Source organism: Vanellus vanellus, assembly GCF_965231255.1.
Source record: "Vanellus vanellus genome assembly, chromosome: 13".
Classification (NCBI taxonomy): domain Eukaryota; kingdom Metazoa; phylum Chordata; class Aves; order Charadriiformes; family Charadriidae; genus Vanellus; species Vanellus vanellus.
The window spans coordinates 21,550,509-21,620,190 of NC_138918.1; the positions used below are offsets into that span (position 1 = coordinate 21,550,509).

Sequence of the window (69,682 nt, forward strand, 5' to 3'; positions counted from 1 at the left end):
ATTCATGTTCCAAAGCCAGCAACGGGAAGAGAAGCAGGGCCAACAGAAAAGAACTCCCATTTGATGTAGATTTTAGAACATTTTACAAGATGTCCCATGGGTTTGTGTACATGCGGGCAGTTTGGTTGTGAAACTGAACTCCTCTGCAGAGGTACCTTGTTTGAACACGTGCACGAAGTCTTTGTCCCAAGCAGTGTCCTGTTCCCAGACTCCTTTGCTCTGTTTCTGATGATTCAGACCTGAAGGGAAGTTGCTCTTTTGTTTCTGAGCTGGCTGAGCGACAGCCCATTCATGCTTTGATGGCGCAGCTACACAAACAGGTTGTGGTTACGGGCAGGTTGTGGTTACAGGACTCCCAGGTTCGCTGAAGCTGCGCAGAACCCTTCAGCTCATTAGTAGTCATCAGAAAGTTTGCTTGATGACCTTTTCTTCTGATACAAGGTACTCTGTCATCTCAGAACAATTATTATTTTTGTCTGTATTGGTGTTCTCTGTGGAGATGCTGGATGGAAATCAATTTTTCTTCCACACCTGGGAAGGTCCCGAGTACAGCCCTTGGTCACTCACGTTGTGTTCTTCACTGAAAAACTGTGGTTTTGGGCACGAACGGTAAGCCTCGTATTTGAGACTTTGCTACACAAATAAAAGCCTGTTCAATAGTTTAAACCTTTATTATGCAGCCATGGCGCGATCTACTTGATGTACTTTACCCACACGTCCTCCTAGGCCTAAAAATGGATCACCATGTGCCAGCCCTGCGCCACTACCCACGGGGAAGGGATGCTGAGCCATGCACCACCCCCACCAGCTACAAGGTGGCACCAGCATCGCTCTTAGTACCACTTGAACGTGTTCCTGAAGGGCCTTTGCCTCTCCCGGCCTCCCCGGGGAGGGCACGCCGCCGGCCTGTGCCCCACAGGCCCCAGGCCTCCTTCGGGAACGGGCCTTGAGCTCCTTGCGGCCTCAGCCTGGGCACCTGAAGGCCGCCACCGCCTCCCGCGGGAGGAGAGAGCCGCGGAGAGGGCGGCGGGTCCCGGCGAGGCGGGGAATGCCGCCCGGGCCCCCCCCGCACCGCCTCAGGCCCGGGCCCGGTCAAACCCCGAGGCCTCAGGCCCTCCACCGGCCGCACGGCGGCGGCGCGGCCGGGACTTCTTCCCGGCCGGGACTCCTTCCCAGCCGAACTTATCGCGAGATTTGACAATGCCACTACGCGCTTCACGTATCCTTCCGCACTCTCCCCCTCCCCCTTCTGGAGAGTTCTGCACGGCGGCCGCAGGACAAATAGTCCCGGCCGCCCCCACTACCCGCCGCTCCTCCTCCTCGCTTTCCCGACCCTCCGTTCCCAGCTCGGCCGCGCTCCCCGTCTCGGCGGCCGCCGACCCCCCGCAGACGTTCGGCGGCGAAGCGCGGCGGGAAGGGGGGTGGTGGTGGTGGTGGTGCTTGAGAGAGCCGCGGCGGAGTGATACGCGGAAGGGCGGCGAGGAGGCGCCAGCGCATAAAGGGGCGGCGGAGGGATGCGGTAGGAGCTGCGGCAGCAGCACCCAGCTCCGGCCCCGCCGCCAGCCCAGCAGCGCGCCCGGCCCGCCCGCCGGCCCCCCTCCCTCCCTCCGCCGCCTTCTGGGGGGGCCGCCTCCCCTTCTCTCTCCTTCCCCTCCCCCCTTCCCCTCCCCGCCACCTCCGCGCTCCTCCTTCCCCCCCCTTTCCCTTCCTCCCCCCCCCTTCCTCCCTCCCTTACTCCCCCTCGGAAAATAGTCCCCGCGGGCTGCCCCCCGCCCTCCCCCCCCCTCCTCCTCCCTTCCCCCGCCCGCCCCTCCTCGCCGCCTCGCGCACACAATGGCGCTGAAGAGAATCCACAAGGTAAGGGCAGGGCCCCCGCCGCACCGCCCGCCCCGGCCCCGGGCCCTCGCCTTACATAACCCCGGTAGGCCGCCGCCGCCGCCCCGGGCCTAGCGGACGAGGGGGGGAGGGGGGGATGGTGGGGGAGAAGGCCGGGCTGGGCCCGGCCCTGACCCGGGGATCCCCCCCCGCCCGGTGCCGGCCTGGGCTGGCGGGGATGGGGCTTAGGGGCGGCAGCGGGGTCGGGGAGAAGCTTCCCCCCCATCTCTGGGCGCGGAGGCGGTGGGGGGAGTCCGGGCCCGGCCCGCTTTGTTCGTTCCCCCGGGGGTAGGCCGCTCCTCGGCGGGGAGGGCGGGGGGGAAGGCCGAGGCGGCCCCTCTGGAGCAACGTGGCCCCCGGAGGCCCCGGGCGGTAGGGCCGCGAGGGGGCGCCGGCGGCGGGGCAGGGGCAAGGCGGCCGGGCCGGGGGTGGGCAGCGGCCCCGGGGATCGCTCCTCGGCCCCGGGAGTGGCTCATCGGTCCCGGGGGGTGCCGGTGTCGAGAGAAGGCGGCCGGAGGAGCGGAAAGGCCGCCCGCCTGGAAGTTTTGGCGTAGCTCTCTGGGGAGCTGCTTCTCCCGTCCTCGAGGAGCACCGGCCTCGGTAGGGCTAAAGGGTAGGAAACTTGTCGCGTTCGACTGGTGGCAATCGTGCGATTTATTGTTTTAATGGAGCCCAGCGGTGCTCTACAACCTGAGTCATTGAGTAGACTTGTAGGGAGAGGCGTGCGAGGTGCCTTCTCCACCCGGAGCAGGAGGTGAACAACGCTTGGTGTCCTGGCCTTCTAGAAAAGCACTGCTGCTGAATCCCCTCTCGACTTAAGACCCTACTCTGCTTGATCATCGTAGTAGCTTTTGCCGTGGGGGGGGGAAAAATGGACGATATCGAAATACATTTTTATTATCTTGGTGAGTCAGGCAGGGAATTTATATCCTTTTCCCCGCAAAACATGTAGCTGTCAGTTTGGAGTCTCCATGTAAGATTCCGGTGTAGAAGCCAGTCCTCTCATAGGGTTTTTGGTCTCAATCACTGTGTAAATCTAGTTTTTGTCTAGAACCAGATGTGAATGTTCTACCCAATATTTAAACTCAGTTTGTTAGCTCTGTTTGGTATATGGTGTCAGATTTGGGTTACGTGTTAACATCTTTGCTTTGATTTTAGGTTATCTTGAAGTTTTTGTGAAGCTTCATGTGTCGTACTGATCAAATTAAAGCTAAGGTGGAGAAGAAAATTGAAGAGAGCTTGAAGGCTTACGTATGCTTGTGGAATAAGTAGAGTTTGAAAGGGAAGGGTTTTGAGTAGGATTTTAGTGTATTGAAATTTCCAGATAAGCGTATGGTAGCGGGTTACGTAAGGAAGTTGTGCTCCAGCTGGGTATCACTTGTCTGCAACATTCCGTCGCTTTAGCTGGACTCAGTATGTGGTGAAGACTGTTTCCCAGCGCGTTTGTGGGCTCGCAGGTGTTCGAAAGAGCACTTCCTCCTTGGGAGCGGGTCACGGGCCTGCCGTCAGAACAGGCTGCAGAGCTACGGCAGTGAATGCTGAAACAGGGTAAATGTGACTGCTGAGGGTGGGGGACACACAGATCGTACAGGGCTTTTGTGGGGCGGGTATGTCTTCTGTCGGGTAACTCCAGAAGCGAAGAAAGGTGCTTTGTTGTAGTTTAGTGTGTGCTGGGGTTCAGGATTCAACACTCACTCAGCACGTCTCTTCCTAGTCTGTGTTCTTTCTAACAGGAGGGAAGCTGAATGTGTTGAGTCTTTGTTAATGTTGGGTGCTTGGGGACCGATTCTTCATGCTGGTTTTCAAAGATAGAGTCCTGAGGGATAATGGGGACTGTGTGAGGTTACGAGAGCCTCTTAAAGCCTTGGGAAGTAGTGAGAGCATTGGTAAAACAGTGGGGTGTATATTGAGCTCTGCAAAGTACCAGGTGTTTCAATGGAGTAAGTGTGGTGGCTGTTGAGAAGGGGGATGATAGGGCTGTGGGCAACGTTTCCAACAAACAAAGTATATGAAGGGAAATAAAACTGCTTGTTCCAGCAGTTTGGGTGCTTTAAAAGTTAGATGGGAGTTAAGCTACAGACTAGAAAGGAGCACTCTTAATTTGAGTTACTGTGGCTGTCTTGCTTAACTACTTCAGTAATAATCACTGGTTGTTTACACTCCAGCTTTATAAACCTCATGGAGAGTGTTCGTATCATCATCTTGGTTTTGTTCTGGTCTCTGGGAAAAGCTGTGATATCTTGTGTGTAGCAACCATCCCTGTCAGGATAACGAGGGGAACAGCAAGTTTCCGACCTTTGCTGTTGCACCTTGTGGCAAGAACAAAAGCCTGCAGAACGTGGATCGAGTAGGAGTAATCCCAATAGATCTGAGTACAAAAAAGCCATGGGAAGGAAAGCTGCTGCTTAGGCATTTTTAGAGGGTATTATCAGTCTTGATATATCAGTGTTCAGGTCTCAATCTTGCCACTGGTTCTTGTGCTTGGCAGTTTGGGTTTTATGCTCGGACTACAGACTACGAGGTTTTCTCCAAAACATTTGTGTCCTTGGATAATATGGGGTGCGAACTTGGAAACAAGCAGAAAGTCCCAAGAGTAAAAACCTCTCATACAGTGTCAGCAATGTTATCTGAAATGTCCTCTTGTGTGTTGAGCTCTTCTGGACTGCAAGAGGGGCAGAACGAGAAGGTTTTTTGCAGCTGGGTAAGTAGTGGTGTGGCTGGTGCATGATGGAGTGCGAGAACCTGCGTGGTCCATCCCAGCATGTCCTCTGGTGGGATGATCGCTCTTGGGGTTGTCCAGAGACTCGAGCTGGGATAATGCGTTCTGCGTGCAGCAGCTGTTCTTTAAGCAGATGCTCCAAAAGAGCTGGGACTTGAGATCTGCTATCAGATCGCTGCTTGTATTATTCACTGCAGTCTTTCAGGCAGTGGTGTCCTTAATTCTTGTGTGGGTGCTTACTGGCTCGCAGGTCTAAAACTTAGAACTCTTGTGAGAAATGTTTGGGCAGCAATTCCAGCCAGAGTCCCTGCAGAGTGTGGGGATAACAGTGAAGCATAACAATTTTATTGTTATTTATATATGTAAATAAGTGTTCTATTTTATCATGTATATATTTTATAAGAATTGCAATGTGAAGATATCTAGGGGTAGGATGGGAGTGATATGGAGGGTGAGAATGAATGCCTTCCATTTTAAGGTTTAAGCACTTTGGATTCAGTCGCATCCCCATCTGTGTTGTTTATCTTTAGGAAATGTGTTACCTATAACTGCATAAGTAGGGCACTGTTTGGAGCTCTTTGAATCCGGAGAGCAAGGAAAAGGCTACTTTGGTGTCTTTTACAGGTTCCTCCATGTGAACTGCTTGGTGGACCCTACCGTGAGGGGGAAGGGGAAATTGGAAGCTGTGCTCCAGCTGTCCTGACATAAAACATTTTTTTTTTTATAGCAGAGGAGTGGTGGTTTATTACTGCTTGTAAGGTAGAGGCCCAGAAACCAGGTGATGCTTTGCAGAACTAAACTGTGTTCTATATTGCCGTCCCTGTTCAGCTGCAGAAGATGATGGGTTTGCCTGTAATCCGGACCCGCTTGACCTCCAGAGATGCTTAAGTATCACTTCTGCCAAAATGAACACTGCCTGTAGACGGGATGCATTAGGCTGATGGGCTAGTTGAATGACATTATAGTTAGCCCAGCTGTACGCATGCTACCTGTGCTGAACAAACTTTTTGTGTTATTTCTGCGCTACCAGTTCTGCTTTACAGCAGTCAGCGGGAACAAGTTGGTTCTTCCGTTACGGCCTCTTGCTGTGTTCGTGGAGCTGCCAGCACAGCCCATCTGTGTTAAATATCTTGTGTGTTGTTAGTACAGAGAAGACTGGTTAAGCTTCTGTTAGCTAGCTAGGCTTTTTCATACTCAAGATTTCACACCAGGAGGAAGTTAGATGTTGCTTTGGTCTTTGTGCTGTTCATGCTTTAAAAAAAATTAAAGGTGACAGTTACATCAGAGCTTGTTTATGCCTCGTACCTTGGTTATTCCTGTATTTCATGTAGCTTGACTCTTCTCATGCTACTCACTTAACTGCTTGCCCTCTAACTTTTGCAGAGTCTTCTAAGAAGGCAAAGTCAGTGGATCTGAGCCGTTTCAAGCATTGAAAAAGCAGATTCTGTCAAACGGAAACGATTAAAATCTTTCTGAAGATTAAAATGCTACTCTTAATAGAGGTGGTAGCCTTAGAGCGGCAGATGCTCTGAAATTGCAAAAGTCCTGTAGGCCAGGAGAGCACCTATGGATGCTGTAGGGAATTGGTTATATGATCTTGGTGAGCGCTGCCTTGTACAGAGGTTCTGCTTGGTCTCTTACACCTCGGCCTACACAGTACCTTCAGCGACAGACAGAGATAGAACCTGCTGGCCCAAGGAACATGCAGCAGGCTCTTGTCCAACCTACCGTCTGTGTTGGACCTGCGCAGGTAGCTGGCAGCTGCTCCTCAGCGCTCTGGTCCTGCTGCTGGGGTAAGGCAGAGCGCTATCGATTTTGACTTTGGCCCTGATTCCATATTGCTTGGGACTGCGTTGTCAAAAACTGCTAACAATTCATGGCAAAGTGGCTGAAAGTTCCTTTTTGGTTAGATAAATCATGATTTTGTAACATAACCCTGGACTGCTTGTCATGGAAGGGTTCAGGGGTTTCAGGTAAATAAACTTGCTAAAGTCAGAGATTAAAAGCTTATTTCACTTACAGCAGCAACCTGAAGCAAAAATTAGGCTTGTAATCAAGCTAATGATGCGGTCTCTGAGTAAATTTCAGTTTCCTCCCTACTCCAGCTGGAGCTGTTTTGAAAGACCATGGAGTCCAAGCTAAAAGGACCATAGATAATCTTTGACTGTTTGGAGGCGTACACCTAATGCGTTGGAGTGTGTTTGGGGAACTCTACTGTGCACCAAGGTTTATAAAATAGCTAGAACTGACTGCTGAATGGGTAAAGGCTTTTTATTTGGTTCTTGATGTTGCCGGTTATGTTGCTTATTCTTCCTAAAGGCTGTATTACCATTAACTTAGTCCTTAAAACTAGTCTTATCTTTTGGACAGAGGCAGCTTTTACCAGGAACGTGTTAGACTGGGGAGGGAATTGTTGTCTAGAGGAACAAATTTGAACTTTTCTAGCAAATGTCTTTGGAGTTTACAATTAAAACATAATTATAACTTCCGATATGTGCAGGGTTAAACTTTTTAAGGTAAGACTTAAACACTGCTGTTTGATAGTGCTTTAAAAACTTCCAGTGCAGCTTGTGAACTCCTTGATGAAGATGTGTTTAAAATGCAATGCACCAGCAGCTGGGAAGTAGACTGACGGGGGGGAGAAGCATGGGGCTGAGCGAGATTTGTGGTGCTGGCTTTGCCGTGTGCCCTCTGGCATCGCTAGCAGCTGATGGCAAACATGGCTAGGGGATCTGTGGCATAAGCACACTCCATCTTCCTTAAAATGCTTTCCTGGAGCTCCTGAGTAGGGCTTTGTTTTGCTGGGAATTTGTGAACACAATTAAACCCGCATTTGGAGCCTAAAGGTCAGTTTCTTGTGCAGGTTCTCTAGCTTTTAGGATATCTAGTTCATGGGTGTAATGGCAGTTCTGTTCAAGTTGGCCTTTGGGCAAGGCACCTGGAACCTTGCTTTGCTCTGCGCCATGGTTCCGCTTCCTCATTTTTGCTGAGGAACTGATTACCGCTTTCAACTGTAAGATGGGTCGAGGTAATGGTATGATCCGCAGCAGCGGGCCCAACCCCGAGGGTGTTTTGCTGTAGGGGAGATGGCAGAAACTTTAAGCTCTGTAAGTTGGCTTTCCAGCTGAAGGCAATTTGTGGTGAGTTAACCTCCTGGGAGCTGAGTAACTCAAACTGAAACTTCATCTAAAGGCTGCTTGGGTCTTCACTTTTAAGTTCCTAAAGCAAAGCCTTTTGTGTGCGCTTAAGGATCAGAAGCTGTCTCAAACAGTAGCCAGCTATGGCTTTCTTCAGGTTTTGGTTTAAAATCAATGTTGTCAAGATCATTGACTGGCAAGTCTTCCCGGATCACAGGGAAATACAGCAAGCCTTGCAGGTTAGGGTCCGAAACATGCAGTAATGGGTGTTTTGTAGATGATACTGAACTGTAGCCGTTAACTTGTATTGTGAGTTCCAGTTTTATATGAACTCCGGAGTTGTTTGTTCTGAGTTAGAAACCAGCCGGTTCTCAGTCTCCCTCAGTAACATCTGGAAGCAGAGACCTTGCTAGGTCTGATGTTGTGCTAGCAGTACCTTGGAAACTGCACAGAAGTTTTCAAAAGGCAAAGTGACCTCTCGGACAGCTGCAAAAGCTTGGCACTACGCTGCAGTGGGGGATGCTTTTCTCCCTCCTACCTGGGTAAATGCAGCTGTAGGTAGCTACCATGCCTGTCTTTAAACTTGGCTCTGCAGGTCTGACAAGTGAAGAGTGGAAGCCTTACCAGCATGAAGAGAATGGCATGTTAAAGCGATCCCGAGTGCTGCCAGGAAATCCAGCAACGCGTGAGCCTCTCCTGTGCAGAGGCAACTGGCAGTCTGCTGCGGTGAGAGGCTGTGTTCTCGAGGTGTCTTGTGGAGGTTAAACTTCCTTGTTGTTATCTCACCTCCTGTTCTACAAAAGCTGGGAGGTTTTGTATCGCAGAGGTTTGGATTGAGAGTTGTTGCTAAACAACTTCAAGCACAAGAAGCTTATGTGCTCCTTTTTACACGCGCCTTTTACTCTGATGTTTTAATCTGTGAATTTATAGAGCAGAACCTGAAGTGCTGCCTTAGGTGTGAGCTGCATCACTGAGACAAGGAGTATGAGTGTTCATTGTAAGTCATTTCTTTACAGTGAGACACTATACACGGCTTCGGAAAACCAAAGTATTCCTTCTAGCTGGAACTGAAGATTGAAGAGAGAGAAATAGTGTTTTGATGAGAAACAGGGCAGCTACTAACTGAATGTTGTTGTTGCCTCTGTGTTGGGAGGTGTACCTTGTGGTATCACTGGAGGTGCGTGTTTTCGTCCAGTCTGGGGAAGTAGTGCTTTTGGGCAGTGGGACGCAGGGTGAACATCAGGGCAGATTCAGAACTGTGTGTTCTACCAGCTGGTAGAATATGTGCTCAAGCTGCGGCCTGTGTTTGTAACTATTTCCCCTTTACAGTAGGGAAGTGCATGCTGGGTTCTTCAATATAATCCATACTAGGTTGTGGTCTTACATGGAAAGCATGGATTTTTACAACTGTACTCCTTCCAAGTCTAGTGTTGTTGCATTTTATTTATGCAGGAGTGGAGAGGATGAGAAGTGGTAAGGGGGGATTTAGATGCATGTTTCTTTAATAGATTTGTTTGGGGTTTTCAGTACTGTAGCATTAAATTGTCTTTTCCAGAAGATGAGAGTCCAGTAGCATTTGGAAGTGGACTGTGCTCTATACACCTTTAGAACAAGCAGGTGTATTCCTGTTTTTAAGTTTTTGTGCCTGTACTTCTGAAGTTGTGTTTGTGGAGGCTCACTTTGTTCTTTGTAGCCATGACTAGACGGACCATGAAGAAAGCGTGTGGCCTTCAGGTGCCAGTGAAGTTGTGTGTAAGTGGCTGTGTGTTCCTTTGCAGTGGTTGACAGGGGGACTCTTGGCTTGCTGATGCTGAAGCTGAGCACAGTGCGGTCTCCTATGCTGTATTTTTTTGGACTGTCACTATCTGAAAACTTGTATGGTACGTGCACCTCTCCAGAGTGGAGCAGTATTATTCTGTTGCCCAGGATGATACTCGACATATTTCGTGTTCTGGAGTTAAAGCAGTGGAGTGTGAAGCATGCCGGCGGGGAGCGGGAGCACCTTACTGATCTTCATGCTAACTGATACTTGGAACCAGGTGGTAAGGAAGGAATCCTCACTTGGCTAAAGTTGGCTACTCTGAATTGACAACCCTGAAGGGCTTTTCTCCTTCAGAGGATACCTGAAGATGCTCTTCATCTTCAGGAGGGAGTAGGCTCTTCAGCAGGTGATGTGTGCTTGGTATCTACTTGTGTCCAAGTCTGCCGAACCACAGAGTCTAGGAGCAAGGTTTACTTGGGTCAGTGCTGTAAGAAGCTCAGTAGGAGCACTAGAAAAGCTTCAGTAGTCTGGTGTCAAGTCTGGAGGCTTTCAGCTGGGCTTTTTAAGAATTGGGAGCCGCTGAGAGCAAACCCAAACTTGTGTATGCTTTACAGTAGTTGGGGTATGTGAAGCTTTGTATCTCCACTGCAAGGCTTCTGGGAGACTGCTTACTGAGGAGAAAATCCCAAGATTCACTTGTGTGATGTAAGGCAGCATTCTTCTCTTGTGACAGAAGAGGATTTGGTTAGTGGTGGCCTCCCAGTTCATGGGACGGAGAAGCTGGAACTCCCAGAGATCATCTATTCAAGAGCTTAAATACTGCCTGTAAATAACAAAAGGCCATTAAGTAACAAGCTTTTTCCATTCCTGCAATCAGCTTGTCTTGATCATTGTCTTAAATGTTTCGTCTGCCAAAAGCTTCAGATAAGTCTGGTATCTGAAACTCCCTGGTGGACTGTTGCTGGTAACCCTTGCAGGCTGTGAGGTGAAAAGCTGAACGCGCAGCGGCCCAGGGGCTGCAGTGGAACGGAGTGTTTCCTGAAGGCTAGATTTAGTTGTCTTCATAATGCTCGTCTGGTACTATGTTTAGCTTTCTAGACTGAGCTAACACAGAAAAAAGCTAATATGTTTGGGTCTGTCACGCAAAGCAGGTCAGTGGCTGAGCCAGAAATAGCAGACAAAGTTTGATTTTTTTTTTTTTTTTTTAAGTTTTACTCTATTTGCACTTCCTGCTAAATGCCCACTTCCCAAGCAAATTGCTAATGAGAGTTAGTGGTGACAGTGTGGACCGTTTTTCTGATCTGGGCTGAAATTCTGCTTCAAATTGAAACTTGATGTAGTTCAGGAGTGTTCGGAATCACTCAACCCTTTTAGTCAGAACCATTGTGACTCATAATAGGATTTCTTCAGAGGAAAATTTGACTGATGCAGGTACTTGAAAAGCGAAGGTTTCCATTCAGGGGCTGGCAGTTCTATAGGTACAGGAGGCCTTGTGTTTTATTCCCTGTAACCACCTGTATTTGCTGGTGCATGCATTTGGAGATGAAACGACCACAGGTTATGGAAGGTTTGTATACTGCAAAAATGCCACTGCAGGCTTGAGATGATAAACTAGATCACTATAGCTGGAGCAACCTGGGAGCTGTTACGATACAGGGGATAAAGTAAGGCTGATACTGAGAGTCATTGGATTGAGGCCATCTTATCTCTGTGTGACCTGGAGATAGTTGAGTATATAATACCTCGATAATGCTTGGGATTTCTTAAGTTATTATCAATGAATGCAAACCTGATAGATCCTATGACTCGATTAGGGTTGCGGTGATTTAATAGCTTATGGAAACCCAGAGAAGTAACTGCGTATGCCGTATGTGTACCTCAATTTACAATGCAACTTTACTTTGCGGGGTCCTGGCTACTAGTTCTGTGGTGTTGCCATCCCTGTGGTTTCAGAAAACTCACTGATGTGAGCATTATGTTGTGAGCAAGAATGATAGCCAAAGTGCTACTAGCAGCTTTTTTTAGCAATAACATGATTGGATTTGAAATTAAATGAAATAAACTGTTCCTGTTTTCTAGGAGTTGAATGATCTGGCACGTGATCCTCCAGCACAGTGTTCAGCAGGGCCTGTTGGTGATGACAGTAAGTATGCTACTAACGGCCAACACTTGCAGTCTCTTACTCTTTTTCCTTCTAAAACAGGATGTCCAGTTCCTTAGCAAGAACCCTTCTGTTACTGCACATAACTGATCTTACTTTTGCTGCCCTTTTGTATCCCTTCTTCCTTCCTTGTGTATCACTGGAGATCTCGGTCGCTCTCACTGTATTGACTGGGCAAGTGTCCGCTGAAGACATCTCAAGTTGCACCCTTCCAAGTAACTGTTGTGGCATTCTCATTGGGCATGCTGTCTGCAGAAGTTGGGAAACTTCAGTAGCTCTGTGGCCAAACCAGCAAGCAGCTTCATACAGCTTTCTGAACTTCTTTGGTATCTAAAATATACGTAGTGTGGTCACGTGGTCCTGTAGAAGTAAAACAATCTGCTCTTAATCCTAGATGCTGGTCCAGCAAGGCTGGGGTTAACTAGATTTTACCCAGGAGTTAGTTAACACTGTGTTTTGGATGAGGACTACATGTAGTCCTTGGGAATAAGAGGTTAAAATGGGAAGGGAAGGAAAACTAGTTGATGAATTAAAGCTTGAATCGTGAAGTAATGTTAGATATTTAAAAAAACAATAATAGTTACTGTTGTTGTCAAATAAATTACAGGAACACTGGAAGCATTGGTTGTTTAATCTGTTTTGTGTTGTTGCATTATAGAGCACAACAGAGTATAGGAACTGAAAACCAGGTTTGGTTCTTTATTTTTAGTCAGGATTTCACTCAGTTTGGAATATTACTTGTGGCTTTCTCAATAAACAAGTCAGAATGTCTGAGTCCTGCTGTGATGACTACCTTGTTTGATTTGGCCGTAGCTGCTTAGGTATGAGATAGGAAGTGCAGGTGGAACATCCGTCAGTACACACGGTATTGTTATGTTGAAAAACTGTACTCAAATCAGTTGGCCCTGCCAGGTTCTGTATAGGGGATAGCCTAGGATGATCCTTTCGGCCTACGTATTGGCTGGTCATCTCCACTATGCACGGTTGTTTACCTGGTGTATAATTTGAAGTTGTTACTCTGTCCTTTTCAAAACTTGGGGAGCCATGTTTAAAGGGGGAGGAGGGGAGGGAGTATTCTTTAAAGTCTTAAACTAAATTTTTTTGATCTAACATTGTTTTATAGTCAGGAGGTCTACTGTCATCTAGTATGTGTATTTTTTCCTAGAGAGGAGGGCAAGATACATTGTGTGACTTGGCTTAATGGTGTTTATATGGGTACTTCTTTGTCTTGGTTCTAGGTAATGTTCCCCAGTCTGCTTTGATTAGCTGCGAGTAAGGCAACTTAATTGTTGCCCTGTACTTTATGGTGGTTTTCTATGAGAGGCCTTGTAGTGGTTTTGCAAGCTGTGTAGTCTTCACCAGAAAGTGTAAAATCCTAGTAAATATGGAGAGCTACTATATATTTTTTTTTTTTTATAGCAGCATTAAACTCTTGGTCATAGCTTAGGTGAGCAAGGTTAGTAGGATGTTTACAATGAGATGAGAACACTTGCAAATTCACTTTTTGCTTTTTAATTTTACCATGGGCCTTGAGGTAAATTCAGGTACTTGCTTTAAATGCACTGGCATTTAATGCATAAAATGCCTGAGATGAAGGAATGTATTCCCACATTTTTTTGTAGCAGCTCTGCTGTGTAGAAGAGGCCACGTGAGAACACTCGGAAGCTTTGACTGGGATGCCCGTTAAAAGCGTGCATTGAACTTCCTGTGTGGCGTGGTCTCTGACAAGCGTGCTGTTCAGTGAAGTTCGTGGGAGTAGGGGATATTGAAGTAGGGAAACCCTCCATCTATGTGCTAAGAACTCTAAGCTTAGCTGTCCTTTCTGAAAGGAAAAAATTAGCTGCCAAGATCTTTCTGACTCCTTTCTGAACTATTCAGAAGTGCTGAAGTGTATAGAAACTTACACATTCCTGTAGAAAGCTAGGACTGGATTGAAAAAAAGCTCTTGAAACCTGAGAATGAAAATACTGAAATTAGAGGAGATGTTACTGTTTGCCAGTCCTCTCAAACAAGTGAAAACTGCGTTTGGGTTTGAGGGGTTTTAGCAGTAGTGTTAGGCTGCTTCTAGTTACTCCACAACTTATTTCTGCTTTCAAAATAGCATTTCAAAGAAGCTTGTAGTTTAAGGGAAGAGAAATTACGAAGATGTAGAGCCAGTCTGAGGCTTTTCTTCCCTTAAATTGACAAGTGTGATTTGTGCCATGATAAACTACTTCATAGTTTCCAAAGACTATCAAAGGTGATGGAGATCATCTGGTGGAGGAGGTGGTAATGCAAGTTGCTGAAGGCTTCTAATGGAAACTTACTACTGAATATGGAAAGCTTTAAAGTAATGTTCAATTCTTCTCCTTGTGCCACCTTTTCATAAGACCTCTAATGAAAGACTTTCACTGTTGAGAGCAACGCTTTGGCTGTATGTAAGTGGATAGCAGTGGCAGCAACAGAAAGGTGCATTCATGGAGATCCCCGTGTCTAGGTCTGCTTCGGTTGCCTTGTCAGAATGACATTTCTCAGAGTTCAGGACGTGCCGTGCTTGCAAAGTGGTATCTCGTGGCTAGTCCAGCTGATGTAAACTGTCCCAGCTGTAAGCTTCTTGTCCCAGTACTTCCTAAATTTGGGAAGTGAGGAGCTGTTTCTGCTGTGTTAACTATAGGGACGTGATTTTCTTTCTCGTGGTAGTGTAGTTCCACTCACCTCTGGCCTTTGTTTCGGAAATATGCTTGGATCTGGATTACACTACTGTACTTCCAGAGTGCTATGCAGTGGCTTAGTTCACTTCCAAACATGTACCTGTGTTTAGCTAGTGAAAGCCACCAACCCCCTTAACTTTGTAAACAACTTTTTGAATGGGTGATTTCAAAGCAACGAATCAATTGAAATAAGCTCTGCATGACAAATCTGTCTTGTAGTTCCTCAAACTTGTCCTGGATGTTGTCAGAATCTAAAGATAAACAAGCACTTTCCTTGAGTCTGGGGTAGAAGGTGGCAGCAGGGAAACTTGCAACAAAACAAACAGCCCTTCTAGCTTGAAAAAAATAAAAATTAAGAGTCACTGTGAAAGCATTTTAGTGTTTTTTCTGGTTTCTTGTTGGGTTTAGGACAGTCATTGGTTATATTAGCTTCTCTTTTTAGTGTGCAGAGGTATGCGGGATAATGTCCAGTGCGGTCAGTGTATTCCAGTGCGGTCACAGTGAATCTTACTGGCATTGACTGATGTGTGTGAAATTCTTGGTGGTTTTTCTGTGATTAGCCAGAGTCTTCACTGCTGGGTTTCTGCTGCCCCTCTGTCCTCTTGTTTTAGGTTCCTTTGTGAGGCTGCAGGTGATGCAGACTTCCTGTGAAGCTGTCTGAACCTTTTAAAATGGGTGAACACTACATATGAACTCAGGAGTCACTGTCTTGATTTCCTGACTCCACATTGGGTGTAGAGTTTCTCAAAAAGCTGGCTGGTGTTCCCAGCTGCAATGCCCTCTGCAACAAACCTGCTGCTCTAACCAAACGCTCTTCTCCCCTCGCTGTTCCCACTCTGCTTCCCCCTCCATCCCCCTTCCTTGTATGAGATCATTCCCAGTTGTAATGCCTGTACCACGTGTAATTAAAAACTGCTCATGCTAGATTAGAACAAGTAGTGCTACTCTGAGCCAAAATTACTTTTGGCACAGGTAGTCTTGAAAGCCGTAGACACCAGTTGCAAGTTAAGTACGCAGCTGCAGGTGGCTTCAACTTCTGTGGCTGGAAGACTTATACCTTGCCACGAGTGGAGTCTTCTGTACAACTCACTGGATCTGAAGATGCGGTGTAGCTGACATCTGTGCGGAGGGAAACTTCCCATGGTGCTGTTTCACAAAATAATTTAAGATGGTGCGCTTCAGAGGCGAGTGTTAGAGCCTTTGGAGGATGCAGGAACTCTGAGAACTTCCGAATATGCCTCATACAGATTAACAGCTTTGATTGTCTTCCTTATGTTCTGCAGCATAAAGACATTCTTCATGAATCTTCTGTATTACCAGATTAAGATGTACTCTTGGACAGATGCATACGAGTGAGACTGAATTTTTGTCCATTGAACCTAAAGTGCACTAGCACACCCTGGTCCCAAGTGTCGAGCAGACTGTCATTCTTGCGTTCTCTTAAAACTTGTATTGCTTTCTCCTGCTTTAATGAAATTTTGACACCTCTGTGGAGGCTAAGCTTAAACATTGCGTAAAGATACCACTGGCTTAGGTTACCTCTTGGTAGATATGGTGTATACAAAGCTTAGGCTTACTCTCCATTTAACTAAGGAGAGATCCGTGTGCAGGAGAGATCCTCCCTACGAAAGGTATGCGTTCCTGTTGTGGCTTTGCTGTAGCTTGCTCGAAGAGGGCAGTCGTTGGAAATTGGGCTTTGATTCAGGTGCTTCATTGGAAACAACAAAGCTGAACTTCCAAATTTGTTGGGTCTGAAATGCTGACTATAGCTATCTGGGTTTTTACCGTAAACGGATTTTTGCAGGGCACAACACGTGTATGGTCACACAGCAATCCCAAAGTGTGGACCGAGCGAATGTGGAGTGTTGGGTACTTTGCTCTGTCTCTGTTTAATTTTTTGGCTTGCTTCCCTGCAGCCTTTCAGAAGGCTTTGTTTTTCAAATAGACTTTTCTGTGCTGCTTTGTCTGGAATTAAGCAGTTCATTACTTGAGCTTCTCCAAACTGAAGTAAATCTTTCTCTTTTTCAGTGTTCCATTGGCAAGCTACAATAATGGGACCAGTAAGTATGAGAGAATTGATGTTCATAGCTTTTTATGACCAGTCATCTTGTAATAACTCCTCAAACTGCAATGATTCTTTTTCATTAACAGAATGACAGTCCCTATCAAGGTGGAGTATTTTTCTTGACAATTCACTTCCCAACAGATTATCCTTTCAAACCACCTAAGGTGAGTGGCTTGTACCATAAATCCCTTCATTACCGTGTGGTGTAATGTACATTTGTGAGCCTACACTGAAATTTTCCTTCTTCTGCAGGTTGCATTTACAACAAGAATCTATCATCCAAATATTAACAGTAATGGCAGCATTTGTCTTGATATTCTACGATCACAGTGGTCCCCAGCACTAACTATTTCAAAAGGTACCTCCAATGCTCGTTTTAATTTTACTCTGCTGAACTTAATTACTGATTTAGTATGTAAAAACTGCTGCGTTCCTGCTGTCAACCATTTCTGTGGTCACTACGTCAATCTTGTGACTCTACGCCTGGCTTGCAGCCAGTTCGTGAGCGCAGGATGCTCTGGCTGTCCGATTGCTCTGTGACCACAGGGAGACTGCTCAGCTTTGCCCACGGATCAGATAAGCCTTGCTACACTAAGGACGTCATCTTGTCACCTCACCTCAGACGCTAAACACTTTAACTAAAAAAAACCAAAAAAAACCCCAAAAAAACACCACCCAAAACAACCAAACCCACCACCCTACCAGATTAAACCAAGTACATGACAACAGAAGATTTCAATGTTCAAATGCACACAGAGTGCAATATGTAGGGGAACAGCTGTGGCCTTAAAAACAAAAAAACAAACCCCAAACAAAAAACAAACCACTAAATCTGCTTTGATTCTTTGTCATCTTGAAAGAGGGACTATTTTTTTAAGGGATCATCAGAACTCCATGTTGGGGACTTTTTTTTTTTTTAACAAAACTTTCAATGATGTGGATTACTAAAACATGTTTTAAAACTTAACTAGCTTGTACTATCCTAATTATTTTTTCTTTGGCTGAAAACGTCTTGGTCCCTGTGAACTGTTAGCTTGTGGGGCACTGGAATATATTCTTTGCCTGGTAAAGCAGTATTCATATTATTTAATGCAAATAGGTTTTAAACACCCTGAAAAAAGACTCAGGATTGAATTTTATTGCTTTTTCTGGTTATTGAAAGTGTAGATCTATGGTTTGTAGATCTAGCCATGGGAATTGAGGATATCTTTGGTCTTCTCTGTGCATGGACCACGTCCTGAGCACTCCATTTTTGTAGCTTCACACTGTCCTTGTAATTAAATGCTGCAGATATTACATGTAATCACAGCATCCTTCATGTTGTGTCCCAGCTTTATGAGGCTGTTCTGTTGCCTGCAATTGTTCTCTTCAACTACATGTGATGTTCCCAGACACTTTTTTGGTTCAGATGACTCCTGGTACCCCTCACTTGCACATCATCACTGTCTCTCTTTTACTGAACTCACAAAAGTTCCTACATTCTCTGTCCAGCGAGAGGCTTCTGTGTTTGTAGAAACAGAGGGAAAGGCAAAGCAGTGTCTTGTTTTGACAGAAGTGGATCTGCTAGTGCACAAAGCTGAAAGTCTTCACTGTGATTTGAAAGAACTGAAGAAATGATGTCAGTAAAGGGAAGATGATTGTCAGGTTGACGCAGCTTTCCTTACAAAAGCTTTTAGTCAAGTACTAGCTACTGTTAGAAGCACTATGTTAATACTAAGTACTGACATCTATTATGTTTTGATGGAGTTGCTGTGTAACTGGCTAGAATACTATAATTGAAGAATGTGTGATGTGACATGGGGTCTTATTTTGATTTGTTTTAGAGAGCCTACATTGACTGTGTAGGCAGTGGGGTGATAGCACACTTGAAGAGGCTGGAGGATAGTCTGGAATTAGGACAGCTGGGAAAAGATGGGGCAAGGATTTTAAGAGGCTAGTGAAGGGCATCAGTGGACTGCCTATTACTGACTGTCATCTTCAGTCAGTCACAAAATATATCTTAACGTTAATTTTGCAACCCAAGTATAGTTGCACTATGCTCTTAACATCTCCTATTCTCTGCCTTGAACTCTTTTTTTTTTTTTTATTATTTTTTTTTTTAATCCTCTTCAAACTACATCCTTGTGGTGCAGCTAGAGTAAGCCATGGCATCACTGTGGCCATTGTGCTGCTTTACCCCTTGTGTCGCCCCATCTCCTTCTTAAAATACGCTCCCTGAGATTAGGTGCTATATATTGCTGATGACTCTTCACTCATCGCAGAAGCGTTCAGCAGAATGCAAACTCTCCTTCGTGTAGCACAAAACACATACAGATTTAACCAGTGAGAAAACAGTCTTGTTCAAGTTCCCTTGATGTTCATTTCATGAAGGAATTAGAGGCAGCAGAAGAAATCCTTGTGGGTGACTAGAAATTCAGAATGTGTCTCTCAGAAATGACAGGGATGTCCTGTCAGAAGGCAAGAGCTGATACTTAAAAGAAGCATTCCCATCTTGAACAAGTATAAATAAATTCCACAAAGGCAACTTCAGTCATTGAGGGTGGAAAACTTGTTTTCAGTCAGTTTAGAACCGTCTTTGTAGACTTTGGGGCTATTTCAGCTCTCTAGTAACTCTTTGGTGGTCTTATCAAAGAATAAATGTGTTACTAGTAGGAAAAGCTGTTGAGTTATGTAATTAAAAGTGAATAACAACATTTGTTATTCAGCATGAGGCTTACATCCCTTCCAAAGCAGCAATTTCGTGTTAGTAATGTGGATTTCTTAGAGTATTTCCTAAACTTTGTCACCCTTTAAAAGGGGATGCCATTGGGAGCAAACTGGTTGAATTTAAAATCTGTTAGCAGATAACCAGAACACAGCTTTAAAAAAAGTGTACTTTCTTTACTGATAGAGAAATTGTGGAATACTAGAAACAGTTCTTCTAGGAAACAGCTTATCGTAGACAGCTTCCTCCCCCGGAGGCATCTGGTGGGCAGTGTTGTCAGCAGCTCACGTAGGCTAGATGTTATGTTTCAATTAATGTGTAGTACATGAACATGTTTGTTTTTTTTTTTTTTTTCCACCCTAACCTGCAAGGGGAATGGTGAAGGGGTATGCTGTGACTCCCTCTTAATCTGCAGCACAGCTTTTTTTGGTGGAAAGACTGAAAAATCATGTTAGTGTGACTTAATCATCCCAGTTAAGTGGTGAAGGTCAAGGTCTTGGCTTCTCCAACTCTGGAGGATGGTAGGTTGCTCCCAAGGGCAGTTGGAACAGCCGGTTTGGGAGCCTGCCCTCTCTGCTGGGTCCAATAGAAAAGGCCTGAGTGGGGGGGCTATTGGAGCAGTTTTTATTTGACGGCTAAATAAATAAGGAAGTTCCTCTCCCTCTGAGCAATTTGATAAAGTGATCTTGGCTAGGATAGTAGAGGTGTCGAGCATCTTGGATTTGTGTTCTGTCTTCCTAAATGTTTGCTCCTCCTGGGCTTATTAAAATGGGTTCTGAAGAACTGGGAGAACAACGCTGTCTCAGTAGAATAGCTCACTTGCTTGTATTAGTAGTTCTGAAGTAAGTGTTCCTTAAAGAATATGTATTGTAGAATAAATAATCTCAAAATACAGTCTTAAACACCTTTGTAGTTAAACTCCAAAGCTTAAGCAGAATGCATAGACTTAATATTATCTCAAAGTCTGTATAAATAAGGATTCCCTTTGTCTTAAACAGGAGAATAAAGTGTTTTAACCTGACTATAACTGTTGGGCCGTTTTTTGGGGGGAAAATCCCACTTTCTCTTGAACTTGGCAGGTGGATGTACAAGAGTTAATACTAAACTGAAGTATTTCACTAAGGGCCAGGCTAACATACCCTGTTCCCTCCCCTTCTCCCCACTGTGTTTTACAACTAATGCAACATGGAGCTTATCCGCAGTGGGTTGGAAGACCCTGCCTGGTGAACTTCAGTGTCATTCATCCAAAGGTTTAGCTTGCACGTTTCAAACTCTTCCATGCGCAGTGCAGTGTGGACTTTCTGTGGTGCTGCTCTTACAGGTGTTGAAGAATCGCTTTACTAAGACTGACAGGTGGGAAGTCCTAAGTACCCAGCAACCTAAATGAACTTGACCTTCACAGTCTTCAACACCAGGAAGCTGGTTTCTGATCTTCCTCTGGGCTTTTTAATTTGCCTGTTGTAGTGCTTAACCAAATGATGTGGGAGGGACATGACTGGCACATAGCATGGATCAGTCTCTATGTGTGTGCTGAGTTAGGGTTGTATGGGGAACTTTCATTCTTGCATTTCAACTCTCTTGCTGCTTTAATGTAGCCACTTGTGTATCTTCTCAGATTTGCCCTTGCTGCAAAGAAGGTTGCACTCGAAGTGTTGGAAGCAGGTGGAGGAAGGTGATCCTTCCCCTCTGCTCAGCACTGGTGGAGCTGCACCTGGAGCACTATGTCCAGTGCTGGGCTCCCCAGAACAAGAGAGATGTGGACGTACTGGAGAGAGTTCAGTGAAGGCTCATGAACGTGAGGAGGGGACTGGAGCGTCTCAGGAGGAGAGGCTGGGATAGCTGGGACTTTTCAGCCTGGAGAAGATGACGCTCAGGAGGATCTTATCAGTGTACATAAAGGTCTGCAGGAAGGACAGAGCCAGGGTCTTCTCAGTGGTGGCCAGTGACAGGACAAGAGGACAGGGGTACAAACTGAAACACAGGCGGGGCCCCTGTAAACATCAGGAAATGCTGCCTTTTTTTCATTTTTTTTTTTTTTTTTTTTTTTACTGTGTGGGTGACTGAGCACTGGCAGAGGTTGCCCAGGGAGGTTGTGGAGTCTCTGTCCTTGAAGATATTCAGAATCTGCCTGGATGTGGTCCTGGACAATGGGTTGAGGTTGGACCTGAGCAGGGGGTTGGACAAGATGACCTCCAGAGGTCCCTTCCAAGCTCAAGCAGTCTGTGATACACTGGGCAAAACTTAACTTTTCTTCTCTTGTCACCAGAAATTGTTGAACTGACTTAGCAGGAATTCAAGTTGCTTTGAAGCAAGAAGTTTAAACTGCTCAGATTTAAAGGTACACTTCCTGTGAGACTAGGTAAGATTGCTGCAAGAGTTTGGAGTGGGACTGTGGTTAAGAAATAGGATTTAACTCAAGGAGAGTCCGGAGTTGCTTTAATGTACTTGGGTGCAGCTTGTCCGTTCACAGTCAGAAGCCAGTCATCCGGAAGCTTGCACTTGAACTTGTTGGGTGGTAGTGTTTTCAGTTGGGTGTTAATGTCAAAAGCTTAATGTTTGTTAGTGCTGATGAAACTTCCTGACAACTGTATGCTTCAAAGTTTGAAGGGTCTGGGGCCTGAAGCTCAAACGTATTGATTGTAGAGGCAAATGCTCCTTCCAGGAGTCAGCTTTCTTCCTGGTTTTGAGGAACAGAGATCTAAATAGTAATGGATCTTAATGTGGAGGCTTTTGGCTGTCAGGCTGATGATTAGCAAAGGAGGAGCCCTAGCTGGTGTGAGAAGCAGGACAGCTGGATAAAGCCTCAGAAATGGAATTAAGAATTCCTCAGCAGCTGTAGGTGTCCAAAATTCAAATTTCTGCTAGCAGGGATGTTTCATAATCTCCAGAGTAGCAGGCTGAATTAAACCTGAGCTGATAAACTTTACTTTCATATTCAGAAATGTGGCTGCAAGAGCTGGATCAAAAAGCGCAGCGCTGTCAGAGCCTGTGGCCTGGTCTCCAGGAGGGTGACAAATTGCTTTCCATAGAAAGAGCTTACTGGCATAATATTTGTCATTCACCTGGGACGCAGCAGGCAGGATGGGCTGTTTCCATGACTGTGAACTCGTGATACTGGCCTGGTGGGCAAGAATTGATACTTCCCTCTTCTGTCTGATCGCTCCATGTCGGTGCATGAGCTTTTTTTGATTATATGGCGATGTTGAGACTAGTGTGTGACTTCAGCCAATGCAGATAGCTGAGTACCATCCTGTCCTGACAATCTGGCATACAAAGTGACTGTCTCGGTACCTTCTTGGTGCTGTAACAGAATTTTTGTTGGTGCTTCCTTAGAGATGGACCTTAGAGATGGACCTTCCTTTAGTGGGAAAAGACTGGCTTGAGTGTCTCCTGAGGCCTTTTGTCCCATGCAGGGGTTGAGTATACAGGAATAACTTAAGGCATCTTACCTATTCCCCTCATTCTACTGATTTAGTAAAGTGCTTTTTGCCTTTAATATGAAAGTTAAGATAGCAGGGTCCTTCAAGGAGAGAGCTAAGGCTTTCACTCGTCATCTTTTTTTGACCTAAGTTACTTGGTGCCCAAGAAAACCCTTTACTCCTAGATGAATTTAAATTGGCTGTCTTCTTCAGAGAGCGGTAACTGCACCAAACAGCTGTTGAAATAGAATAGAACCAGTTAAGATGTTTTTTTCTGGGTAGCTCATTATCTTGGAAGAATTGATGCTTGCTTTTTACCTCCCTGCTGTGATTCAGCTGGAGATTCCATTGCTCCTCAGTTGCTTCTCCTTATCCCAAAGTGTCCCATAGATGACTGCTTTACTGGAGCAAGCTTTGTTTGTAATTCCAGCTACACTTAACTGGTAGTATCACTAGTGGCTAGTACCCGGTATTAAGGGGATGGCTGGAAGTGATGGATATTAGACTCATTCAGGCTTTGCAAACAAATGGAATGCTTTGAGTCTTGCATTTGGAAGGTGACTTCTGCCTTGCGACAGTGGAGTCATGTCTCAGGCTTCCACATCAAAAATGTATTTCTTGATGAACTGGGATCACTGTCTCAGTAGAGGGTGGTAGGGCAGAACTAGTGCTAGCCTTTCTAGTGCTGGTACCTAAAGAAATGAGAGGGTATGGCTTTTTGGGTCTCATGTCATGCTCTAACAAGGCTTAAGTAGTTTTTCCACTGATGACCTGGACTGTTGAACATCTGTAGAACTCAACTTAGCCCAATTGACTTTGCACACATTGTGTTGATGTTAAAGGTGTGTTAAATATTGTGACCTGTACGCAGCTGCTTTTGATTCCTAAAGACCACTTTCAGCTGCAACTACATGCTCTGGACACACAAGGGTGTATCATGGTGTGTGGTGCACTTGATTATGACATCAACAGAAGCTAATTGCCATGTATAAATTGCAAGCACCTTTGACTTCTGTTGACGCTCTAGGGAAGATGTCTATTCTGGCTGTGGAGCTTGCTCCTTCCCACTGGAGCTGTGTACTTGTGGCTTTTAAGAGTCTATTCACCTCTTGAGTTCCAGGAGCTTTGACGTGCCTCTTAAGATTTGTACGGGCCAATAGATGTTCCAGTAGACAGATGGTGGTTTAGATTGCTTCACGTCTTGCTTGTTTGGCTAATGCTGGAAGGATCTGTGGAGAGATGACTTCATGAATTGTCTTGACTAAAGACTGAGCTGCTTCATAGCAGAAGAAACTCAGCCATGGAGTTTACATATTGAATTTGCATCTACCTGTGCTTTCTGTCTGAGGTGTGGCAGAACCAGGAAGATGGAATTGCTCATCAGAAATGGCAGGCTACTGTAAATGGTGTAAGAGCACAGCACAGCACGGAAGGCTGTTGAGATGAGGTGGATCATGCAGTGATACACCATAGCTGAACTTGTTGACAAGCTATAAATGGCATGATTCTCTGCCCAGAGGAGCTGCCTTGAGAACGAGCGTCCTCGAATTTTGGAGTGTTAGGTACTTTGTAAAGGGAAGTCTTGCAGTGGAAACTTGGGTCAGAGCTGTGCTGCGTTACACTGGGAGACCTTGCTTTGCCTCAAAGAGCACATTGCTGGAGCATTCTTGATGTTAAGTGATCCTTCTGCTTGATGAGAGTGTATGTGTATCACTGCTCTATAGGGAAGCTAAGCCCATTAGTTTTTTAGAAACACTTTGTTAGCAGTCTTTCTGCTTGATTAGTTTGTTTCGCTGAGTTCCTTGGTTGTTGTGAAGTACTTGGTCCATGCTAGTCCATAGCAGTAGGAAGCCCACTAAAGGAGAATTTGTTTTTGTTGTCTGCAGTAGATGGATGGGGATCACAGTTGAAGTATTGGAGTTAAGTAGGCTGCATGGTTGGTGAAATAAAAAAAAACTGAAGCAAAGCCAGTTTTTGAATGAAAGGGAGCTTTAAGCTGTGTTTTAAGTTGCTTAACGCTTTGCTACAGGCTGGACTGCTTTGACAGTTATGAATGAAGAGATGAGAAATAACTCTGTACTTGAACCCCTTGAATCAATGGGAAGTAATACTTGTCTATTTTGCTATTACTGACAAAAATCCAAACTTAAATTCTGAATATCTCTTTTCAGTGAAAGATTCGAAGGGATGCTGTCAGACTGATCCCACTAGAGCAGCTTTGCCTGTGGGCATGCAGGATGAGTAGGACAAGGTGTACAGCAAGGTCACTGACCTGTCTTGTGTAGTTCTTCAACCTGATTCTGTGGTTACAAAACCTGATTTTTGTGAGCTGTTTTTAAATTGTCTTCTACTAATGTTGTAGTCATCTGACTAGCAAGTGGCTTTGCTATGAAATTCAGTGCAATAGTACTTGATTGCAGAAGGTGATAGGCTAATTCTCTCTATTCCACAGTGTTGGTTTAATTAGTTACTCGGGTGCATCAAAGAACTCCTATACACAACTGACATTTTTAAGGATTATTTCCTCTTTCCTCCTGCACTTGGCTCCTTAAACTTTTTATGAGAAAGGCTTTTCGTAGTGGTCTGGAGGCTGCTTACATTTGTTGGTCTAAAGTGTATATGCACATTTCTCTGGAAAACCTCCAGCGAGAAACTTCCTGAATTTATTTTGGACAAATAGCTGGGTACAGTAGGCTATTAAAATTAAACCAGTTTAGATAACTCAGTTAAAAATGTTTTTCTTGCTGAGGCTGTACAGATTAAAAACGGCAAGACACGATGCTACCAGCAAGAGCAAGCATAATGGAGAATAGTTTTGATTAATGAAAACTTACAAAAATAAAACAAAGCAGCTGAATGTGGCAGTGCAGCTTGAAACCAAATAATTGTGTCCCATTTTTGTTCAAGGTTTTTGGAGTAATGCTTATAAAACAAGTGAACTGCTGAGGAGTGAAATCTCAAAATGTTTTTTGAAGTGGCTAGATTGCCAGAATTCATCACGGGAAGCATTTAGCTACTGATTGAGTTCTAACAAACTACAGACCGTTTTAGTGAAGAGTATTAGCAGCATGGGATTATTATTATTATTTTTTTTTAATGGCCAGCAAGTAGCAATGATACACTCATGTTGATAGCCTGTGAATCAAAAATGAAAACTCCTAGGCTGGGAGAGGGGTTAACCCTCCCTTTTCTTTCAGCAAAGGAGATGCTGGTCAAGGCAGACTTGCATTTTGCCGGACAATTGATTTGTGGGCCACGTCAGCCTGTCGGACTGCTGTTGCTCTGGAGGACATGGAGCAACACCCTGGTCGTCCCAGTGCCCCTGCTGACCAACAACTGAGCCCCACCTTTGTCTGGTCTTGTGCTTAGAGCAGATGGTGGGGTTGGTGGTTCCACCTTGTGTGCTCCACTCCCACCCAGTACCCCAAGGTGAGCACTGGGGAGAGGGGCATCGTGGTGGTTGGGGAAGGGAAGGCAGAGAGGACTGGACAGACTTGCAACTTGGTTTTGCTGACGAAGGGTGAGCCATCTTTTTTTAAAAAAAAAAAAGTCCTTGATTATTAAAGGTCTGTGGTAAGATAAAACTTGAGAGAGTAGTTATAGTTGATCAGAAAACTTTGATTGGATTTCCTGTGGCTTCTGTTAAAGGGAGGGGACAGATGTTAGCTGTTTTACTCCTCCTACCAGCTGAAGAAACTTCAGTGACCAGAGCAGTGGAGTCTGGCAAATACAAAGAAATGAGCTTCAGGAAGATAGCAGGAGAAACAACTGTGTTTGAAGCTAAACTGACCAGCAGCAGCCTGGGTGTAAGGTGGCAGAGGGAGTCCCACTACTGAACACTAATGTGAGTTTTATCAGTGTATGTGGGGGGGTGGGTGAGAAAACAGTGCTAAAGCTGATAAAGTGCTACAGGTACTAAACATGCTGTGTCACTTGCTAAGGGACAGCGGGTCAGGACTAGTGGCTTCTCTGTGCTTCCAGCACAAAAACAAAATCTTCACACTCTAAAGCTGTATTCTAAGGGGTAGTTGAATAAATGTTCTGAGTGTCAGTTGATGGTGGAGAATAATAAAGCTCTTTGCTCTTTCACAAGTGTAAGGTAGAAAATCAAGAAAAGAGAGGAAGAGGTTGCTCTTCATTCTAGAACAAGAAATATGTTGACTGAAATCAGGAATAGTTTGTTAAACTTATTCTAGAACCTTTTAACTTGAAGTTGACAGTTCATTAGTGAAGCATCTACAGAAATACGTAGGAAAACTAATTGGGTTTCTGGGTTCTTGGTGTTCTCATCACTGGGCAAGTAGCTCAGTTAAGACCTAGTGAAGCTTTCTGTTGTGTCGCACTTTGAAAATCTTTGCCAGTTTGCATGAATATTGGCTGAGAAGGCCAATAGCATGATGGCCTGTGTCAGGAATAGTGTGGCCAGCAGGACTGGGGCAGTGATCATCCCATTGTACTTGGCACTGGTGAGGCCCCACCTTGAGTACTGCATTCAGTTTTGGGCCCCTCGTGACAAGACAGACATCGAGGTGCTGGAGCGTGTCCAGAGAAGGGCAATGGAGCTGGTGAGGGGTCTGGAGCACATGTCTAATGAGGCGCGGCTGAGGGAACTGGGGGTGTTCAGCCTGGAGAAAAGGAGGCTGAGGGGAGACCTCATCGCTCTCTGCAGCTCCCTGAAAGGAGGGTGTAGCGAGGGGGTCGGTCTCTTCTCTCAAGGAACAGGTGATGGGACAAGAGGAAATGGCCTCAAGTTACTCCAGGGGAGGTTTAGTATGGATATTAGGAAAAACTTCTTCACTAGAAGGGTTATCAAGCATTGGACCAGGCTGCACAGGGATGTGGTTGGGTCACCATCCCTGGAGGGATTTTTAAAAAAAAAAAAAGGGTAGATGTGGCACTTGGGGACATGTTTTAGTGGTGGACCTGGCAGCGTTGGGTTTATGGTTGGACTTGATCTTAAAGTTCTTTTGCAACCTAAGTGATTCGATGAATGAGACCTATTCTCCCCTTTCTCTCTGGCTGTATCTAGCTGTTCTTTGTGTTGTAATCTTTGTTTTAAACTGTCTTAAAAACAAACAACCCCCCCCAACATCCCCTTGCCCCCAGACAGTAGTGGAAGGCATGCTGTTCTCTTTCACTTTCCAGCTGACGTCTTTCAGTGTGGTAGCTCTGCCTCTTGCTCCGCAGCACAGCAACAACTGATGGAAGTTTGAACAGATTTGTGTTTTGTGCATTCAAACTTCTAACTGCTGTCATCTCTGACTTGCTCCGGAGGATGTGCTGTGACAACTCCACAGTTGCTGCCGTTGCTGGAGGGACATACAGAGTGGCACTGTTTGACTAAACCAGGCTGAGAGAAAGCAATATGAAGGAACGTTTGGCATTTTTTTTGGGGGGGGGTGGGGGGGTGGGTGTCCCTGACATGCCTCATGTAGCGTTGTCCCAATACACTTTGCTTCTAACTTACTGCCTTCTCATCTCTTCTGCTTCGGTGTGAATGTAGGAATGCACACATGCTATTTGTAGCTTTGCAGACAGTCTCCTGACACCTTATATGGATGAAGGGTGACACTACATATGAGTGGGATGTGGCTTCTGGGATATATACAGTATATATTTATAGTGAAACTTGGAGTTTCAGGGCTTTGTAGTTGGTATGAGTGCAGTGAGCTATACTTTCTTGATTCACTTTGAATGCTATTCTAAATTAATCCATCTCGACCTACCTCAGAAAATAATTGGATAAAGCCTCTTAATTCTCTGCAAGACTAGCATTTTTTTTTTTAAACAGTTCTTAAGTAGCTGTGAGCAGCTCATGCTTCCTTCATCTCAGTTGGATCTGTCTACTGTTTGACTTTTGATTAGTGCTTCTGCAAGCCATTACCAATGAGGTCCTCTGGTTTAGGGAAAAGCTGAATGTCAAGTGTAAAAGCAAGGATGTTTTCCAAGAAGGCTTTTGGGTACAGTTTCAGACAGCACACTCTGCCTTCTGATTGAAGGCTGAAGGCAGCTACACCTATCCAGGAGGTTACCTATTGTGGTGATATGTAAAAACTTATGGTCGTGCAAAGTTGCGTAGTTAAATGGTAAGGATTTTTGTTTAAAATCACTTGGCTGAAGTACGTGGGATTACTGTTCCATGGCATTTCTTAAAAAAAATGATGCTAGAGGGGGAGACAGTGGGCAGGTTGACTTTTACAGGTGTCTTCAGCTGCACTTAAACTCTAATTCAGTGTCTCTTTCTCTCCCTAGTACTTTTGTCCATCTGTTCTCTGTTGTGTGATCCCAATCCAGATGATCCTTTAGTGCCTGAGATTGCAAGGATCTACAAAACAGATAGAGAAAAGTGAGTATGGAAGCCAAAACCCATGTAACATTCTTGACAGAGCAGAATCCACACTTTAATATTTTAAAGGGGAACTGAAAGGACCTGCTTCTTGGAAAAGAGTGTGAACTTTGATTTGCCTTTTTCACTTTAACTGTCGTCTTTTCAGAGATTTTTCCTGGGATCTGGAGTACGGCTATTCTAACACCACTGTGTTGTTGTAGGAAAAAGGTGTATATGCCCCTAGAAGTGAAGGACGTAGAGACCTTGTACTTCATGGGTTTGTTACTGCATTTTTATTCCACACAATGGTCTTTCATTAGTGTTGTAGCTGTTAATTATGGGTTTTCTTGATTTAATGAAAATGTGAAGTGAACAATGCAAATCTGTTCCATATGGAGCTCTTAAGTTGGATGTGGCCAGCTTTTAAGAGCCTTCACTGCCTGCCTTAATTCTACATAACCAGCAGAGGGAGAACAAGTTACTCTAGTGGGAGAGCATTTCCATGCAAGCTATTGGTGATGGAGTCACACAAGCAAAGAAATAACAAAAATGCCCCTATTTCATCTGTTTGACACCACAGGGAAAAAACAAGCGGTGTAGAGGTGGGGTGGGAGGACTCTGAGCTTCTATAAAGTAGACAGCAAGAATGGAGAGAACTCTACTACCAATGAGAAGATTTAATTTGCTTTCTTTAAAAGCAACAGCTTAATGACCGTTGTAAACACTCTTCTACCTCACTGTTCCCTTCCAGATCTGATCAGTAGTGTTAATTTCTGAAGCTACATGGTCATCTGATGAGAAGGAGATAGGAAAGAAAGTTGCTTACTCTACTGCATGCTTGAGAAGCAGTATTAGAGAAGTTCATGCATCCTGTTTTTAATGAAAGCTGCAAGAGTAGCAGTACGTATTTCGAGCCGCAGCTAGCTAATAGTGACTGATTGCACTTAATGTATGCAGGACTTCCCCCCCCCCCCCCCTCTATTTTTATCCAAAAATAGGGCAATAAATGTTGTGTTTAAACATAACTGGATTTGCTTCTTGAGTAGTCTCAGAACAGTGAAGTAACAAATGCTCTCGGCTTCACGAGCGGATTGTCAGATTCTTTAAGCTAAAGAACACTGACTGCAGAGTGAATTCCAGCACGAGAACCTAGTCAGTGTGCGTAACTAGGACACTTTTTGCTATGTGTCCTATGCTTTTCCTACACATTCTGTGGAACGAGAACAACTTGCCTTCTGTTTTCAGAAATAAGCTTTTATCAGAACTGTTAATTGCCCTGCTTTGTTTTACATAAGTATCCTGAGCTTCCTCTAGCAGTGGCTTGAGCTATAAAGGGTGTTTGGGTGCAAAAAGCTCCAAGTGGCTTGGGAAAAGGAGCATACTGTGCCTTCAGAGTAAAAAAAATTCTGGTGGATAAATTGTTGTGTCCTGATAATCATCGAAATAGCCACATGTAGCATAGAATCATAGAATGGTTTAGGTTGGAAAGGACCTTGAAGATCATAGAGTTCCAAACCCCCTGCCATAGGCAGGGACACCTCCTACTAGACCAGGTTGCCCAAGGCCACGTCCAGCCTGGCCTTGAACACCTCCAGGGATGGGGCCTCAACAACCTCTCTGGGCAACCTGTGCCAGTGCCTCACCACCCTTAAAGTGAAAAACTTCTTCCTAGTGTTCAATCTGAACCTGCCCTCTTCCAGTTTAAAGCCATTCCCCCTCCTCCTATTGCTACATGCCCCAGTAAAAAGTCCTTCCCCAGCTCTCCTGTAGGCCCCCTTTACGTGTTGGAAGGCTGCAATAAGATCTCCCTGGAGCCTTTTCTCCAGGCTGAACAGCCCCAACTCTTTCAGCCTCTCCTCATAGGAGAGGTGCTCCAGCCCTCGGATCATCCTCATGGCTCTCCTCTGGACATGCTCCAGCAGGTCCATGTCCTTCTTATGTTGGGGACTCCAGAGCTGGATGCAGTACTGCAGGTGGGATCTCATGAGAGTGGAGTAGAGGGGCAGAATCACCTCCTTTGACCTGCTGGCCACCCTTCTTCTGATGCAGCCCAGGATATGGTTGGCTTTCTGGGCTGCGATCGCACGTTGCTGGCTCATGTTGAGCTTCTTGTCAATCAGCACCCCCAGGTCCTTCTCCTCAGGGCTGCTCTCCAGCCGTTCCCCGCCGAGCCTGTATTTGTGCTTGGGATTGCCCCGACCCAGATGTAGGACCTTGCACTTGGCCTTGTTGAACTGCATGAGGTTGGCTTGGGCCCACCTCTCCAGCCTGTCCAGGTCCCTCTGGATGGCATCCCCTCCCCTCCAGTGTGTCTACCTCGCCAAACAGCTTGGTGTCATCGTCAACCTTGCTGAGGGTGCACTCGACCCCACTGTCCACGTCACCGACAAAGATGTTGAACGGTACAGGCCCCAGTACCGACCCCCCAGGCATGAAACAAGCCTGTTGGGGTTTGGCAGCCCAGCAGGTACTATGCTTAACTTTTGAAGGGAAGAAGGAAAATGAGGTGGGAGGGAAACATTAATCTATTTTTTTTTCCAGAATACCAAAATGCAAACCTGGGGTAATAGTGTCCCCAGGGATGCAGCAGTTGGGGGCTGGGGGAGGCGGAGGCAAAGAATTCCTGAACAACACTTGCCCTTGTACCTGTGCTCGCTCTTTTTGGTGGCTTGAATAGCAAAGATCTCGCACTCCTGTTGTAAATGTGACCGGTTACTTCTTTTCCATGAAGTACTGTGGCCTTTCTTGTTTCCCCTGTTTACCTAATATTTCAATTTGCTCTTAAACCTTGCAAATTCATGATACTGCTGGAGAAAATGTGAGTTCGTGCCATGTGTAGACTAGACTGCTGGAGCGGAAATAACTGTTTGGCTGTTATGTTAAGTAAATCCTCTCTTTATATATACAGGTACAACAGAATAGCTCGGGAATGGACTCAGAAGTATGCGATGTAATTAAAGAAATTATTGGATAACCTCTACAAATAAAGATAGGGGAACTCTGAAAGAGAAAGTCCTTTTGATTTCCATTTGACTGCTTTCTATGAGCCCACGCCTCATCTTCCCCTGTGCACATGTTTACCTGATACAGCAGTGCTGCGTGTTGTACATACTTGGAACAACAAAATAGAAATACTGTATTTCCCCGTACCAACATTGACTCCTAGCAGAGAAGTGTGTGTGTGAAAAGCTGGTTCTTCAATCATAACTTTGTGAGCCTAAAAGCATTCCTCGTTGATTTAAATTGGGTAATAAAATGCGAAGGGAAGAGTTATGGTGGATATCATATTTCTAGGGACGGTGTTGCTGATCCGGGAAGGCTTTTTTAAGTGGAATCCTTTTAAACTCATAACAGTTATGAAAAGCAAGGTGAAGAACTTGAAGCTGTTTCTGTATTCATTTTATTCTGAAGGACCTACACCCTAGGTAAATGTTATGACCAATGAGATAAACTGTACCCACATCCTGTGTTTAAGGTCGAAGTTTAACCGGTCAACATTTAAATGGATTGGAGCTATTAGTGCATCAAGTGATGTTGATTTGTTTCAACTCTCTCCCCTCCTTCATACTTTTTTTTTTTTTTTTTTTTCGGTTTGTATGTGGTTTCTCAGTTAATTCATAGCTAATAGCTCTTATTTTTCTTAAGTTTTTTAACTGCTTAGGTCTTTCTGGATGTAAGGGTAAAAATCCATTTGACAGAAAACTTGTGTATATTTAAAGACCCAACTGCTCCCCTGGAGCTTGTACGTTCAAGAATGATTAATCTGTGTAATAAACTGATTACTACAGTCATTACATATAACTTTGTGTGAATAGGCTTTTAATTTTAAGAGCAGTTTGTTTCAGGCTAAAACTAATGGTGGATTTCTCTGAAAAACCTTTGCGTTCACGAACGGTTGCGTTTGGAAGTCATGAAGCAGTTTGGTTTGCATCACACAAGGCCACGCGCCTGAACAGGACAAACATCAGCTTTTAAGCACTTAAGGTGAAATCGGGCTGTGTAGTGTGCCAGGAAACTTGACTGTTCAACCAAATAAGCAGTTTACTAAATGAGAATCTTGAGTGACATTTTTCCAACGCCTAATGGTATTATTCCCACTTGCATGGGACCTAACACAATGCATATGTACTGTAGGTAAGTGAAACCTTATGTAACTAAAATAATGGATGTAAAAGGGTAAAAAACAAAACAAAACAAAAAAAAAAACCTACCAAACACATCAGCACAAACTTTCATAAAATGTAGCTTTTACATAATTACTTTGCACTAAACATTTGCAAATGTTCATACCGTTTTAAATTGTACTTGTATGTGTCTCTTTTTTTTTTTTTTTTTTTTGGAACAAAGTCTTCACTTGAATCTAGTGGGGCGGGAAAAAGAAAAAATGTAGTTTGAAACTTTTTTTTTTCTTTGTATACAAGTGTATTTGCCAGCATCGTTGGTGTGAAATAGGTGAGTCTGCAAGTTTTACCTCCTCTTAGTAGAATTGTAAATGAAGCCATCGACTATGAAGGAGAGGCTGTAGCCTCCAGCTCTCCGGCCACAGGGGTCTGTCCCTTCCATTTTCAACTGCGTCTTTACACTCTTGCACAAATGAGGAATAAATGTCCACTGCTTTTGGTCTAAATCTGTTCCGCTTGTCTCATCTCTCGGTGTCCTCATGTACGCACCTCCTGGGTGTCAATGTTAGCGGTGTTTCTCTTCCAGCAAGCTGTAGGTGAACGCGGGATATGTGCGCCTCTCCAGCAGGTGGGAAGATTGTGGCTCTAGCAGTGTCGCGCTGCTGCGTGGGAACGAAAGAAATGGAACACGTGGCTGTGTTCCCTGGCCGAGTGACAACGTAGGGGTGACAGCTACAGGGGAGGGGGAGAAACATGCTGCGCAGGAGTGCGAACCTGGGTAGTGGGTCATCTTCAAACTTGGTGCTCACGTTATTCCACGAGGTGTTGGTCTCCGCTGGTTTAGAGAGCGGTATGTGGCCTTGGCTAAAAACTCACTGTGGTGTCAAAACTAGAGCGTAAGCTGGTGCCTGCTGGTGTATCTTGGTCTTGTGTTAACCTGTAACCGCGCCTGGCCTTGCCTTGTCCTCGGCCGCTCCAGCAGGTCACTGAGGCTCCTGCTGGACCCTCCGTGACCGAGGGGGGAGAACGTGCCTCAGCCGGGGTGGCGGTGTCCTCCCGTGGTTCTGCAGTGGGGCCACCGGGCACTCGCTGTCTGAGACGTGCAGGGAGGGTGGGTCGGGGTGATTGCCAACCTCGCAGCATGGGGGTTGCTTTTTCGGGGGGTGGTGGTGGTGGGGGAATTCCCCTTAGCTGCTCTAAGTGAGCCACCTGAGAATGGGGTGTGTGGGTTGGGGTTTTGTGGTGTGTTTTTTCTTTTTTTTTTTTTTGTGGCAGACTTGGCTGGTTTTTGGCATTGGCAGTTGATGGAAGAGATCAGAGGCCTCTATGAAAGAGCAAAGGGAGCAGGAGCAAGCGTGGAGGTTGAGGATGATGGTTTCCCTTTCTGATGGGACAGAAGTCACCTAGGTTAGGTGGCGAGAAGGTAACACAGCTGTACACGAATCGAAACAGAATCCCGAATGTGACAACGACTTCCGCTTGGATAATAATGCATTAACACCTCTGCCTGGGGTGGGATGGTTGTCTCGGACTGGCAGCGAAGTGTTTTGACAGATCGAACTTCTTGCTGGTGGTGTGACAGACGTGGTATCATAAAAGCGAGTGATCCTCGTCGGGAGCGCGTGTGCTGTCCCTCGTGTGGGGTGACCCATTTCTTGTTGAGGGTTGGACTGTGAACTAGATGAAGGAGGCTTTTTTTTTTTGTCCTTTTTTCCTCTCTAGGCTTTAACTTAAAACCTGATCCAGCTTAGCCTTTTTTGGGACTAGAAACTTGCTCTTTTGAAGCTGTGTGGTGTGTATGTTCTAATGTAAAACAGCCCGAGAAGCCAGGGTCTCCGGTTGCTGCCTTTCGAGGAACTCCGAGTTTGTCATGTCAGTAACTTACTCTGTCCCTCTCCATTTTGGTTTTTTTTTTTTTTTTTTTCTAAACTTGATTTAGTATTTTAAGTGAACTTCTTCACTTTGCGTGGTTTTCTTTGCACCGGGACTTGTGTGGATGTAGATTGTGCGTGCAATTTCCTGGTTTTTCCTGTTATGTGCTATTCAAATCAGGTTTATTTAAAAAACAAACAAACAAAAAAACAAACCCAAACAACCAAAACAACAAAACCAACTGAAATGCTGGGCTGCTTAGATTCCTCCAGCTCTGGCAGTGCTGTAAAGCTGAAACACTGTGCCCGGATACGTTACTGGTGTTTTGTCAGCGCCCATCTACTGCAACAGAGTGAACCAGAGGGCGACTGACCCCGAATTGAGTGAGGGGGGGAATGGCCGCTGCCCCCCTCGAGCAGTACGTGTCCCTGCTGTAGTGCCTGTTGCCTGGAACTTGAGGTTTTGGGGGCTTTTTGTGCCCCTGTGCTGTGCTCGCATATGAGGGAGCGCAGTCCGGTATATTTGAGAAATTTGTCTGGCTCTGTACGGAGCGACTGCCCGTCGGAGTGCGGGAATTACCAGTTAGCGCAAACGGTACCGGGGCTGAGAGTCCAGTGTCCTGTGGAGAGAGATGGAGCTGATCCTGGGCAGTACTGGAGACCTGGTTGCTGTGCTTGAAATACCGTCCTTGTCCTTTGGTAGTGTGTTTCTTTGATAGCTTTTTGGCAATACAAGTGTGATACTTTTTTTTTTTTGTGTGCGTAGCAGTGCTTTCAAGTAAGCTGCATACTGAAGGGTCTACGGACTTTTTTTCTGTTCAGCCTGCACATGTAAAATGTTGTACAAAAAAACCCCACGGGACTAAGTTGGATCTGATCCGATATCCTTGATGTGCTCAGTAAAACAAACTGTACCCTCTCCCGAAAGTCTCGGCTTTTCATGCTTTCCGTAGCTGCTTTTTTTTTTTTTTTGTTTTTTGTTTTTTTTTTTGCCTGGCCGCGTTTTCTCCCCGTCTCGGGTTATCTCCATACTACTCGCGGCAGCAAAACTGCTCTAGAGCTGTTCCGCTTCCCAGTTCTTGCGTGCGGTAGATCAGAGACCGAAAGGAAGGACAATGGGAAGCGCTTTGCCTGGTTAAAGATGGTTTTTCCTTGTGCCCTGAGCAGCTTTTGCTGGGGAGAGTGTGGCAGAAGGCCTGGGAACATGGGACACGTGGAAGAAAGCTGCTTGAAGCACTTAAAACGTACGTGTCGCCTTGCTGTAAAGAACCAGGGTAACATAAACCATCTCTGAATGTGCTCAGCACGTCCGCTCCCGATGGAGGAGCCCTTGGGGCGTAGGATCCTGCAGGGATGAAAGCCCTTTGGAACATTTGGGAAGGAAGAAGGCTGTCCTCTAAAGAACCTTGGGGCAATCTTGCTCTCCCTCCTCCCGTATCAGGGAAGCCTTCCTCCCTCTCCTACAGGTGGCTAGAGAAGAGTTTCATCCCCGCAATTATTTCTTTCCGTTCCTCAGCTCCTTTATGTAGACTTTGGAGGAAATGCGCGATGAGAGTTGGAAATCTTAGTTGTCTGGGGGTTTGGCAGAAGCTGTTTCCTACAGGGATGAGGAATGTGTTGAGGGCACCTGATGGAGGGTTAAAAGTGGGGGGGACGGGACGGGACACGACGTCCCCAACCCTGCTGTCCAGGAGTAATGGAGGGATTCCTGCAGCCGTGGCCTCACCGCCCTCACCTGGGGGTGCGCGTCACTAGATCGACGCTAACACTGCCTGTACTCTTGTAACGTGTCGTAATTTGATCACCATTAAATAATTCCCTTAAACTTACTGTGGCTTGATTGCTTTTTTTTTTTTTTTGCTTTACCTGTGCCTTTTACTTTTTTTTTTTTTTTTTTTTTTTTTTTTTTCTTTTGGCTCATGTTGTTTTCTTAACATTTGTGGCTACTCTTCCCCCTCCCCGGTGATCCGGTTCTGCACTGTCCTCCTGCTCAGCCACCTCCGGTCACCTTCATCTTTGTTTTTTATTTATTTATGTATAAATATATTTTTTTTCTAATTTCCTTCAAATCCTTGCTTGCTCCCTGAACAGGGGCAGCACTTTGCGGGCAGTATCGAGTAGCCTCGGTGCTCCCGCCGCTTGCCGTAGAAACACCAACGCTCTTGCCGAACCCAGCGCTGTTCTCCTCCTTCGGCAGCGGGCTTGTTGGTGCTCTGATTTGGTAGCCGCCTGCTGCCAACACCCCTGGCCTCCACGCAGGAGCCTTGCTGGGCTCACAGCAACAAGGCACCTGCGGCATCGGAGGATGCTGGAGCTGTCTCGACTGTTCCCGTAACTCCTGGTTTGCCCGGCGGGTGGCTTTGCTCTTCCTCTGGTTTGGCATCCACAGGTGTTATTTTATTGTTGACTTTCTGCCTCTCAGCGTTCTCCCTCCTCTTTCCTTTTCCCCTGTGAGAATATTTCGGTTTTATCGTCAGTTTTGGTCATACAGTTTGGTCAAAGCATCTCAGGGTGAGTGAGGATGGGGTGTGTTTGCAGTTCTTGCCCTTTCATGAACGAGTCTGTTCATAACGAACACTTTTTCTTTTTACGGATAAATCCCTCGCCGGGTTGCTTGGCGAGAGATTTACTGGTGAGTTTATCTCTGTGAGTCGCTCAGCTCTACATACTTCTTCCTCATCCCCAACTGTGGGGAAGGGTCGCTCAGCACCCCTCGATGGAAGCTCTTGCTGGTCTGGAGCTTCTTGTAGGCAGCAACCGGCTCTGCCGAGCAGATTCAGGGTGGAACTGCACAGGGTGGGGTTGGAGGACCAAGTCACGGGGTGTAGATGCAACTTGGAATTTTGGATGAGCTGGGAACTCGCGTTCACTTGGCTGCTGCGGGCGCTTGTGATAGTTCTCAGGCTCTGCCTTCCTACGTAAGAGAAATCGCATTTATCTGCACTGGCGGTCCAGGTAGACACTATTCTTTCTCCAACAGTGACCAAAATATAAAACCTACATGAGAAGAGAGGAAGAGAATGGCCAGTTGTGGTGCTTGATCCGCACTTGCTGCCAGCGGAAGAGCTTCCTGAGGGCAAGGGTGGGTTCTGTAGCTGCTCTGCTTTTATCTTGGGTGGGCTTCACGTGAACGTGTCCTCTCTGGCCTCACCTTTGTGTAGTCTCTTGTTTATCCCTATTTGATCTTGTCCGTCTGAAGGGGTTTAGCGGTACTGGTGGCGACTGTGGGGTTTGGGGGAGGCAGGGCGTCTCGTAGGTGGTCAGCCAGGACCAGTCAGAGGGAACTGGGATGACTTGGGATGGCGTCACCGGTTAGAGCTGGTATTAAAGCAGAATCGCTGTTAAACTTCTGCCCTGGAAAACTCTGCTGGTGTTCGATGCCTGTGATTGAAAAGTACTTTTTTTTTTTTTTTTTTTCCTTTACGGAAGGAGCAGGTTCCAAACCTGCTGGAGGGCGGTGTGTGCTGTGGTGCCCCTGCCCTGGTCCGGGAGACTGCTTTGCTTCACCACCTTTTTGGTCTCGACAAGAGGGAATTTGCCGTCTGCACAGACTGGAAATTTTGTAGGGCTTTTTTCTTGCTGGTTTTTGACTTTTTTTTTTTTTTTTTTTTTTTTTTCCCCAGAAGACATCCTAGTTTGGCGGGGGGGATGTTTTGGTTTTTTTTTTGAGGGCTTTTTGTTTTGTGTTTGTGGGTGGGTTTTTTTGCGTGTGGTTTGTTATTGTGTTTTTTTTTGTTTGTTTTGTTTTTTTTTCTCTCTCTAATTTTAAGTTCAATGAGTTTTTCAAATACTGAGTTGGTACTGATAAGAGGGCCCGGCAGACCGAGAGCTGTGGACCTGTGAGCTCTCAGGCTGTCGATCAACACGTAAAGCATCGCGTCAAGAGTTGCTGGGGAGCACCGACCCCTGAAAACAAAGTCTTGAAGCGGAGTAACCAGGGCCCCCTCACGCAGACCGAAGAGCAGCTCGTGGCAATGAGGGGAGGTGATGGGGTGTGACACCGTGGTGCCGACGTGGTCTTCTGTGTCGTGTGGCGGGGGGGTTCCCCCTTGTCTCAGTCTTGGAAAACATGCCTGGAAGAAGAGCTGAGTTCCTCTGATATGAGGCCATAAGTGTCCTGAAGCCATGAAGACTGTACCTCTAATTTCCCTCTTCTCAGTGTTCGTGGTCTCTGTCCAGCTGGAACAGGGTGGTCCTGCTCTCCCCCAGCCCCGGCTGCTGGAGGTGGCTCAGGAGATGACTCTGGCGATCGTGGGCAGCGTTTCCCTCCCCACACTCTGCGCTGGAGGCGGTGTCTGGGCTGACGAGGCTTTGGGGAAGCAACCAGCTGGTCTTGGGCCACCGCAGCTGGTGGCAAGATGGGGGGGGGGGGGAAGTGCCAATGACTGTTCTAGATGGGGCGGGGGGCGCTAAATCCTTCATCTGATGGAGCAAAGGGGAAGCTGGCGTTACCCTTGGAGGGGTTTCTGACCTCCTTTCCCTTAAAACGGGGTGGTTTGTGTCTAAATCCTCTCCTTGCTCCCCTGCTGAGGCACCCGCAGTGGTTGTCCTTGGGAGACATGATTTCCCTGCCCGCTGCCGCTCTCAGCAAGTTTTATTAAAGCTCTCATACAGTTGGGAGGGTGATTTTTTTTTTTTTTTTATTTTATTTATTTTCCCCGCCCCCTTAATCTTGAGCGAGAGCTCTGTGAGTTGATGCAGTGACTCTCAGCGGTTCCTTGGGGGGGGGGTCTGTGTGTTGCCGGTTCCGACGTGTGGGTTCTGTAGTTCTGCGGGGTGTCCCGCGTGTCCCTCGCTCCAGGCTCGGGAGCGGCCCCCGGGGGACGTTCAGCCGCCCTGTGGCTGTGTGTGAACTCGGTGTCGCCAGAGCTTCACGAAGAACATCGCTGCAGCTCACGGCTGATGCGTGGCCGCCTTTACGTCGCCCTACCTCCCGCTCAGCGCCCTGGGTGGAGAGGTGCTCCGAAGTCCTCCTCTTAATTCTGTGCCTGGTGGCAATCAATCCCTGATTCTTTCTTTTTTTTTTTTTTTTTTTTTTGTGTCGTCCCATTCCCCTGCCCTGTTGTAACCCAAAATACCAACGTCAGGCACTGGGGTGTTTCACCTTGCAATCCCTTCTTGGGACATGCTGATGGAAAAACCTGGAGGAACTTCTCCACACCCACGTTGGAGGTGTCCTCACAGGAGGACAGGCTTTTGCCAAGTGGACGTTATTGGGTTTGGTAACTTCAAACGCTTCGGTCTGCGAGGATGTGCAACAGGTAAGCATAGACGCTGTGCTGCTGCCTCTGTATTTAAACACTAAAATCTTTCCTCGAGTCAAGTCTTGCCTCCGTCAAGTAACTCAGCTCACAAACGACGTGGCCTCCGTAAGGCACCCACCAGGAAAACCGTCCTCCTTGTCCGGGGGCTGATTTGTAAGACTTCCTCAGGGCCGCCGTGGTCTTGGCTGGGTCTCTGGGAGCTGGTGCAGCCCCAGCTCAGCCCCATGGAGCAACAGATGGGGTGGACCTGGGAGTACCTCCCACCGGTGGCACTGCGAGCCCTGTGCTAAGGGCAGGTACCCTGCATGGAGGTGACACGGGAGGCGTCAGCGAGGTGCTCTGTGGGATTTGAACCTCCCCTGCTTTGACCCGTGATAGGAATGTCATGCAGTAGCAATGTGCTCCTGCCCCACCATGGTGACTTCCATTGCCTTACCGTGAACAGTGAAATTCTTAATCCTCCAGGCTGCTTGGCCCCATTTCTCATTTTTACCGCTGTCTCCTTTCACTTTTTCTCCTGGCAAACCTCACTTTCTGCCGGGCTGTTGTTTGTCCCAAGCCCTTGGTGGCTTTAGTTGCCGTGTCTGAGCACAGACGTCCTCTCGGCCAAGATGCTCTGGGCTGGTGGAGGGGAAACCGCAAACCTGTGGCTGTTCTGGTTGTAGCTGACGCAGCCCCTCCGGGTGCGGGGAGAAGGTGTGGGAGCAGCAGCCGTGGGAAGGTGGCACTTTGCTGTCGCCGTGGACTTGAAAGTGAAAATCCCCACCTCTCCCTGGACACCGCTCCCGAGTCTGTCCTGGGAAAGCAAAAGGAGACCCTGCGCCTGACACCCGCTTCTGCTGTGTGGGGGGGTGGTGGGTGCTTGTGGGAGCCCAAAAAAGGAGCACAGCCCCTGGGAGGTCCAGCCTGGCGCATTGCTTCCCCACTGCTGCTCGGCAAGGCTGGAGGTGATGCTGAGGGAGGGTCCCTCGGCTTCAGTTGCTGCCAGGAGCTGTGGTGGGACCAGTTTCCCTATGGAGGTTGGTATAGGATTTGGGGGGGTGGGGAGCTGGGAGCCTCTCGGGGCTGTCCCTGGAAGCTGAAAGCAGCTGTGGAGGGGGAATGTGACTGTACAACTACTGTAAAAACTGCTCCGTGTTTCTAGGCGCGGGTTTCTCTTTTCCAGCTCTGCCTCTCAGACTATGATGATGACACCTGTTGCAATTTTGTTTGCGGGGAGAGGAGCGGAAGCCGGGGCCCAGACCAAGAGTCCTTGAACCTCTCGCTGTGAATGTGCTGAATTCACGCTCCTTTCTCAGAGCCCAAACCCCATCTGCCCCTCATGCCCAGCTAAAGCCAAGTGGCCCAGACTGAGCCTTCAAAGAAACCCAACCCTGAAACCGGAGAGAAGCCATCCTTCCTGTCCTGAGGCTGTATGGCTCTGGGTACCACTGGAAACTCCAGGGCTTCTCCAAGAAGGAGCCCCCTGGCCTGCGGGGGGGGGGGGGGGGGGCGTTGGGGGGGGGGTGGTGTGGTGTGGTGTGGTGTGTGTGAGATGGAGCGGTTCTGCCTTCACCAAGCTGTGTGGCAGGATGGTGCTGGGGTTGCACAGCATTCCCTCCTTTGCCCTGGGAGAAAGGAATAGGTGCCCCCAACATCCCCCCAAGTGAGGGATGTTGCTCCGAGCAGGGATGTGGCACACCGGGGGCCTCTCACACCTTTGCCAAGGGTTCCAGGGACCCTGCAAGTGACCCCTTGAGGGCCAGGGGGCCGTGGGGCAAAAGCTATTCTCACATTCCCTCCCCCTCCCCCCCCAGATGCACTGGGGAAGGGAGAGGGAGCGGACACAGCTTCACCCCCCCCCCCCCCCCCCCCCCCCCCGTGGGGATGGAGCTTTTGTCACTTGGGTGTGATTTGTTGGGACAGTTTTGGGCTTTCCAGCTGCGAGTGGAGCTGAGCACAAAGGGCCAAGACTGTGGATGCTGGGAGCCGGGGGGGGGGGGGGGGCGGGGACAGTAGCCTGTCCCCGCTGGTGAGCCACCGGGGTATCGTCCCCCCCCCTCCCCCCCCCGGCCGAGCCCATTGCATCACTGGGTGTGAGTGAAAAAAATAGGGCTGAAAATAGGAAATAACCCCCCAGCAGGGCAAAAAAAAAGAAATACATCACCCCCGAGGTAAAGTGGTGACCCGGTCTGTCGCTCGGCAGCGGGACACCCCCCACCCCCCCGCATCCCTCCCGGCCGGCGGGGACCGGGCTGTCCCCGGGCGGGGAAGCGAAGCCACCGCTCCGCCGCGCTGCCAGGGGATGGCAGCAAAGGCCCAGGGAAGGAAGGCAGCGCTGTTTCCCCCCCCCGCCGCCTCCCCTCCATCCCCCGGCCCCCGCCGCGGCCGCCTCCCCCCTGCCCCGCCGCGGGGGAGAGGGGTCCGTCCTCCCCGTCTCCTCCCCGCAGCCCCGGGCTGTCAGCGGGGCAGGGTCGAGAAAGCCCTTTTATTTCGGAAGCTGCTATTATTATTATCACTTTTCTTTTTTTTTTTTTTGTTATTATAAAAAGCCAGCTTCCACCCCGCCCCCCTCCCCCCTCGCCATCCCCAGAGGAGCAGATGCACTCTGTGATGCTCCAGTGCCCCAAATCCTCCCCCAGGTATCTCCTGGAGATGCAGAGGGTTTGGCCTGCTGCTGTGACTGCGAGGGAACCTGGGAGATGCTCAGCAGCCCCTGGGAAACCCACCGAGCCGTACTGGGGGGGGGGGAGGATGTGGGGTGCCCCTGGCGCAGGGGAGGTGGGACATCACCTTATTGCCCTCCTCTCCTGCGGAACCCAGACCGGGATGGGGGATGCTGGACCTGCCCACCACCCCCTATCTGGCAGGGGCATCCCCAGCCCGGCCACCCCTCTCCCTCCAGTGGCCATCCCAGCAGCCTGGTGACGAGGACGTGGCGCGGGTGGACCCGTTGCGGCCATCTGCTGCAGCCGCCGCTGGTGGGAGGCACCTTGGGGCTCCACAGCGCCAGGTTGGGGCGCAGCCAGCGGTTGGTGCATCCTCCCGGGGCCCTCGCACCTCTCCCGAGGAGCTGCCGCCTCCTGGCACATGGGGTGGCCTGACCACGGCCGCCCCGGTGCCCCACGGCCGGGCCGCAGCTCAGGGTGCCCCCACGGCGCCGGCTCCCCCCTCCTCGGCCTGTCTCGCTCCATGTCCTGCCATCTTGCGCCTGTGAATAATTCACCGGCTCTGTCCCCGTTGTTTCCTTGCAGGTATTTATAGCCTGTGATCACGTCTCCTTGGAGGCAGCTTGCTTCGCGGTGGTGTAAATTTAGCTCCCGCCGTCTCTCACATGTCATGCCCTTCAGTCCTTGCGGGAGCCCTTCCGCCCGGCTCCTCGCCGGCGGGTGCCGGAGCCCCCACCTTCCCCCCGCTCTGCATCGCTACCCCCCACGGCTGCCTTCTGCCCACCCCGGACCACGGGCAGAGGTCCTGGGGTGCAGCGGGGAGACGCTGTGCCGTGCCGCGCCGTGCTGTGTGTCCTCCTCTTGGCAGCCCAGCCCTGGATGCTGGGGCAGCTCAGCTCGCCTCCGGCAGCTGCACGGGGCCACCGAGCCATTCAGCTGCTGCGGCACGGGGGATGCTTTGAAATTCCTGGGCTGCCATCTGTGCTATGCAAATCCCCCAATCTGACGGCTGCGTGCGGACCCGCTTCCGGACCCGGCGACGGGAGCTGTTATTATCACGCTCCTCCTCCCTCCCAGCACCCAGCGGCAGATTTGGAGCAGCAGAAACATCACCCTTCCCCGTGGGCAGAAACCTGACATCCTTTGCCAGAAGGCCTTTGCTCTGCCTGCGCTGGGCCACGGAGTCAGGAGGGGATGGGTCGGCCGTGGGGACAGATGTGCCATCCACGGTCCCTGGTCCCTGGTCACCTTGCACAGGGGTGCAAGGTCCACGGTCCCTGGTCACCTTCCGTCCTCAGGGTTCTGGCTCCGGCTGCCGGGATCACAGCACCCCGTGAGCATCCATCCCAGCCCCGAGCGGGAGATGTACAGCCAGGGCTGGGGATGAGGGGCAGCAATCTCCGCGCCTGGGGATGGAGCTGGGCACGTGGCTCCCAGGATGGGGACCGGTGGGGACTGAGGCGTGCTCAGCCGCTGGAGCAGCCGGCACACTCCCCAGGCTGACGGGCACAGCGGGGTCCCCGGCACCGGGAATGGGGCAGCAGGAGAGCGCAGCCCCAGGAGCGATGCGGATGTCCTGGGTACGGGGTGAGCACCCACCGGGTGGGTGGCACTCAGGGATGAGCTGTTCCCATAGGACACCCCACTCCCCCACCCCAGGGACCCTCTCCCCAGCCCGGGGTCTGTGTAAACCACACGTGTACACCAAAAAAGCAGAACCAAACACCCCCCTCGCCATCCTTCCCCCACTGTGGAGCGGATGAGCGAGTGCCTCCATGAGCTGCTCTGGCTTTCCCCCGAGGTGTGTTGGGAGGACGAGGCTGTACCCGAGGGTGCCGAAATGGCAGTGAGGGGTCACCTTCCCCAGCACGGCCCCCTGCGACGTGATTTTTAAATGCCGAGGTGGTGGGAAGGCGGCAGCTCCCCCGCCGGGGGTCAGAGCGGCAGCGGCTCCCCGGGGCGGCGAGGGAAGCGGGGGGCAGGTTTGCCATCGCCGAGCACAGAAGGTAATTAATGAGCATCCTGCGCTGCTCCCCAATGCGCCTCCATCCCCTCGGGGACCCCTCGGCCGGCACCGCGGGTACCGCCTGCTCCTGCCGGCGTCGGGGGCCGGGGGACCCGGCGGCACGGGGCCTCATTAATATTTTAGGAGCTCTTTTGTCCGCAGGGGATGGGGAGGCTCGCTCGCAATCGCCTTTCATCTCCGTGAGGCCTCAGCGCGGGTTCCAGCCTCTTATCTGCCGCCTCCTCACCGCTTCGTTACAGCCAGCTTGTTATGGGGCTTGCGTATGGGGTTTTTGGGTTTGGTTTTGTTTTTTTTTTTTTGTTTTTTTTTTTTTCTTCTTTTCCTGGACTGGGCTGGAAAAAAAGCCTGGCTGCTGCTGGCCAAAGGGCATCTGCCAGCCGCGCCGGCGGCAGCTGCCGGAGCATCCCTGCACGCCTCCTGCCTGCCTGCTGCCACCCCTCAGCCCCGTGATTTTTGGGCTGGAGCCCCGACCCAGGCAGGGCTGTGCCAAGGGGTTGGGGCTGGATGCGGCCCCCGCAGCAGGTTTGGAGGCGGCTGCTGAGCCTGGGCACGCGTGGGTCCCCGTGGTGGCAGGGAGAGGAGGTTTGGGCGGGGGTGTGTGCTGCCTGCCAGGTCCCTGGCCACTGGTGAAGCTGGGGTGGGATGCACCAGGCACTGGCTGCGTCCCCAGGGCTCTGCCTGCGGGTGCAACCACTGGTCCCCCATGGAGGATGCCCGGTGTGGCCATGAAACACCAGCCCAGGCGCTTCCCGGTCAGCTGGGACGGGCAGAGCCAGGTTGGTGTGAGAAGGAAGAAGGTGATGAAGGAGCACGTGGCTGGAGGGGGAAACATAGCGGCTGAGCTGCATTTCTGCTCCCCCCGAGCTGGAGAGTGTGAGCAAAGCTGGGAGAGTGGAGGGTGCCCTGGGAACAGGTCCGGCTCAGCCCTGGGGCTTTTTCCAGCTGTGCCCCCGGATGGTCCTCTCTTGGTCCTCTTGCTGGTTCGGTCAATGCCTGGCTGCCCCCAAATCCCACAGTTGTGGGTTCGGCCCCTCTTGGCTTCCCCAGCCCGTGTTGGACTTTCCTCAGTGCTGGTCCCAGATCACCGAGAGGGGTGGGGTTCTTGCCTGCGGTCCCTGGGGACTCTCCACGTCACCCCCATGCACACATGGGCTCTGCTGGGGACAGCGTTGCTTTTCTCTTGCTGACTCTGCCCATCGTCCGTCCCCTGCGTCACAGAGGAACGATGCAGCAGGACTCACCTTGCTCTGGAAGAAACCCAGCCCACGCGCCTGGCCACCTCCATGTGTGGGGAATGGCCCTTGCAAGGACAAGATGTGGCTGCTCAGGTGTCTGTCCCACCGCAGCCAAACCCGTCTGTCTGTCCCTTCGCCCGAGCAAGACCTTGGGTCCCAGACTGAAGGCCTTCAGGGGACTTTGCCGGCTGTGTCCTGCCATGGCTGATGGCTTCTTCCCATGGGGAGGTCATTCACCGTCACCCGGTGATGCACGTGGGGTTCAAATCTCCTCAATTCTGCACCCGCACCATCTGGAGGCACACCAGTGGGGACCGCTGCCGTCCCCCAGGGGGGTGGGCATCCCTCCTGGTGCTGCCACCGCTGCCTGGTCACCCCAGCTGGCAAAGCCAGGCTCGGGGACCTCAGGGACGGCTGGCGCCTGCGCTCAGGAAGGCGGTGAGCTCACGGGTTTAATTTTCTCAAGGCTTCGTTCGGCTCTGACATGTGATCCTCGTTACAGGAAGGACGCGGCAAACGCGTCGTCCCCCGGGGCTGGCTGGCTCGACCTTGTGGGAAGAGGTAAGAGCACATCGCGGCTTTTCCGCCCCGCTGGTGTTGCTTCCAACAGCAATTTAATATCTCCCTGATAACCCAGGCCGAGTTTCAGGCACCGTGAAAAAGAAAAAAAACAGAGAGGCATCTGCTGACAAGTACGTGTCCTCAGCTAAAGTCCCTGGGCGTGGGTACGCGCCGTGGCTGCCCATCACCAGCCTGTCCTTGTCCTCTGGCAGGGAGCAGGACCCCCCCAGCCAGGGACACGATGTCCTCCTGGAGAGGTGAGCGGGTCCGCAGGGGCTGCTGGCTGCTGGGCCATCACCCCCGGCTCTGTGCTCGGTGGAGTGGGAACGGTCACCAGCCCCGTCTAGGATGAGGTGGGAGCTGTCGCAGGTCCAGCCCACCCCATGGCAAAGCTGCTGTCACTCCCACCTGGCGTCCCGGCCATCCCTGCGTGATCCCACCCAGCCCTCACCCCGGGACAGATGCACGGGGGCTTTCCCCAACCCCGGGGCAGCTGCTGGGGAAGGGCTGGGATGCTCCCGTGGATAAAGCAGGACTTGAGACGGCCTCAGCTCCTGGGCATGGCCCTCAAGCTCTCCAAGCTGGTCTGGCCAGACATGGCCATCCATGCCCAGGTCTCTGACCAAGGCTCCCCCGACTCACCTCTCTGAGCTTGGTTCTCCAGACTTGATTTCCCAGGCTCCTTTCCTTGGGCTCAGTTCCCTGTGGTCATCTGTGTGGGCTCTCCAGGCTCGGTGCCTTGGGCATGGCTTGCTGGGACATGTCTCTCCAAGCTTGGCTCCCAGGGTATGACTTTCCAGGCTTGGCTCTCCAATCATGGCTTGCTGGAGGTGGCTCTCCAGGCTCAGCTCTTCAGGCACGGCTTGCTGGAGGTGGGTCTCCAGGCTTGGTCCTCCAGGCAAGGCTTGCTGGAGGTGGGTATCCAGGCACAGCTTGCTGGAGCTTGTTCTCCAGGCTTCGTTCTCCAGGCTCAGCTTTCTGGAGGTGGCTCTCCAGGCTTCATTCTCCAGGTACCACTTGCTGGAGGTGTCTCCCAAGGCTTGGTTCTCCAGGAACAGCTTGCTGGAGGTGGTTGTCCAGGCTTGGTTCTCCAGGGGTGGCTTGCTGAAGGTGGTTCTCCAGGCTCAGCTCTCCAGGTACCACTCGCTGGAGGTGTCTCCCCAGGCTTGATGCCTCTGTGGTGGTTCCCCAGCCGACTCTTGAGGCTGGGCTCCCCAGCTAGCCTGAAGCCAGCAGAGGGCCTCCCTTACCAAACAGAGCACCGCGCTGCCATGAAATTATGAAACACATTATCTATTTGGCAAAACTTTGTGCAAGGACCAGGAAACGGGCTGGAGTTCATTCTCCTCCAGAAGACCGGAGACAACCTGTCCCCCCCCCCCCCCGCTTCTTTTTTTTAATGCCAACGCTCGAGACGCATTAAAGCTGCAGGAGTGTTCATCATTAAAATGGCAATTGCGAAGCGAGGCAATAAATTTAACATCATAAAAGGCACTGGGAGGGTCTCGTTCATCTGTTGCTCTTCAAAGAAAAGTGCTAGTTGCTCCCGAAAAAAAAAAAAAGGGGGAAGAAACAGGTGAGAGGGAAAGGGGTGGCAGCCCTCCCTGGCTGCTGGAGTGCTGCAGGGGAACCGGCGGTGGGGCTTTGGCCGAGGAGACGTGGCCTTTCGGGCTGCCCATCTTGGGCTGGGGCTGCTGGAGGAAGGAGCGTTCGGGTTGTGACTCTGCGCCGGTGATGGAGACGCGCGGCCGTACCCGCCCAGCAGCTCTCCCCACCGGGATTTTCCTCTCGGGGTCTGCGCATCGCAACGGGGGAAGGGGGGGGGACGGGACGGGACACGACACACACGGACGAGTGGAGGAGAGAGGCTGTGTTGGTGTGGTTCTGTCCTCCTCCCCGGCCGGCACCGAGAGGGGATGTGAGAAAAGTAGCGGCCAGGGTGAAAATTAGGCAGGGACCCCTGAACCGCTGCGGCGCCAGTGGGTGCCCTCGGCCGGAGGGAGCTGCCCTGGGCTGGGACCACCCAGCTCCCGCCGCGCCGGCCCTTGCCGATAGCCATCTCCCAACGCCAGGCTCCGGCAGCCGGCGTCTGCCGGCAGAATTAGCCGTCGTATTGGAACCGTTTGCTAAATAATTCAGGAGATTTTTTTTTTTTTTTTGCGAGAAAGCTGTTTTCTTTTCTTTTCTTTTTTTTTTTTTTTCCTTAAGGTCGCAGTATTTTCCAAGCCGGGGAGGATGGGAAGGGGGTGGGGGGCACTGACACGCTCAGGCAATACCGCCATGTGTTTACAGCTCGGCTCCCGGCGTTATTTAGGGATTGTAAAACCACAGCAGCTCGCTCCGCTCCCCCTTCTCCCGCTGCAGCCAATTTTTTTTTCCTCCATGCGGCTCTCATTGCAGCGGCAAAGGTCAGCCCTGCTCCTTTGAAAGCAACACACACACCCCCCCCCTCCCCGTTATCAGATTTAGGAATCCTCGGGGGGGGGGGGAGGCTGAAGCCGAAACGCGGGCAAAGCCCACTGGCCGTGGGCCGGCAAGCAGGGATGCAGGGTGCTGGCTGCAGGGGGGGGACGGTCAGGCTGGAGGGTGGGGGGGAAGGATGGAGGTGGGTGCTGCGGGAGGCAGAGGGGGGTGAGATGAGCCCCTGCGCCGGGGCAGTGCGGGGAGCAGCAGGGCTGGGAGGACCGACAGCAGCGAGCGCGTGAATAATGGGGGCGAAGATAATACAGCTGATTAGAGGCGGCTATTGCGAGGAGGCGCTGAGCCGGTCTCGGGGAGAGGGGGGGTTATGCTGTGAGGATAAAAATCTCCGCCAGGGTGAAGTGAGCCTGGCTCGGGGGAGGACATTGTGGGGTGGATGGGTGAGCCCTCCTAGGGGAGGGATGGGGGGTTGCGACAGAGGGGTTGCAACAGAAGAAGGTTGGGGGTCATGGTGATGGGATGAGCCCCATGGAAGAAGTTTGGGGGGGGTCACAGTGATGGGATGAGCCCCACGGAAGAGGACTAGGGGTTGTGGCAAAGGGGTGAGCCCATGGAAAAGGACTGAGGGAGTCACAGTGGTGGGATGAGCCCCATGGAAGAAGTTTGGGGGGTCACAGTGGTAGGATGAGCCCCAGGAAAGAAATTTGGGGGGTCACGGTGATGGGATGAGCCCCACAGAAGAAATTTGGGAGGTGATGGTGATGGGATGAGCCCCACAGAAGAGGACTGGGGGTTGTGGCAAAGGGGCGAGCCCATGGAAGAAGACTCTGTGTGTGTGTGTCACAGTGATGAGATGAGCCCCATGGAAGAAGTTTGGGGGGTCACAGTGGGGGGATAGGGCCCATGGCAAAGGGCTGGGGACCATGGCAGTGGGCTGGGAGCAGGTGGTCCCTGTGGGTGCCCTGCTCTGGGGGCAGGGTGGGAGCCCGGGGCAGCTCAGCACGGATGGGCATGGGGAGGGCTCCCTACAGGGCACGGCCATCGATGGGGTGACCAGGGGATGGTGGAGCTGTGGCTCCAGGGGTTCCCTGGGGAGAGGGAACGAGGCAGGAGGGAGCAGAGGACAGGGCGAGGGCAGGACACACGCGTGGGGCAGAGCTGGGGCGTGGGGCAGGAGGTCCGGGCAGTGCTGCGGGCAGCCGGCAGCCCCGGTGCCGGTCTCTCCCCTGGAGCCATTCCCTGCTGGCCCTGTCCTAGCCCCGGCACCGCTCACGCCTTCAAACTTTGCCAGCGGATGGTTTTTAATTAAAACCAGAAGACGCTGCTCCGCGCCCCGGCCCTTCAGGGATGACCACTGCTCACATCCTCCGCCTTTGGTCTTCCTGCCTGCACAGCTTGACACGCGGAGATGAAAGTCGTGTGTTGTCCCGTCCTTCCCCACCCCCCACCCCCACCAAAAAAACACCAGAAAAAAAGGTAGTCGTAAAAGCACACCGCTGCGACATCCCCAGCCGAGGGGCCAGTGAGGTGCTGGCTACCGTGAGCCATGGCCGTAGCCGAGCGGCAGCCCGGGGAGCGGGGCTGCTGCCTTCAGCCCGTCTAAAAATAACAGCGCAGAGCGCGGCGAGCGCCGGGCGCCTAACTGGAACCAGCTTTCCAAACTCCCAGCTGGAAACGGCTTTCGAAGCCTACACCAGCCTTTCTGGGAAAGAGCAATTAAAAATAGCGAAGGACTGAAAGCAGCGTCCCTGCCGCCCGTCCTGCCCCTGCCCGGGGGAGGACGTGCAGAGCCCCGCTCGGAAGGCAGGCGTTTCCCCTTGCTCTGCTCAGAAAGACCACCGAGGTCCGGAGCAAAGGAGATGGGGCTGGAGGAGCGTCATGGTGGGGGGAAATCGGCCTCCCCATCCTGGGAGAAGGGGGGCAGTGGGGCCGGAGCCCCCGCGGGGAGAGTCGCTGAGGCTATTCCAGCCTTTTCCCCCGCTGGGTGCCAGCACGCCTGAGCTGGGGCTGGCACGCAGCTGGGGCTGCATCCAGGCTGGAGCTCAGGAGGGGCCAGGACAGGCTGTTCCGCGGGCAGGGGGTTGGATAGAGCAACATCCTACAGCCCTCCCCGTCCTCCAGCTGGCCAGGGTGGGGGGACAGCTCTGGGTCCGGGCAGGGGGGTTCTGAGCAACCCACACAGGCTCCAGCCCACCTTCTTTGGGGCTCAGCCCCACCACTCCTGATGGTGCCTACAGCTGGGATGGGCACCGGACCGCTGCCCGCGCTGATGGCCCTGTGCAGGTCCAGCCAGCGACGCTCACCCAACGCCCTGTGCCAAACCCACCGCCTCTTTGGTCAACCCTCCGTCGTGCTGGCATGGAGACCACCAGCTCCCACGATGGTGTGCCTTCCCCACCACCAGCCTCGCGGCTTGGCTGTCCCCTCGGCTGGGGACCCTCCCGGGGACGGAGGGCTGCTGCGGGTATCTGCGCCGTCACGCTTTCCCCAAGCCGCGGGTCGCCTGCCAGAGTCTGCCCGCGCTTCCTTCCACCTCCCTAACGAGAGCAAACGGGGCCAGGGCAGAGCCCCCGAAACTCCCCCAGCGGCGGCTCCCCTGGCGTTCGTTTCCTCTCCGCTGCGTTCGTCTCGTTACGTCCTAATTCCCTAACGAAGGGCCATGAGAGAGGAAGTCTTGCGGAAGCCCGGCCTGGCAGCAGCCTTCCTGCTACCAACCCTCACATCGGCTCCGGCAGAACGTGATTTCCTTGGGGTCGGGCAAGACCTCGTTGGTGTATTTGGACTGGCATAAAGTGCACCTTCCCCTCTGGGTTGAACAGGGCCCCGCTCATCCCCCTCTCCGTTTTGGCATTTATCAAGGTCGCGAGCAAAGGTGTCCCACACGTTCCTTCAAAATACCAGCAAAATGCTCCTTTGTTTTCCCGTGCCATCAGTGCGCAATGGATTTCAGGGCACCTCTGAGCATCCCAAGCTCTCCCCACGTGCCAGCAGCTGCCAACCGAGCAGCCTCCGCTGGTACCCACAGCCAGACAAGGTCCCCCTGGAGCCCGTGGGGACGTCTAGGCATCATCCTGGAGTAGCAACTGTCCTGTCCCAGCAGGGTGTCTGAACACAAGCAGGAATATCCATCACCACAGCATCTCCTTAGTGTTTTGTTGATGCTCTGCATCACCTCTTCTTTACTGCTGCTTGGGAGAAACCCTCACGTTCTTCCTTTTCTCCATGCTCCAGGGTGTTCCTGCATCCCTTGGCTTCCCTCGCTAACTTCTCCTCGCTCCTGCGGACTTCTTTTCCTCCCTCATCACCCGATAATGGCCTTCAGATCTGTGAGAAACGGGGTGATGTTCCTTGCACGGAGCCGTGCCATCCCCTCAGGGTTGGAGCAGGGGGCCGGAGGAGGGAGGGACGGACGAAGGGACACCACTGAAGTCATGCGGTTGGTGAGGAGCAGATCTGCCACCCCTTGGAGCGGCTGCCTGCTAGCCATCCCCACCAGCTCGAACAACGGACGTGCTGCCACTTCTGGGTAATAAAATCCTTCCTCTGCACACGTATATGCCCAATCAGGGGGTTTTATTGTTGGGTTTTTTTTGTTGTTGTTTTCTTTTAGAGCCAGCCATGTCCGCGCAGTGACACTGGGCAGACACAGCGGCGTGGGCAGTTCTCTGCCGCCGCCGGGTGCAATGGGGTTGCGATGTGGGTAAGGAGTTTAACGGTCTAGAACCCTCTTTTGGGGACGTGGAGGAAAAAGCAAAGCCTGGCAAAGTGGCAAACGTCGGGGTGTCCTCCGGCTGGGAGGCAACGTGGTGATGCTCCCGGCTCACCGCTGGGTCGGCGGAGGGTAGCCCAGCAGAACCCGGGGATTGGCCCCTGCACCCCCATCCTGAAGAAGCTTTGTTCCTGTGAAGAGCCAAGGGAAAGCGTAGAGGGGAACTCGACTGGGGACCCCCCAGCAACAGCGATGGTCCTGCACGATGGGAAGAGGGGCAGCTCACGGAAGGGTAGGGGGACTCCGGGGTGGGAGGGACTCCACCAGGTAGGTGGAGACCAGCTCTGGAGCCTGGCAGAGATCAAAAGGGGAGAGGAGGTTTCTCCTGGCTCCCCCAGGCGCTTCGCTGCCTTCCCGAGCAGGGCTGGGATGCACCAGGTGAAGGCAGGAAGGCGGCGGGTGGCCCTGGGGGCTGCGCAGGCAGGAGCACAGCAGGAGCGGGTGGGAGTAGCGTGGTGGTGGGGGGGCCCCAGCTGGTGCGTGGGCCCACGGAGAAGCTGCACAGAGGAAAGAGAAGAGGGAAAACGGCTTCTTTAAATCCCCCAGCTCCGGGTGCCGTGGGAAGGCAGGTGGGGGGTGGGGGGCAGAGCCCGAGGGGACCCCCCTGGCTCTGGCCCAGGAGGGGATGGGGAGTCGCGTCCAGGCAGGGAGCTGGGCAGGAGGAGGACAGAGCCCTTGGGGCTGGAACAAGCTCCAGTGACTGAGCCCCACCGGTGACCATGGGCATTGCCAACGCAGCCGCCAGGCTAGGAGCAGGACTCTCCTGGTAGCCCACAAACCCCACCGAAGCTTGGTCCGCAGGAGCCACCAACACACAGACTAAGCCCCTCCACCCCCCCCAAGCCCAGGGTGGGGTCCTGGGGTGCCCTTTCTCCTGGAGCCACTGTCCTGCCCTGCCCAGGGGGTGCTGGGACCTGCCCAAGGGAACAGGCTCCCATTCCAGCCTTTTCAGACTTTCTGGGCCTGGACCCTGACTCCCGATGGACCTTCTGGCTCTGGGCCGGGGGCAGAGCTCCAGCTCTGCAAGGCTGCAGTGGGAGATCTCTTCCAGACCATCGAGTACACGCTGGGATGATACACGTACGGCCTAGGGAGAGGGGGGCTTGTTGATAATCTGGATCTGTCGTTCTGTACATCCACATACATCCACTTGTCCATCCTTCTCCTCCTGGTCAGCACCAGTTGTTTCCCTCACTGAAGGTGATGGCCAATGACAGACCCCTCCACTGCCCCATGGCTGCTGACACCCATTCCCAAGGGGACAGGAGCATCTGTGAGAAGCACAGCCCGCTGGCTGGTGACCACAAGAGCTTGGCTGTGCCCAAGGAGCATCTCTCTGGCTGCCTCGGAAGCAAAGCCTGGGCACTCCTCACCATGGGATGGTGGTCAACAGCTGGAGCTGGCGCTGCAGCGGCCCAGGGCCTTGCATTTTGTGTTGAGAAGACATCCAGCACTGAGAAGACATCCAGCACACTTGGGACATGGAGAGAGTCCCTCTACACAATGACCGTTCCATTATATCTTCTTGTCTCCAGAGTTGCCAGCTTGGCTCCTTGAGTGTGTCACCGCATCTGCCTTGCTTCAAAGCCTTCTCCCTCCTTCCATCACAAGAAGCAGGACCCTGCCGCCTCCCACTGGTGGGGCCACCTGCGTGCCTTTCTGCTCATGGAGGAGCTGGTCCCCTGGGGCAGTTGGCCCTTAAAATGCCATGAGTGGGGTCATGACATGGGCAACAACTTCTCAGGACAGCACCTCCTGGGGGCAGCAGCCAATGGAGGGTGGACTGAGATGGAACCATGAGCTGGGCTTGACTAAAAGGGGTCGTTTAAACGAGGGGCAGGGAAAAATGAGCCGGGGCAGGAGCCCTCCGACCACGGGAGACAATGGGAGAGGACCACGGCAGAACAGCAAGGGAGGAGGTGGCACCTTGAGAGAAGGAGCCGGCGTTGGTGGGAGGTTGGCAGGGTAAAGGTGCTGCAAGGTGTGTTTAATTCCCTGGATGGCTTCAGCAAAGGACACCCGAGCAGCACGGTGCAGTTTCTCCCAGCTGTGCTTGTCTGCAATACAGCCATCCCTGCTTCCCCAAAATACTTGGGAGGGCTGGAGTAGGCCAACTCCACCACCCTCATCGATGCTGCAGGGAGCCTATTTTAAGCCTTGCTAACGTAGGAGGATTAAATTTGGCTGGCTGAGACACGTCCTGCTCCCAGCTGTCCCCCAGCCTCCCCTGAGGTTGGCAGCTTTGCTGCAGGCACGGCTCGTGATGCAGGAGGCTGCCCTGGACCTCCAGGGTCGGCTGCCCTGCACAAGGGGAACCCAAAACGGGGGCATCTTCTCAGCCGCGCAGGCACCCAGCTTGACTCAATGGCAAAAACTCTTCCAGGCATTGACATCAATGGGTTGACCCGCGGGAACCTGGTGGGAAGCACCGCGGGCTGAACCTGGGTGGAAGTGGGCTGAGGTCTCCAGCCCCATGGTCCCCCACTACAGCGCCCTTACTGGGAGGGAGCTGAGTGATGGGGGGGCTCTGTGCCTTCCCCCCCATCCCGCACTGCCAGCCCTGGGGCTGCCTGCTGGTGATGCAGGTGCCGGGGGAGCCCTGCCAAGACCAACTCGGTGATCCACCTCGGCAGGCATCATGCTCCCCGGGGGGGGGGGTGCGTGCGGTCCTCTTGTTTGCCTTCGCTGCCCCGAACCCCCGCATACACTACACGTTCCTGGTCAAGCGCGTTGTTTTATTAATTTATAGAGTGTTTGCTGCTGGAGGCCTTGCAGAAGAGCCTTATGGAAAATTGCATTTTGCCGGCGCAGATTTATCTGCCCGGAGCCTGCAGTGTGTATATTTAAGCGCGCGTCACACCCAGCCGTCGCTGGCTGCGTTACCAAACGCCGTCTGGAGGCTGGGCAGCGAGGGACAAATGTTGGGCCGGAGGAAATGAGGCAAGCGGTGGAGGGGAGAGCGCTGATTTACACCCGGCGGGGCAGACCACGACCTCCTCCCGAGCCCCGCACCGGCCTCCGTCGGCGATTCCCGCTGCCACCGGGAGCATCGCTTGGTGGCTCTTCCTCCGCTTGCTCGTGTGGAAGACGGGGGGTAATAATACCCGTCACCTATTTGCGAGGCTGTTGTGAATTTTCATGAGCTACCATCTGAACGGGGCTTTGAGCAGGAAAACTGCTGTATCAGCTCTAGGCAATGATAAACAATACTCAGCATTTACATATTCAAAGCACTTTGATTAACTCTTGGGGTTTAAGGACTTGAGTCGATTCCCACCCGACCGTAATGGCAGCTGGACGGGGTTAGCGGTGGCACTGGGTGCGAGCCGGGCAGGGAGAGCTGGGGCTTCACCCCGCCGGGCAGAGACAGGGGAAACCTCTCGCCAAAGTCACGCGAAGCACCTCCTGCCTTAAATCCCTGCCTGATAAAGGAGAAATAAATAAGGCTGGTCCCCGCCTGCGGGAAGGGGCGAGATCCCGCGATGCCAAGCAGGCGCGGAGCGTGGAGTAGCATCAGTTCTGCTGCAAAAGCTGTAACCAGGTGTTAAATAGCTGTGAAATTCTAACTTGAATCCTGCAGGAGTTGCCAAATAAAGGGATTCTTCTTTTCCTCTTTTGAAAAAAAAAAAAAAATTAAAATAAAAATTAGGGAAAGATGGGCCTATGCCTCCCCTCATGCAAAGCGCCGTGGATAAGGCGTGACCTCCTCCCCAGCTCACCTGCTAGTGCCATGGGGGCAAAAAGCAAAGGAGACCAAACCCAGGAGCGATATTTATCATTTTATTCAGCAGAGTTTTTTCTTTCTTACCAAGTCTTTTCAGTCCCCTGGTTTTAAATGCTTCCCCCCCCCGCTCCCCCCTCATCCAGTGGCTGGTCAGTCTCCCCCAGGGTGCCTGCTGCAAGAGGATCCTTCAGCATTATTATTAAAATCACTGTCAAACGAGAGCGAAACCTGGTGAAACTTTGGTCCTGCCGTCACTCCGTGACTTCAGATCAGGCAGCGGCCAGGGGCTGCCTGCGCAGGGGAGGGGTGTCTGTGGGGAACTGCCAACCTCCGGGCTAAAACCCTGCCTAAGCGCTGCTGAGCCGCCCCGTCAGCTCCTTCTGCCATTAATTAAAGGCACTCTCGGAAAAAAAAAAGTAGCTCTCCCTGCTCCAGCACTGGGGGACAGCCGTCATCCCGCACCGCATGATTTCCGTGCATCCCCCACCGCCGCCACCACCCCGAGGCAAATGGGGAGATGCTGCTGCGATGTCCGACGACGCCATCGTTTTTCACCGCGCGCCGTGTCCCTGGCCCTGAAAATCCCAGCGCTGGCTGGGAAAGATAAAGGGCAGAGACGCAGCCATCCCTCTCGGGCGGTTGCAAGCGGTGAGCTGGGCTGCGCTGGCCACGGCGCATGAGCACTGCGAGCCAACCTCTTTGGTTTCCTATATTAAAAAAGGTTTCCCTGCCGCCAGGAAGGAAACTTTGGGCAACGTCCCCCTGTGCAAGCAGCCTGAAAGCAGCAGCCGGAGCAAAGCCCTCGCCAGCTCCGGGGACGGCAGATGCTCGGAGCTGGCAGGGATGGGGCGAACGTGGGGGTATCTGCATGAGCACAACGGCTCTGGTCCTTGTCCCAGGGCTGGTGGCCGGTCGTGGAGCTCTTTGTACCCGGTGGAGACACCTGCAAGGAGCTGCGAGGCCCACGGTTACGGGACGAGAGCAGCGGGAGGGCTGGATCCTGCCGCCGTGTCTGAAATGGCTCTGGGAATTGGGGGGAGGGAGAGACCCCTAAGGGAAATATCCCAGCTGCAGGAGGCAGGACCGGGGAGGGCGAGGGGGTGCCCGGGGCTGGGTTGGGGTATAGGGCTGATCCCATCCCTTCACCTCCCACTGGGTCGCAAGGACACGGTGACGGGGCAGCATCACCCCAGCACAACTCCCTGCCGGCTCCCGGGGGGGGGGGCAATGTGACACCCCCCAACCTCTCCCTCCAAGCGGGTCTTCCCGGGGCTGCGGGACACCCCCGGTGCTGGGGCTCTTGGCGTTCATGCCCCTGCTCGGTCTCGGGGAGACGGGGGGGGGGTGTCGCGCATCCCTCGGGGACGCCGGGGGAAAGGATGCGGGTTGCGGGGCGATGCCGAGCGGGGGGACCGGGGGGGTGTGGGTGTATGTGTGTGACACACACACACACGGCGGTGCCGCGGTGCCGCCCGCCCCGCGATCGATCCGCATCGACCGTCCCCGCCGCGCTGCTCCACTTTCCAGCCAATGTCGGGCGGCGGCGGCGGCGGCGGCCCGGGGAGCCCCGCCGGTGGCACCGCACACCCCGCCTGGCGCGCCGCCCGCGCCGCGCTGCCCCGAAGAGCCGGCATGGACCGCGCCGCGCCGCGGAGCCGCACCGCCGGCCGGCAGCCCGCGGGAGGGCGGCGGAGGGCTTGGCCGCGGAGTCGGGCACCGGAGAGGGCACGGGGCCGGGGGCGGAACCGGGCACGGAACCGGGATCTGAAATGGGCACTGAACCGGGCATCGAACCGGGCATCGAACCATGCACAGAACCGGGCACTGATCCGGGCACAGAACCGGGCATGGAACAGGGCACTGAAATGAGCACAGAACTGGGCACTGAACTGGGCATGGAACCGGGCATCGAAATGGGCACTGATCCGGGCATGGAACCGGGCATGGAACTGGGCACAGAACCGGGCACTGAACTGGACAATGAATTGGGCGTGGAACAGGGCACTGAACCAGATATGGAACCGGACATGGAACTGGGCACAGAACCGGGCACCAAACAGGGCACTGGGCCGGGCACAGAACCGGGCACTGAACTGGGCATCAAACCATGCACAGAACTGGGCAATGAACTGGGCATGGACCTGGGCACCAAACTGGGCATGGAATCAGGCATGGAACTGGGCATAGACCCAGCCACCGAACAGGGCACTAAGACGGGCACAGAACCGGGCAATGGACGAGGCATGGAACCGGGCACTGAACCAGGCATGGAACTGGGCACTGAACCAGGAACCTCACTGGGCATCAAACTGAGCACAGAACTGGGCATGGAACAGGGCACGGAACAGGGCACAAAACCAGTCACCACACCAGGCACGGAACCAGGCACTGAACCAGGCACTGGACTGGGCATTGAACTGGGCACAGAACTGGGCACTGAACTGGGCACAGAGCCATGCATCGCACCGGGTATGGAACCGGGCACAGAACCAGGCACCGCACTGGGCACTGAACGAGGTACCGGACTGGGCAAACATCCAGTCACTGGGCAGGGCACGGAACGGGGAAAAGACCCGGCATCAGACTGGGCACTGCATCAGGCACAGCTGCAGCGGGCACTGAATCGGGTACTGAACCGGGCAAAGAACTGGGCGCCAGGCTGGCCAGCACTATACTGGGCGTGGAACTATGCACTGCTGCACTGGATACTGCACCGGCCATCAAACCAGGCATCAAACCAGGCCAAGAACCGGGCACGGCAGCAGGCAGCACTGGGATGGGCACCAAACCAGGCACCGGACCTGGCACCTCTGAAGCAGGGACTGAACGGGGCATTGGGCTGGGCAGCATCATGCCAGGCACCAAATCAGGCACCGAACCAGGCACCACATCAGGCAGAACCGCGCTGGCACTGAACCGGGTAGCACCAAACCAGGTGCTTAACCAGGCACCATGCCTGGCAGCACCAAACTGGGCACTGCCGTACCAGGCACCGCACTGGGCACCAAACCGGGCAGCCCCACAGCAGCCCCAAACCAAGCAGTGCGGTACTGGGCACTGTGCTGGGCAGTGCTGTACTGGGCACCGCACTGGGCACCGCGGCACCTGGCACTGGACTGGGCATCACCGCAATGGGCATAACCATGTGGGGCGTAACCACCACACCGCAGCGGGCATGACAGTGGGCACCGGCCACTCCAGGCACCGCACTGCCGCCCTATGCTGCACCACCGTCCCACAACAACACCCTGTACCGCTACCCCCACATGGCACATCATCACCCGGGAAGGTGCACGCGTGCCCCCCCAGGACACCGCAGCTCTGTCTCCTTAGCACCCATGAGGGACAGATCCAGCGCTGCCACCCCCAGAACTTGTCCCAAGGGTACAAGTGCCACCCGCTGCCCACAGTGCGGCAGCAACAGGTCTGCCATCCCTGGGCTGCCAGCACGGGCACAGTGCTATCCTGCTGCCCTTAATGCCTTTGAGATTTCGGGAATGGGACCGATCCGCAGAGCTGGGGGCTTCACCTGGCTTTACCCCAGCGCCCCCCTCCAAGCACGGCCAGGTCCGTGGTCCCCTCCAAGTGCCTGCGGCTCTGGGAGGGTGCCGTGGCCGTGGTGCAGCTGCAGGAGGATTGCCGGCTTGCGTTATTTCCGTGATAGCGCCGAAATATGTCCAAACACTGCCTCCATTATCTCCTCCTCGGGTCTCGGCGCGAGCGGGAGAGCGACCCGAGCGTGTTTTGAAACGCAGCCTCTGCGCTAGGTACACAAACCGGCGACTTTTGCTTACCACGGAAACGCTCGCCGCCGACTTAATAGAGCGGCTTTTGATTGTGTGGGTAACGCTTTCGAAACCCTCTCCCGCTGCTCTCCTCAACCGCTTTACAACCGGCAATGCAAACAGTTGAAAAACAAGGCTGGCCGGAGCCTGGTTTGAAATCAGCTCCTCATGAGGGGTCCCGCCGGAGGAGCTGCGCTTTGGCCGTACGTGGAGATGAGAGGACTGGCTGTGCGTTTTTCCAGGCATCCTTTGTGAAAAAAATGGGAAAGGGGAATTTTTTGAAGTACCTACTGTCACGGCACTGAGAACTTCAGAGGGTGGTTTTAAGGAGTGGCGAGCAGCTGGAGGGACCGGGAGAGGGAGAAGCATTGGGAGCAGCAGGAAAGGTGGGAAGCAGGGGGCTGCCAGGATGGGCGCAGAGCCGGTGGAGCATCTGTCCCCATCAGTGGTTCTCAACCCTGGGCTGGTGTCGCCCGTCTCCTGCTGGGATGCCCCATGCTGCTCCCTGAGGTCACCAGCGCCCCTCCGGTCCTGGGGACGTGCTGGGGGGGGCTGGCTCAGGTGGATTGCCCACGCGGGACCATGCCAGCCCCCCCTGGCAGCTGGCGTGTCCCAGGGGTGGGTCAAGGCACCCCCATGTGCCACCACCATGCATGGCTGAGGACAGGGGAGGTGAAGCCCCGACCTTGGGGTAGCTCTGGGAGGTGACTCAGTTTCCCCACACTGATGCTGGTGGCGGTGGGGGGGAGCTCTGGCCGACCCCGCCTGCTCGCTGGGAGGCCGGTGGCGGTGGCGGCAGTGGTGGTGGCCGTTGGGCTGGCAAGCGGGTGGTTGCAGAGGCTTCCTGTTTCTGCAGGATCCGGCTGGCGTTGTGCCGCACAGCGAGGGGGGCAGAGCCTCTTCTTGCACCTGCCCAGAGCATCTGCTAGGGAGAAAATCTCCATGGCAACTCCGCCGGTTCCTCCATCCCTGTTCCACCGGGGACAGGGGGCTCTGCCTCTGCCTCCCCCCACGCAAGCCAGCGTGTCCCCATGGTGGTGACTGGCCACCGGCGGCCTGGGAGGTCGGCTTCTGGGAAAGGAAGGCGTTCCTGCTGGGCAGCCCCTCGCCGGGGAAGGCTGGTGATCCCTCCCCCTGGGGGCTCCAGGTCTTAGACCACCAGTGACGGGAGGTGAGACCTGGGCTTCACCACGTTCTGGGAACAGCGCCCTACTTTTCTCCCAGCTTTAGGGTGGGTGGATGGTTTCCCATAGTCCCAGACACATCCCATCAGCACACGCTGAACCTCCCTCTGCCTCAGCCAGAGCTGAGACCTTCACCTTTCCAGGGACAGGGGCAATTTTGGGGCGGTGCCATGAGGTCCATAACAAATGGGGCCGCGTCTCCTCAGCCTGCAGCTAGCAGCGAGCCCGGCTACAGGGTGCAAAGTCCACACTGCTTGTTTGGCCATCCTCCTCTGGGACAATGAGCAGCCCTGGCATCTCCCCCCCTTGCCCTGTACAGGCGGAGGGGAAGATGTGGGAGATGCTTTCTTGGACATGGAGGTCCTTGCATGTCTGATGTCCCTTGGGAAGCTGAGCAGGGTGAGCTCCCTCAGGCACCCATCCTCTCGCTCTGCCCTTGCTGCAGCGGCTCTCCGAGGGACGGTGGGCTCCATGAGCCGCGGGCACTGGAAAGGGCCACGGAGGAGGTGGGAGATGTTTTTCAGCCAAGGTTGGAGAGGAAAGGAAGGGAAACGAAACTGGAAGCAGCGTTTGTGAGGGCTACGGAGACTGTCCTCACATCATCTGGCCCTGCCATTTATAAAGGCACAGATGTGCTGAGGGAAATACTGGGTTTTCTTTTGAAGGGCTGAAGCAACTCAGTGACTTGCCAAGCCTCTCCTGGTTCCAGAAGGGACTGGAAGAACCCCACCTCTCTGAAGGCCACCAGTCCCGCTAGACCCTCTGGGGCACCTGCCGCCCCTGCAGCCCCAGCCTGGCTGTTGTCACCTTTCCTCCTCCTTCCTGGGACAGCCGAGCCCTGGAGGACACCCCCTCCATCCCTTGCCTTCTCCCTCAGCCCCTTTCCCAAATCAGGGCATTTAGGCAACCCCTCAGCTGCTGGAAAGCCACGGTCCATGCTTTTTTAAGAGGGGGAAGCGACTTGCAGTGCCATGTAATCGGATGAGGGAAGCCCAGCCCTCCCCCTGGATGAGGGTAGGACCATTTCTCAAGCGCAGGCGACGTTGCCCCACTACGGCGGGATGCCCGAAGGTTTCATTTCCGCAGCCAGGATGCTGCCAGCCCCCAGGACGAGGCGCGGCCCCTGCCCCAAGAGGGTTTGCAAAGGGAGGATAAAGAGTGGGACAATACAGGAATGACCTCTCTGTTTTATAAAGGTGGGAAACTGATGGCACGGGATGATTTAGGGACTCAATCAAGCCATGCGTGACATGGCTGGTAACTGATGCCGAATGCAGATGGCCCGAATCCCAGGCTCTTTCCTGAATTGCTGCTGAATTTTCCCAGAGGCAAAAAATAGCCATTTTTGATTGCCTCTGAAGCACCCATAGAGGATGCTGAGCCCTCAAGAAGGAGGGAGCGGTTAGTGGAAAGTCTCCCAGGGCAACAACCCGAGCACGGGGAGATGGTCTAGCTCGGGGGGAGCAGGGAACAGAGATGATGTCCTCCTCAGGATCGTGTTGGAGATGGGTATTTGGGATCATCTGTGAACTGGAGCAAGTGTCAGCAGCCAGATCTTTGTGGAACATCTGCTAGGGCACATGGTGTCCCCCTTTCCAGGAGGTCATTCATGCCTGGACTGCTCAGGGCAGCGTGTACAACCCATTGGTGCCACATGTAGATAGGGTCCTTGTTGGGACAGTCTCTGTGCCCATCCCCAGACTGGCCCAGGAGCGTGCAGTGCCCAAAGCAGCACCAAAGCATCACTCTTGGGATGAGGACCCAGCTTCTCTGGGACCCATAAATCTGACTCCACAGCCTGGGCATTGCTTGAAGGAACCTGGTTTCCACCTCCGGGCAGCGTTTGTCCCTTCCTGGGGACCTCGCTGGTGGGCTCGAGCCGGGTGCTGGAGATGGGGCATCCCTTTTCCTGGCTGCTTGTGGAGCACGTGCGCTCTCAGCCTGGCTTCGCCCCCGTGCCGGCTTACGTGCCAGGTGGTGGAAGAGTTTGGCCTTTGCTGCGGGCAGAGCGAAGTGCTTGTTGAGAACTGCCCATGTGTGAAGATAAAACGAAGGGAATGTCACGTCCTGGAGCTGCCGTCTCCAGGAGCGGCCGAGGGGGCTGGGACGCGCCAGAGGTCAGCGCCGCTGCCGCCTGAGCAGCAAGAGGAGCTGCAATGGGCTGAGCTTACCGCCTTCACCCCCCTCAGACCTCACCCATGGGGTTCGTGCAGAGCCAAAGGACCCCGGGGGTGTCTGAGCCCCAAACCCTCCTGTTTGCCCCACCGTGGAGGGTTGTGTCCCTCCCGTCCCGCTGTGCCTGGATGGCAGTGGAAGTCCCCCCGTTGGCTTTGGAGGGTCTCATCCTGACCAGGTACTGGATCTGAAGTGGGGAAGAGGTGCTCTTGGAAGCGAGAGGTTCCATGATCTACCCCACGGTGGGGTGGCACTGGCACCCACGGGGTGGCTGGTGTCCCTGCTCTGAGCTGTGATGGTCCTCCTGGCCGGCAGGAGCTTGGACGCTTGGGACCTGGGCAAGGGCTGGACAAAATGTGCTCATCACCCTGATTTGGACCGGAATCTGCTATTTTAGTCACCGTGACCTAACGCTCTGTGGGTGCCTTTGAAAATAGCCAGAGAGCGGTGGCAGGGGCTGGGTTTCAGCAGCGTTCCCGAACCTGAGCCGTGACGACGGAGCAGCACCACCGTCCAGCAAAACAGGGCAGTCCGAGCGGAGACACCCCCAGGAACTGAAACCGCTGAATGCGGAGCGGGGGAAAAGGTTTGATCCAGATAACGCCCGGAGCCCCGGGTTGTTGTGCGATGTGAGAACAGGAAAAGATGGCAAAGTTGAAGAGTACGACGCTGAAGTCATCCGTGTTAAAAAAGGCACCGAAATCGGCCTTTTCCTGTGAAATAATCGGGCTGGAATGAAACTGTTTTTCCTGATGGCAGCCAGCTCCTTCAGGGGTTAACTGCAACCCTGTCAGGAGAACTGTAAAAGGTGTTTCCGAAATATTTCCACTGCCCCGTTGTTTTTACGGCCAGGAAAGGCAGGGCAGGCCTGCCTGGGCAGGAGGGGGCCGCTGGCTGGCCCTGCAGATGGAAACCAGGTTGGGGAGAGCAAGCGGGAATTTCGGGCTGGGCGCGTCGGGAAAGTCACCCAGCGGTGGGGGTGGATGCAGGAAGGGACCCCACACCCCCCCATCAATGCACCCCGCATGCCATGGGGGTGACGAATGGTCCTCCCTGGCTTGGGGGACGGCGTGCGGCTGCTCAGAGGGAGGTGTTGGGGTCAGCTTTGGTGGGTGGCTTTCAAGTAGGGTTATGGAGAGCCTGTGGACAGAGCCTGTGGACAGGGTTGGTTTTTGGGGGGATTGTGGAGTCACATTCAGCCAACCTAATTCTCTCATCCACGCGCAGTGTGAACGGCTGAGACCTTTATGAGTCTCAAACGAGGAAGAGGATGGAGAGCTACCACAGCCTGCTGATGGTGGACCTCAAAATCGAAGCGTGTAGAGACACAGAGGTTTGCGGATCTGAAAGCCACAGGAGATGCCTGGGTGCTCTCCTCCATGTGCCCTGGGCTATTTGACTTCATCGGCGTGCCCTTGGGTCAGGCTAGGACACAAGTCCTGAGGGTCACAGGGGCTGCTGGACACCCCAAAACTCACCCCAAAAAGCACATTGCAGCGAGCATGGCCAGCAGGCAAGCTTTGCTCTGGCCCATGCCGAGCATCCAGGAGGTTGCCCCTTGCCCGATCCCTCCTTTCAGCCACCTCCAGCACCGGTGCTTGCTCCCTCCTGCTCTCCCGCGCAAGCCTTGGCTGTCCCTCTTCCCCGTGTTTTCAAGGCAGAGAGGTTTCCAAGCGCTCAGGCCCAGAAATTCGCCTCCAGGCTGCGGCAAAGAAGCAGCAGCCAAGTTTGATTCGGGCAAAAAAAGTGCATTGAATTCCCCGACCTGTGCAACGCGGGACATGACATGGGAAGGCGGCTGAGGAGTCGCCTCTCCAAAGTACCGCTGCCTTGGCAGGGGGGTCCCGGGGACTGGGTGGGGGAGCGTGGGCTCCACCGTACCTGGGAAGGAGCATCCCGGGGTTAAGGATAAAGGAAAGAAAGACGAGGTGTTTTGCAGTGGGATCTCTGCAGACGTGTGGCTGGTGGTCGGCGGGAGCAGGCGGTCGGTGGCCAGGCTCACCCGGCTTGAGTTGAGGGGAATTTTTATTTTCGCTCTGCGCCTTTTCTCACTCTCGGAAGTAATGAAATGCAGGAGCCAGCATTAATGCACCATTAAGACTGCAAATTTCAGCACGCAGCCATCAGAAAATGCAAATACTCGGGTCTACTGTCAGCTCTACCTCTGCCGTGACAGCGGAGGAAGGGGCTGGCACGTGGATGACCTTTGCTACTGTGATGAAATCCCTGGTGATGCTCAGCTTCTGGCTCTCCACTCCCTCCCTGAACCCTTCATCTCCCCCTTTTCCCCTCCCCTATGTCTGGGCTCACTCCTCTGCCAGCCCCTGGGGGGGCACAGTGGGGAAGAGGGTGGCACAAGGTGGTGGTGGGGCTCATCTGTGCCCATCTATGGAGAGTCTCCCTTGCTCTGGGACTCTCCGTGCTCATACCTGTGCTTGGGGAGCTCCCGGGGGGGCCGGGGTTCCCGGGGGAGCAGGATGGGGGGGAGGCAAGCTGTGCCGTGGGTTCTCCGGCTGTGCAGGGTTGCGTCCGTCCCCAGGCCACCAAGGGTGACGGCCCTTCCTTCTCTTTCTCTTCTCTCAGGCTGTTCTACCTTGCGATTGTGCTGTGCTTTGCTGGCAGGGACCTGCTTTTCCATAAATTTGGGTGGAAGGGAGAGTTTGGCAGAGCCCTGGGCTGCAGGGAAGGATTTATGGCTGCTCTGGCTGCTCTGTGTTCTCCTTGCAGGGCTGGGGCTCCTGCCGAAATGCCCCGCGGGAGGAGGAGGAGGAGGAGGAGGAGATGGAGGAGGAAGCCCGTGCTGGCATCCATCTGGGGAACGGGGTCCCAGCCAGTGCCAGATCAGGGGAGCATGGAGGCTGGGGGAGGCAGGATGAGGAGGGACATCTTGGGTTCCCCCGTGGGTCTGCAGTGACCATGGGGTGGGAGTGCCAGGGCAGGGGTGGGACCCCATGCTGGGCTGGAGGTGGGTGAGGCTGCCCAGCATGTGCATGGCTAGACACCGGGTCTCCCAGCAATGGGGAAGTGGTGGGGAGACACCTCGTCTGCCTCCGGGAAGGTGGTGATGTCTCCCAGCTCCAGCCTGGCCACATCCTGTGGGCCCCTGGAGCACTTCATCCCCTGCAGCATCTCAGGGCACCTGGAGCACCTCATCCCCTGGAGCACCTCAGGGCACCTGGAGCACCTCATCCCCTGGAACACCTTGGGGCACCTGGAGCACCTCATCCCCTGGAACACCTTGGGCAAGGCCATTGGCTGCTGCGGATCCCTGTGGTGAGCACTGGCCTCCTTGAGCAGGCAACAGCATGCTTCTGGGCATGTGTGTGCTGACAAATGACAGGTTTCCACCACCGGCCTGTTGCCTTCTGCCCGGCTGGTAGGTCCCGGGTGCTACCCCTGGCTTGGGCAGTGCACGTCCGTGCATCTCCCCTGGAACACATTGAGCCCAGGAAGCAGCCGGGGCTGGGTCATGAGGATGAAAACATGCTCCAGCTCACTCTGGGCTATCAGAGGTGATGAGTTGGGCTGCCCCAGACTGCTGGGAAAGGACATTTTCCCCTCTTTCCACCAAGGTCTGAGTTTTCCAGACAGCCTGAAGCAGCACTGGAGCTTTCCCGGCGGTGCCTCATGGCTCTTCATTCTTCCCATCTCCCATCCCTAACTTGAAACAAGAGTCGCCCGAGGAGGGAGACGCATCTCAAATGTCCCTACTTTTTCCTTCGCCGTGAGCGCAAAATAGGTATTGGCCACGTTTCCAGATGGAAGTGTGAGGCCTGAGGATGGATAAAGAGTTTTCCAAGGCTTTGGAGCAAGGTGTGGACAGCGCTGAGAATAGCATCGCGAAATCTCAACTGCCAAGCCCTTAGCCTAACCAGAAGGTTATTCTTCTTCCCTTATGCTCATACATATCCATTAGGATGAGACCATATGTGTGAGATGTAGATGAATTTCTTTCCTCTTGACAAGTCCAGTTGGTCTTCCTAGGTAAGGAGATGGTGGTCTGTTCCCATCCAACTCTAGGCTGGCTCTTTGCCGTGATTTCTTGTGTTGTGTTTGCCCCGGAAGAAATGGAGCTACAAGTCAGAGCTTCAGGCCTAGCTCTTCTCCACCCGCCAGGGCTTTCGATGCCAGGCATTCCTGGGGAGCTGCAGAGGTCCCCCCTGAGTGTGGGGAGTAGGTGAGTGCAGGGAAGCCTTCAGCAGGGGAGAGCAGCAAGGTGGGATGGGGTGGTGGGGAGCAGCAGCTGGCCGGGGGCCTTTCTGGCCTGTTCCCAGTAAGGACCAGTGTTCCCAGCTGGGTCGCAGAGAGCTTCCTGGTAAAGAGGCAGCTTCTCCAACAGCAGAAAAGCGGGTGAACACTGGGTCCTGCTTTTCAGGTAACTGCACAAGGTCTTTCCCAGAAGACCTTGACGGGTCCTTTGCACATCTCAGCTTGCCCAAGAATTTGGTGCTGCCCTTGTAGTTGAACTCTGATGTTGAAGAGTCCCTTGAAGATGAGGCAGAGAGAGATATCTTGGAGGTTTCTTAGGTGTAATGTGAAAGACATGCAGTTATTGCTCAACCCCTAAGCTTTCTTTCTGGAGGAAGAGTCATCTGGATGTAATGGGTCCTTCTGACATCTTCCAATCCATTACAGGCTGCAGATCAGCGCAGAGGTGGCATCAGGCTGGATGATGGATGGTGTTTAGGTGATCAAGGGGGGACAGCTTCCTATACCCATAGAGTCAGATCTGTCAGCTTCTTTCAATAGCATTGATCACACGTTGCTGCTGACGTCTTTTACGGGCAGTAAATGGGAGCGGAGAGGAGTGCGGTGGGCTTGGGGCACTGCTCCAGCATCTAAGAGTCAGGGGGTGATTGCTCCTCAGGTCTACGACGGTGGAGCTGGGCAAAGGAGACCAACCCAAGCGGAGAAGGTAGTGTTTGAGAATCCTTTCTGCAAGGAAGGGTGTGCATGGCTCCCATCCCTGGCTCCCCTGTCAATGGTGTCTTGGTCAAGGCTCAGCTGCAGTGACATTTCTGGGAAGAGGGGATGTGAAATGGGGGGAAATGCGTCTGGGTGGGACCTCGCAGTGGAGGGACCCACTCCATGCCTTTTCTCAGAGGCCTCATGACCATGGGAGGTGACAGAGCATCCTTTGTCTGCCAGACCATCTCAGCTTCACTCAAACTTTCTCACTGCCAAAGGAGGTCCAGCCTGGGCACTCGGTGGGGTGACCTGACCTGCCTCTGCAGGCACACGATGGACGATGGTGGTTTTCATGTGGAGCCTCATAACCCTTTGGGTTAAACTCTGCTCTGAGGTCACCGTGCTTCTGGGGCTCCTGAGAGATTCACTTCTTCTGAGCATCCCCCCAGGTGGGTGTCCTCGCTGGCAAGGGACTGTGCTCCCAAGGGCCCCTGGTGGGCCAGCTCCCCCAGACTGGGCCCTGAAGGGTGCCCTATAAAACGGGGATGGTCCCCTGCTTAGGTAACCCAGAGACCGTCTCCTTCTCCTGTGCCCGTGGCTGTTGCTGCCTGCTGGCCCGTGCACAACAACCTGCCTGGAGGGATGCTGCTGTGAACCGGGTCTTACACTACAAGCCCTGGGCCATTGCTTCTTGGTGGCCTTCAATAAAACCCGAACGTGCTCAGATGAAGCTCACCACCACCCTCAGGAACCTGGATCCCCGCCGTCTGCTGAGGCTGCCTGCCGGGAAGGCATGTGGGCAGGACCCGGGGTGCAGGCAGCATGGAGGTCAGTGTGCTGGGCAGAAGGTCATGTCCTGGCTGCCGTACTGGCGAGGAGGAGGCCAGCGCAGTTCTCACGGTTGTTTCTCCACGGCTCCTGAATCAAGTGTGCCCAAATTATGCTCTTGCCATAAGTAACTGCTGATACTTCCCGGGGAAATCGTTTAACTCACACGTCGTTTCCTAAAGTCACGGTTGCCCTGACCCTTCGACGTTTGGTTGGATGGGTGCTGCAGGCAGAAGCGGTTCGTCACGCCTCCTCCAGCCTGGCAGTCCCCGCGGTGGGGGCTTGCGAGGAGGGACGACGTC

The 69,682-nt window shown here is 52.4% G+C and overlaps 1 protein-coding gene and 1 long non-coding RNA gene across 2 annotated transcripts; both read left to right on the forward strand.

Moving 5' to 3' along the window:
- Window positions 1-1,524: 1,524 nt before the first annotated feature.
- UBE2D2 (ubiquitin conjugating enzyme E2 D2) lies at window positions 1,525-32,661 on the forward strand. Its single transcript, XM_082489935.1, has 7 exons — window positions 1,525-1,857; window positions 11,573-11,636; window positions 16,373-16,404; window positions 16,496-16,573; window positions 16,662-16,767; window positions 28,785-28,878; window positions 31,769-32,661. Exons 1-7 carry the CDS (start codon window positions 1,834-1,836, stop codon window positions 31,812-31,814), a joined length of 444 nt encoding a protein of 147 aa, XP_082346061.1. The 5' UTR covers window positions 1,525-1,833; the 3' UTR covers window positions 31,815-32,661.
- Window positions 32,662-46,558: 13,897 nt separating this feature from the next.
- Window positions 46,559-47,353, forward strand: LOC309677290. The gene is made up of 3 exons (XR_014269676.1): window positions 46,559-46,717; window positions 46,799-46,843; window positions 47,316-47,353. It is a non-coding gene; the product is annotated as an uncharacterized lncRNA (long non-coding RNA).
- The last annotated feature ends 22,329 nt before the right edge of the window (window positions 47,354-69,682 follow it).

What these genes read in the sequence shown, in the direction of transcription:
- UBE2D2 (XM_082489935.1), top strand. Translation starts at nt 1,834, where the DNA reads ATGGCGCTGAAGAGAATCCACAAG. An exon ending in AAGCTACAATAATGGGACCA is followed by an intron (nt 16,405 to 16,495) that starts GTAAGTATGAGA and finishes TTTCATTAACAG; the next exon opens with AATGACAGTCCCTATCAAGG. An exon ending in TACAAAACAGATAGAGAAAA is followed by an intron (nt 28,879 to 31,768) that starts GTGAGTATGGAA and finishes TTATATATACAG; the next exon opens with GTACAACAGAATAGCTCGGG.